The sequence below is a fragment of the Triticum dicoccoides genome, chromosome 2A, assembly GCF_002162155.2.
Source record: "Triticum dicoccoides isolate Atlit2015 ecotype Zavitan chromosome 2A, WEW_v2.0, whole genome shotgun sequence".
Classification (NCBI taxonomy): domain Eukaryota; kingdom Viridiplantae; phylum Streptophyta; class Magnoliopsida; order Poales; family Poaceae; genus Triticum; species Triticum dicoccoides.
In genome coordinates, this window is record NC_041382.1 from 333,088,988 (window position 1) to 333,161,076 (window position 72,089).

Consider the following 72,089-nt stretch of genomic DNA (forward strand, 5'->3'; position numbering starts at 1 on the left):
AAGTGTTGAGGTCCCCCCCCTATTACTGAGGATCGCGGATTCAGCGCGAAGCGCCAAGCCAGTGTGGTAAGTTGCTTTACCTTTCACAGGATACTTATTTTTTATATAGATTGACTCTATGCAGAATCTAAACTCCCATACCTTTAACAGGACTGGCAGAAGATGGCCGGACAGATCAACTGTCCAACTCCTTTGCCCGAAGGCCCAGTAGACGCTCTTCTGGCGAAGATGTTGACTCCGGCCCCTTATACGGTGCCGAAGAAGACCAAGAAGACCAAGGGAACCCGAAAGAGTTCCCGACGCCAGGCATTGTCTGACTCACCGTCCGATGACTCTGCGGTGCACTCTTCCCCCGAAGACAAGGAAGAAGAAGAAGAAGAAGATGCTCCCCCACCGACTGGGGGAGACAAGAAAAGGAAGGGCGCCCCAACTGGGGAGGCCGGAGGGTCCAAGAAGGGAAGGACTCTCCTTCCGGATGGTTCCACCGCCGATGAAGGCGAAGACGAGTGGTTGCCCAGGGTCAAGCCCCCGGGGAGATCGTAAGTATTCGGATACCAGAGTAACTCATAGGATTCCTTTGTCGCACTGCTTTCTCTAACACCGAACGCAATTATGTAAGCCGCCACGAGCCAGTATCGATGTATCATCGGACGGCTCCTTGGGCTTGTCGGACATGGATAGCGATCCAGTCCCGACCGCCACCTCCCCTCATCCTGCCGACAACGCCGAGGTGTTGTCTCAAGAGGCACCAGATCGAGGGGAGACAGCCCCGGAGGCGCCTCAAGGCGACCTTCCGGACTTCGGGAGCCGAGGGGACAAGGCCCCTGAGGGCTCCGAGTTCGGCCCTCAGCCGAACACCGTGCCGGAACCTCCAGCGGTTCCGGGCTTGGGCAGGCGGCCTCCTTCTAAGAGGGGCAAGACGCATGTGCCAGTTACCTCTGTCCAGCCAGAAGCACCAGACAATCTGCTGGAAGCGCTTCGCAGCGCTTCCGTCGACGAGGAGCACTGCACTATCATGAGTGCGGTGATCCAGAAGGTTCAGTCCACCAAGAGCGGATTGACTGAAGCCCATGCCAGCCTTCTAATAGGCTTCGAGGTAAGTGTTTTAAAATGTAGTAGAAATATTACCGCATAGACAGTAGCCCCTGATGCTCTGTTCGGTGTTCACAAAGAAAAGCCGAACAGAGGATCAAATAATATCACAGGAGTCTAATATAAGTATGTCAATTTGCGTATGCAGGCTTCGCTGCTGGCGTCCGCCGCACTGACTGCGGAGGTCGCCATACTGAAGCAGGACCTCGAGGGGTCCAGGAAAGAGCTTGTTCTTGCCAAGAGGCAGCTCGAGGAGAACAGGGGTAAGTAATGCCCCGTCTATGGATATGTATATATAAAAAAGGACGTGATTGCAAAATGAAAGGACCATTGTATGTTTGCCAGGGGCCACGACCGAGGTGGCGACCCTGAAGCAAGCGCTAACCAAGGCCAAAGATAAAGCGGCCAAGGAGCGCACCGAGTGAGAGAAGCACGAGGCTCGGGTGGGCGAGGTGCAGCAAGAGCTCCAGGCTCTCGCGACGAAGCACGAGGCGTTGGAGCTTGACTCGAAGACGCGAGAGTCTGAGCTTGCCGCGGCCCTTGAGAGCGCAAAGAGTGCCAAGGCCGAGGCCCAAAAGGCCCTCCAAGAGATCGACGCGATGAAGAAGATAGCGGCGGGTAAGGCTTTCTATATGCAAAGCAAGCATGTAAGAGTAAATTACCGATTACTTACCCGGATCCGGAGCTCTTCAGGAGTATTCGCAGATTTGCCCCGCAGTGTGTCCGATGCCGCACAATTTTACCAGGCCGAGGACGGAAGCTCGACGGAGAAGCAGTTCTGGTCTCAGTATGCTGAGGCTGAACATCCGGTGCCAATGAGCGACCAGCTGAAGCAGATGGTCGAGCTACATAAGGCGGCCGATCAGGCCATGAAGAGCTTTATAGTCCAGCTGTGGCCTGGCGACGCCCTTCCGAACAGCTTCTTCGGCCTAGTGAGGCGGCTTGTGGATGCCTGCCCGCGGTTGGAGGTCGTCAAGCGATCTGTCTGCATTGAAGGTGCACGCCCGGCTTTCGCCCGTGTGAAATTGCAGTGGGTCAACCTAGACGCCGTGAAGCTGATCAAGGAGGGGCCGCCAGAGGGCAAGGAGCACCGCCACCCCGAGATGTACTACGAGGGTGTTCTTCCAGGTGCCCGTCTCATCGCGGACGAGTGTTCAAAAGATGTAATATTTGAGTAAACTTGCTCGTGCGATCCTGTATGATGAAAACTTGTTTCATATGCGCTATGAAACGCTTGTGTGAATTTAAAATATTACCTTCTGTTTGGCTGTTTATTCAATCTGAGAGATGGCTAGTCCTCGGCTTCTGCCCCCATGCCACGAGTGCTAGGGTGTTTGGGATAAACCTGAGCACTCTTGTTCCCATATTTGGGTCCTTCGAGGGAGGTGCTCAGCACAACGAACAAGGCAACCAGACTAATAATGCTTTATCACTCTCACTTAGCCATAGAATTCTATAATTTTAAATTTCGGCAAAGCCCCTGGTATTCGGAAGGCCGAATTCGGGGCGCGATACACGCCTGTAAGCCGGACAGGGCCGGCCCCTCGCCCTAAGCAGCATAAGTCTTTAGGGACTCGAAAAACCTCACCGAACAGCGACCAGTCTCTCGCCTTATCATGACAGTTGGATTTAGCTTTCTCTACTGAGGTGCTAAGCCCGGCAGAACCGGGGCACAATCGCAGTAGTTCTCCTAACGCTACCTTAGCCGATATAGCGGAACGTAAGGTACCAAAACATAGGAGTCGGGCAAACCCAACATTTGACCAAAGACATGATTCGGAGCTGATGCATATAATGCTATAACTTCGGGGTGCCGCACTCGTGAAAGTGTTTGGACTTTTCACACCGTATTGTGGGGTACGTAAGCCCCTGGTGTATTGGTCGTATCATAGTGTACGGTTGCAAGGCGTCATTAATGAACACACACACACATATATATAACAAGAATGCAATAATAGTCGTAATGTCATGCATTATTTATTAAAAAATTGCATTAAAGCAAAGTGATACATATAGTGCGATAAGCAAAGAGTAGGACTATGTCCCTTCCAAGGGCAAGCTGAGGAATGATGTTAAATTGAATATTTCACTCGTTACTGTAATCAACCTGGGAATTCCGTGGTATGACGTAGTTGTTTGCTTTCTTGGTTGCTGCATTGTGTGTTTGTCAATAGTGCTGCCGGACAGTGTTTCCAGAGATTAAGGTCCTGAAAGAAAAAGAAAAATAGCCAAACGGGAAGCCCCTAGTGAAGTTTAGGCCGCGCCTTGGGGCGTGCCGCAGTTGTGCCCCCCTCCCCACATGTGCCCATGGTATTTTTAATGCGTAATTATGTACGTGTGGCACGAGTTTCACCGCTGGGCTGGGATTGGGGTGGCCGCCGTATTGCTACGCGAGCTCAAATCGCGCCAGGCGGTCTATTTGCCGATTGCCCCGAGCGCGCTTGAAGGTGTCCGGGCTGTGAAGCACCAAACTGGTTGATTGCCTTGAGAGGCTGCTTTGTGTTTCTGCTGCGAGGGCTGCGGTGTGCTCCTCTGTTCGGAGAGAGCGCTCTGTGTTTCCATTGACTGTAATAACTCCACGAGGTCCTGGCATCTTGAGCTTAAGGTACGCATAATGCGGTACCGCATTGAATCTAGCAAATGCGGTTCGCCCGAGCAGCGCGTGATAACCACTGCAGAACGGGACTATATCGAAGATTAACTCTTCGCTTCGGAAGTTATCCGTGGATCCGAAGACCACTTCCAGTGTAATTGAGCCTGTGCAATGGGCCTCTACACCTGGAATGACGCCCTTAAAGGTCGTTTTGGTGGGTTTGATCCTTGAGGGGTCTATACCCATTTTGCGCACTGTGTCCTGATAAAGCAGGTTCAGGATGCTGCTACCGTCCATAAGGACTCGAGTGAGGTGAAATCCGTCGATGATTGGGTCTAGGACCAGTGCGGCGAATCTGCCATGACGGATACTAGTGGGGTGGTCCCTGTGATCGAAGGTGATCGGACAGGAGGACCAAGGGTTGAACTTTGGGGCGACTGGCTCCAACGCATATACGTCCCTGGGCGCACGCTTCCGCTCCCTCTTGGGGATGTTGGTTGCGTATATCATGTTCACCATCTGCACTTGCAGGGGAAACCTCTTCTGTCCTCCAGTGTGCGGCTGCCGGGGGTCCTCCTCGTCATCGCTATGCGGCCCCTTGTCCTTGTTTTCGGCAATTAACTTGCCGGCCTGCTTGAACGCCCAACAGTCCCTGTTGGTGTGATTGGCTGGCTTGTCCGGGGTGCCGTGTATTTGACATGAGTGATCGAGTATACGGTCCAAGCTGGACGGACCCGACGTACTTTGTTTGAATGGCTTTTTCCGCTGACCGGGTTTAGAGCCTTTGAATCCGGCATTGATTGTCGTATCTTCAGTATTTCGCTGTTAATGCGGCGCTTATGCTTGTTGCGACGTGACCTGCTATTGCCATCCTTGGTATCTGAGGTACCATGGTTCTTTGATATGTTATTACTGCGAGCCAGCCAGCTGTCTTCTCCCGCACAAAAGTGGGTCATGAGCGTCGTGAGAGCTGCCATAGATTTCGGCTTTTCCTGACCAAGGTGCCGGGCTAGCCACTCGTCTTGGATGTTGTGCTTGAAAGCCGCTAAGGCCTCCACATCCGGACAGTCGATGATTTGATTTTTCTTTGTAAGGAACCGAGTCCAGAATTGCCTGGCCGACTCTTCTGACTGCTGAATTATGTGTCTCAAATCATCGGCGTCTGGTGGTCGCACATAAGTGCCCTGAAAGTTGTCAAGGAATCCGGCTTCCAGATCTTCCCAACAGCTAATGGAGTCTGCTGGCAAGCTGTTAAGCCAATGCCGCGCTGGTCCTTTGAGCTTTAGTGGGAGGTATTTGATGGCGTGTAAGTCATCGCCGCGGGCCATGTGGATGTGGAGGAGGAAGTCCTCAATCCATACTACGGGATCTGTTGTGCCGTCGTATGATTCAATATTTACAGGTTTGAAACCTTCTGGGAATTGATGTTCCATTACTTCGTCTGTGAAGCATAAGGGGTGTGCGGCGCCTCTGTATTGGGCTATATCTCGACGCAACTCGAATGGGTCTTGCCCGCTGTGTTCGGCCCGGCCGGATTTGCTTTTGTTGTATCCGGCGTGACGTTTGTCGTCTCGCAGAGTGGTGCACCCTCGTGATCCGTAAACCGATCTTGAATGCTTTGCCTTGTCCTCCAATATGTCTCGCAGGTCTGGCATATCTCCCCATGCCTTTTTATTTGAATGGCGTTGGGGTGGAGGCTGAGCTTTTGGCTGGAATGCCTCTCTATCGCAGCCACGAGGTGGCCGATCGGCCGTATCATACGCTTCGTCCTCCAGTCGGGGTAGTAACCTACGCCTTGGCTAACTCTTGGAGGGGCGCTCGAGTTTATATTCCTCGGCCGCGAGGACTTGAGTCCATTTGTCAGCTAGCAGATCTTGATCAGCTTGAAGCTACTGTTGCTTTTTCTTCAAGCTATTTGTCGTGGCCATAAGCCGGCGCTTGAAGCGCTCTTGTTCGACGGGATCCTCTGGTACGGCGAATTCATCGTCGCCAAGGCTTGCCTCGTCTTCGGAGGGGGCATGTGATTGTCATCCTCCTCCTCTCCGTCTGCCGCTCTCTCAGGAGAGCTGGCTCCTCCATCCTCCCGCTCTAAATCTTGCTGGAGGGGTTTGTTGTTTTCTTCGGCACTATCCGGAGTGTTATTATCTCCTGTGCCGGTATCACCACTTTTGCTTTGGCGGGACTTAAGCTAACCAAAGGGTGAAAAGAAGAAGCAGAAGTTGCAAAAGTTACAGCTTCTCCGTAGTGTATTTCTCGCAGCCGGTGCACCCCCAACTTCAGCATGGCGTTTTTAGCTGTCCCCTCAAAATTGGAATGTATTTACCCACCATGCCACTCCCAAGTCATACCCCTTCGTTCTTTTTTTCTCATTGCATCAGAGGAAACAGACAGAACAGGCTCGAGTCCCGCTCGACCCGACGACCTGCGCGCATCGGCAGCCTAGGGTTTGGCCGCCGTCGCCGCCGCCGCCCCTGCCTCCGCGGCTCACTTCGGCGACACTCCACATCCGGCAGGTATAGTTTTCCTTCCTTTCTCCTTCCTCCCTCCACCCTCCTCCCTCTGTCCTCCCCCATCCCGTGGCGGTGGCCGGCCGGCGGTCCGACGGCTCCGGCACCGGTGCACCGGCTCTTCTCCTCCTTACTCCTACCTCCCTCCTCGGCTCCTCCCTCCCTTTGCCCCCTATGGTGGAGGTCAGGCCGTCCCATGCCTCCTCAATCTGGTATCCGTGAGGGACGGGGCAGGTTCGGCCGTCCGGCGGCGCCGATGCCGGTGAACTGTGACTCCTTCCTCCTCTCTCCTCCCTCCACCCTCCATCACTCGTCCCCATCCATCCTCTTCCAAAAAAATTATCTGTTCATGCATATATATTTTTCTGTTTTTTTGTGATGTGATGATTAATAGCCATAGATTGTAATCTGTTATTACAGTATCATTAGTACTTGCTGCATATTGCTACTCTCTACGCATTTTCAAGATTATGTATGAATGGATTAGCCAGCAATGGCCCAATTTTGTCATGGTTTATGTCTTGTGCTACATAATTGCTTGATGCACATATTGATCTGTCATTGGCCAGTAGTGCCACATTAAAGTTTTTGATAGATGTGATGCCGATGATGAGTATGTACTTCCAGTGCTACGACGGGAGGTGGCATGAACACAAGCAGATCCGGTTGAAGATGAGGAGAACGAATATAGCATGGCAATATTCGTAGTAGGACAGCTCATGCTTGTCTAGCGATGGCAACATAAGTTTAGCTATGTCGATGGAGGTCATCATCATGTGAACCATACATGTCTTGTATGGTGCATGTCTTTGTAATAATATTATGGGAGCATTATCTATATAAATGTATGCAACATCAAAGTATAGTTGTTCAATTGTGTATGTGTTACTATAAATTGCTTACATTGTCATATTTTTTTCTATGTCAAATGATCGTCCAATTCCCTACAAATGTACATGTCACTACTTTAAGGTTAATTAGCATATAAACATATTCACTCAGCTGCCAGGGGCATTACAGACAATTTACAACCAAATCTACAGTTTCACAGTCGTTTTAACCAAACAGCCTCCAGCTTTTCTACAGCAGCATTTTCACAGCAGCTTTTCCACAGCAGCTTTTGCACAGCTGCTTTTCCAGAATCTGTAGCTCAGCCAAACACAGCCTTAGAGCGGCGCTGCTGACATTGGCGTTTGGGTTGCTTCTTGGAGGGGTCATCCTCCGCTATCCCGTCGTCGTTGCCTTCTTTGGGTGTATCCACCATGTATATGTCATATGATGAGGTGGCTTTCCAGTGCCCTATAGGTGCTGGTTCATGTTCGTCTCCTACATCGTCGTCCATACCGTCGATGTCTTCGGAGTCGAAGTCGAGCATGTTGGTTAAATCATCGACAGTGGCTACGAAGTGGGTGGTGGGTGGGCGTCGAATTTCTTCGTTGTCCACATCCCAATCCTGTTGGCCATAATCCGGCCAGGGCTCTCCTGACAAAGAGAGAGACCTTAATGAATTCAGAATGTCGCCGAAGGGCGAGTGCTGAAAGATATCCGTGGCGGTGAGTTCCATGATCGGCGCCCAATCGGATTCGATTGGCAGGGGCGCGGGCGGTTCGGAGTCAGAAAAAGAGTCCGACACCTTGGAGTCACGGGCTGCGGAGAGGGTTAGGCTGGTGTTCGGCTCGATCGCCGTTGAGACTGCAGCCCCTGAGGCGGTGTCTAACCACCCGTCCTCGACTGGCGCAGTTGGCTCCGAGCTAAGGGTTGGAGCTGATGTGGGCACAGCCTCTCGGGTACTGTTCGACGGCAGAGCTAGGTCATACCCATCGTGACAGTGCGGCGCGCCCGACTGTGGCTCGAATCCGTCGAAGAACAAGTCTCCGCGGATGTCGGCCGTATAGTTCAAACTTCCAAATCTGACCTGATGGCCAGGGGCGTAGCTTTCAATCTGCTCCAGATGGCCAAGCGAATTAGCCCGCGGTGCAAAGCCGCCGAATACGAAGATCTGTCCGGGGAGAAAAGTCTCACCCTGGACCGCATTGCTATCGATGATAGTAGGAGCCATCAAGCCAAACGGCGACGACACCGAGGAACTCTCAATGAAACAACAATGTCGGTGTCAAAACTGGCGGATCTCGGGTAGGGGGTCCCGAACTGTGCGTCTAGGCCGGATGGTAACAGGAGGCAGGGGACACGATGTTTTACCCAGGTTCAGGCCCTCTTGATGGAGGTAAAACCCTACGTCCTTCTTGATTGATATTGATGATATGGGTAGTACAAGAGTAGATCTACCACGAGATCAGAGAGGCTAAACCCTAGAAGCTAGCCTATGGTATGATTGTATGTTATGGTTGTTGTCCTACGGACTAAAACCCTTCGGTTTATATAGACACCGGAGAGGGTTAGGGTTACACAAGGTCGGTTACAAAGGAGGAGATATCCACATCCATATTGCCTAGCTTGCCTTCCACGCCAAGTAGAGTCCCATCCGGACACGAGACGAAGTCTTCAATCTTGTATCTTCATAGTCTAACAGTCCGGCCAATGGAGATAGTCCGGCTGTCCGGAGACCCCCTAATCCAGGACTCCCTCAGTTAGTCAGACCACATGACATAATGGTATACTCGTACAACCCATACCTGGTGGTAAAAGCCGTCTTAGGTATATCCTGTTCTCGAATCTTCAACTGATGGTATCCTGATCGCAGATCGATCTTGGAAAATACCTTAGCTCCTTGCAATCGATCAAACAGATCATTGATCATCGGTAATGGGTACTTGTTTTTGATGGTTACTTCATTCAATCCTCGATAATCAACAACCATCCTTAACGATCCATCCTTCTTCTCCACTAGAAGTACTGGCGATCCCCAAGGCGAAGAACTTGGGCGGATATATCCTTTATCCAGTAACTCCTTAGTCTGCTTCTTAATCTCTTCCAAATCCTTTGCTGGCATCCTATATGGTCTCTTAGATATTGGCCCTGTGCCTGGCAAAAGCTCAATCAAAAACTTAATATCTCTATCCGGTGGCATGCCTGGCAACTCCTCTGGAAATACATCAGGGAAATCCTTCACTACTGGTACTTCCTCCTGCACAACTCCTGTTAACGAATTTACTTGAGTCCTTTTAGGCACGTGCCGGGATACATACTTGATCCTTCTCCCTTCTGGGGTGGTAAGCAAAATTGACTTATTGGCGCAATCGATGTTCCCTCCATACATCGATAGCCAATCCATACCAAGAATTACATCCAAACCTTGTGATTCCAAAATGATTAAATCGGAGGGAAACACATGCCTACCTATACTCAATGGCACTTGTAAACATCCCTTACTAGCCATATACTCCGCTCCTGGTGAGCTTACTAACATGGGTGTTCTAAGAACCTTAGTGAGCAGGTTATACTTATCCACAAATCCCCTTGATATATATGAATGCGATGCCCAGTATCGAAAAGAACGAGTGCAGTAAATGACTTAACCAAAAACTTACCGATTACTGCATCCGACTGCTCTTCAACCTCCTCCATGTTAACGTGGTTCACCTGTCCCCTATTGAAAGGGTTCGGCTTCTTCTCAGAGCTTCCATTGCCATTTCCATTCTAAGATTCAGGACATTCATTGGCATAATGTCCGGTCTTCTGGCACTTAAAGCAAGTGACTTGGCTCAGGTCTCTTTTGGCTGGGGTTGATGGGTTGGTACGATTCTGGCCGTTGCTTCCTCCAGTCCCATTACCATTCTTGGGGCCATTATGATTGTGCGAGCTACCTCCTCCATGAGTATGCTGAAAATGTCCTCACGGTCTAGGGGTAAAACGTGGCTTCTGCTGAGCTCCTGAATTGTACTTCCCTTGTCCATACTTCCTCTTGCGATTCTCAATCTGCTGCTGCTTCCCTTCAATCATAAGAGCACGATCTACCAACTCCTGGTAGTTGTTGAAGGTTTCTACCATCAACTGCATGCTCAACTCATCATTCAGTCCTTCCAGAAACTTCTCCTGCTTAGCTACATCCGTAGCAACGTCATCTGGGGCATAACGTGCTAGCTTACTAAAGTCCTCCACATACCGGCCAACTGTCTGTCCTCCTTGGCGCAAGTTGTGAAACTCACGCTTCTTCATGGCCATAGCTCCTGCTGAAACATGGACAGTACGGAAAGCTTGCTGGAACTGGTCCCATGTGACAGTGTCGATGGGGAAATGGCGGTGAAATTCTCCCACCATGATGTTGTGGGTCCGTCAAGCTGATGTGCAGCAAACTTCACCTTTTCCGCATCTGTGCATCCTGCCGTGGTCAACTCCCTTGCTGTCTTGGGGAGCCAATCATCTGCTACTATAGGCTCGGTGCTACTAGAAAACACCGACGGATTCAGCCTAAGAAAACGGGCTAAGTGATCAACAGGTGCTGGTGGTGGTGGGTTGTTGTTGTTGTTCCCCTGATTCTGATTCTGGACTAGCAACTGCATCAATGTGTTCTGCTGCTGGATCAACTGAGTGAGCTCCAGTGGGAAGGTAAATCCGGGGTCGCGCTATATAAAGGCCTCGGCCAGGGAGTCCTAGCCGGACACGGCCCGTAGGTCGGTTCAGACTTTTTTTTAAATAATTACGCTCAGAAAAAAACAAAATAACTACTAAACGGGCTCCAAAAATCCCGAAATAAATTTTCCCCGGCTTCTAAAATCAAGCCGCACAGGATGAACATTTATTTGGGGCCTAAATGTAATTTTGAAAAATGAGTATTTTTCCTAAATTCAAATAAAATAGCAAATAAAACCAAAATAAAATCTTATTTGATTTTTTTATTAAATCCTCAATATTTCTTTATTTCGTGAAAGTCATTTTATTCCCTCTCTCATATTTTGTTAATAGAAATAATTGAAGATAAAATAAATAAAATCAAATGATCCTATTTTCAAAATTTGAGAAAAACTCAAATATGAAAATAACGAAATCCCCAACACTCTCCGAGGGTCCTTGAGTTGCGTGAAATTTCTAGGATCAACCAAAATGCAATAAAAATATGATATGCAAAGATGATCTATTGTATAACATTCCAAATTGAAAATTTGGGATGTTACAGTCATCGCCCGTGCCCTGGCACCAAACGCTCAGAGTAAAAGTTCGGGGACGATAATATCGTAAACTATTGAAAAGTTACAAGGAAAATGATACCGCAAAAACAGAGTAAAGTATAGTATATGAAAAACAAGCTCACTACAAAACCATACGGGCATACGTTCAAGTACTCTTTGTTTGGAACCATTCAAAACTACTGTCTAAAATACCTCAGTACAAACACATACATATATCAGTACAAGTACTCTATTTTTAAGACAGGAAAAACAACACGATGGGTTTCACCTTATTCAAAATTACTCTTAAATGGTTGCGAAGTAGAGAAAATGTTCAACATGACTAAGATTTGCATTTTTGGTAGCTATCAAACAGTATATTATTTGCCCTATTTGGACAAACTTTTTTAAAAAATTGCGTTCAAAATCAAGTTTGACCGTATTCGAATTTGTTTTTAGGCCGTAAGGAATTAGAAAACATTTCTATACAAAAAGTTGTGCATTTTCCATAGCTTTCCAACCCGTATCATTTGCGTCAATCCGACAAACCGTTTGCAAAAAAACGCAAAAATACATTTCGCCCAGAATTTCACCATTTTTCAAATTACTTTTAAATTGTATATAATTCGAAAAAACAGTAGATATATGGAAGATGCGTATTTTTACCAAGCATCCAACGCCATCTTATTTGCTCAATTCAGACAACCCGTTTGAAAATTGACTCCAAAATACGATTCGTGTTTTCGTTTAAAAAACAGTTTTTTTTTCAAAACTGCTCTTAAACCGTGATAATTTTGCAAAAAATTCCTATATATTTGTAATGTAGATGTCAAGAGCTTTCTAATGATATATTACATGCCCCATTCCAACGAAAAGACGATCAGTTCGACGAGATGCAAATCATCAGTACAACCGCTTGAAACCATCAGTTCAAGTAGGGTAACAGAATAATATTCTGTTACGCGAAACAGAATAGTATATATATATATATATATATATATGCATATGGCAGTTGAACATGTAAGGAAAAGCTGTCCACAAGCCGAGCGCGCCAAGGGACGCGAGAAGAACGCGTCGCGGCGCCTAACGGCGAGCACAGCGCGCTGCGGCTCCTAACGGCTAGTATAGCTTGCCGAGGGATGCGGGCAGAGGCTGGCACAGTAATACGTGGCAAATAAGACGAACTGTGCGAGCGATGTCGGAGACACCAAGCACGCAGATTAGAGTTGCGTGTGCGATACGTGGCATACGGTTGATCCATCCGAGCTGTTTGTGATGGAATAAGCCGTGTGTGTTGCGAGCAAACGCTTGCTGGTATATAACCTTAAATTGAACCAAAAAAGTGTTAATGCATGTTACAAAAATTGTATAATTGGAAACTATGTTCAAATACGAATCCAACGATATAATCTTTGGCGACATCATTCGTATTTTATTAGTTAAATCCTACTTATAAACCAGGACGGGGGTATAGTAGGTAATTAAATCGCAAACATTTTGTTTTTGTTTTAACCATATGTGTACGTGTCAGTTCGTCCTCCTCTCGCACGTCTTGTCACCCCGCTGCCGCAGACGGCTTACAGCGCAAGCTTGTGCAGCGTGCGGGGGCGTTCTTTTGGCCAAAGGGTGGCTCAAAGTGGCGCCAATGAATCGTCAGTGAGCCCGTTCCTGCGCAACCTCACAGGTTCCCGCGCAAGCTTCCCGCCCAACTCGGTGAAATCCCCCAAAATCCCAATGCTTACCAGCCTGCTATATAAACCTTCACGGCCGGCGAGTCATGCGTCACATTTTCCCTCCCTCCCTGTAGCTTATCTCGTCTGCTTCTCCCACAATCGCCAATGGCACCAGACCGTTGTCGTCGCTCAGCCACTCCACCGTCATCAGAGGACAGCTCCAGCTGGGAGGCTACACCGCGGCGGCGGCTCAATCCCCGACGTAGTGTAGTGCGCGTGGCGTCCCTGTTGGGTGTGGGCGGAACACCCACCACAAGCTCTGCCGCCGCTGCCCATCGGCAGCTGTTGCCGGCCGCCGATGCCGCCACACCACCGTTGAAAGCCAAGGCCATCGCCCGCTCCGCCGTCGCGACCTGTAGGCGGGAGGTGGCCGTCGTGGCCGCCACCCCACTACTGGCCATCAGCCGCTCCGCCACAGCGGACCGTAGGCGGGAGGTGGCCGTCGTGGCCGCCAGCCCACCATTGACCACACTGGGATCATCACCCGCTCCGCCACCGCCGCCCGAAGGAGGGAGGCAGAGGTGGAGGCCCGCACGTGAGTCAGCGACCTTGCGTGCTACATCGAGTTCCTGCGCGAGGAGGAGGAGCGCCTTGTCGAGCGTTCAAAGAGCCTTACCGCAGCCATGGCCGCAGCACATGCCGATGCAGAGGCGAGGAATCAGGAGATCTACGAGCAGTCCGGCCGCCTCGAGAGGGATCGACTGGAGCGGAAGTGGGTGTCCGAGTTGGCGAGCGTCGTTGAACGTGCAGCAGCGACAGGCACCGTATTGCATTTGTCTAGCACGTCGGTAGGCTCCTCCTCCTCTGCCTCTTACTGAGCGCGCTCGGCAGAGGAGAGGCTACCGGAAGTAGCACAAAGCCCCTCCGTAGTAGTAGTAGTTGTTGTTGTTGTTGTATTTATGGGCTATTTTGTTTAGTTCATCTCACTATAGATGTGTGGTGTAACTGTACAACGTACTTAAAATTAGCTAGTATATATAGTTGAACTAGCTATTTCAGTACGTGGTCAGCAACAATTGGGTAAAAGTTTGGTTGGTTCAGCTGTTGAGTTGATCTGTTTGTATAAATTAAGAACGACTGATTAATCTATGAATGAAATCTATGCTTAATTACTGAATTTTAGTTGCAAAAATTAGATAGGGCTAGTGATTTTTAGCTGCATATTTTGACAAATCACAATGTTACAAGGATTGAAAAATGGCAATGCTAATAGATCAACAAATGTCAACCTTTCCAGTTTGACAAATGGCAACATACCCAATATGACAGATGCAAATCTTACCAAATTGTTTATACGTGGTTGCACACGGGTCATCCAAAACAACCGTTTGCGTTGAAGGGATGCACAAATCCTGCGCTGCGAATTTTCCCTCGACTTAAGGGGGAAGACCATAGCTCTCACTTTGCATACAGGTGTTCTATCTAAAACATTTGTGATAAAAGCTGCAAAAATCCTGCTCGACACATTTTGTCTTGGCATCCTAGGGAAGCTGTCGGTTTGCATATGGTTGTTCTAACTAAAACGTTTGCGATCAAGAGCTGCACAAATCCTGCTAGGCACATTTTCCCTTGGCTTCCTGGGGAAGTTGTCGATTTTGCATACGGGTGTTCTAACTAAAACATTTGTGCTGAGTGTTTTATATTTAAAAACCGTATTAAACTGCGGATTGGGTGCCATTAATGGAGAGGATGTGAGCAAGGCGAGCGGCCATGGAAGTCAAAGGGCTCGCTTCCCGGTGAGCCTGTGCGGCGTACAGCTCGCATGCTTCCCGGTGAGCCTTCACATTAGAGTACAGCTTGAATGCCTCCCGTTTAGTCAAGCACTGAAGCACCTGTCCGCACGACACCTCCTAGCCATTAAAAGAGTAAGGCGTGGTGTCACGTGAATGGTTAATAGAACGCACACAATTTAAATTATACAAAACGTCTGAGATGTTACAATGGCAGCTATTTGTTTCAAAATGCCTTTGTTGGCTGTTATTCGAGTGCGCCTTCTCTCAAAATGGACACGAAAAATACTACAAAATGTCGGGTGCCATTCCATTATAGCATGCCAAGTTTCATGAATTTCGGACAAGTTTTGGATTTACTAGAATTTAAAAACAAAGTACCTCAACGTTTTGCCGGCAATCAACAATGCCCTGGTGTTTGAAACTCATTCCCATTTCTTGCATGGGACCTAAGTATGCACTGGAGGACACAGATTTGACTTTTTAACCAATTTGTATGCACTGGAGCATGTGCATGTAGTCCAAATTTGAATTATGCACATAAAATGCCTAGAAAACCTAGTTAATGTATAAAAATGTCCAAACGAACCTCGAAAAATTCCAAAATTAAAGACAACACTCATGTTGTTCTATGTTGACACTAGAATTTTTTGAAAGAAATAAGAGGCAACGGATATCATTTTGTCCCCAAAGGTGGCATGTTCCCTACCGAAACCATCATGCTTATTGTGAGAAGCTCTGGTTTGTGAGAACCTTATACCCAAACCTGCCCCAAATGGGACAAAAAATTTACCACGACATGTTGATGCCGCTCCATGATAGCATGCCAAGTTTCATGAATTTCAGACGAGTTTTGGATTTACTAGAATTTAAAAACCAGGTATCTCAATGTTTGAGGCCGAGTGACGGTGGCAGGGTGTTTGACATTCATTCCCATTTCTTGCATGGGACCTAAGCATGCAACCAAGGACACATATTTGATTTTTTGACCCGTTTATATGCACTGGAGCATGTGCATGTAGTTCAAATTTGAATTATGCACCTGAAATGCCTACAAAACCAAGTTAGTGTATAAAAACATCCAAACGAACCCTGAATAATTCCATTTTTTTGACGACACACCTATAGTTGCATGTGCACTGCAGATAAAAGTTCTAGCAATTCAAACACCATCCTTTGCAGCTGTGACCCCATTACATAATTCAAATCAAGACAAAAAAAATCAAGTAGATCGCACATAGTTTATTATCACCAACCGTGTGAGTTGTAGCACAAAATATCTTGGAGCACCGTCGGAGTGTGAAGCACACTAGCCCGCTCCTCAAATATCATTTCACTGTTCAATCATCGCCAGTGAAAGATGAGGACGTGGACCCGTGTCGTGATGGCAACTTTGGTGGCCCACTCCGGCGAGAGTGCGGCTGCAGCCGCCAGGCGCATGCTAACAAGCTTCATGTGGGCGACCGCAATCTGCATCTGGGCGGCCAAGGCAGCCCAAACGGCCGTTGTTACTTCTCAGGCGGCGGCAGCAGCATCTGCCTCGAGGATAGGATCTGGCGGGAGCGGCACAACAGTTGTCTGTTCCGCAGCGGCGGCCTTAGCCCTGATGGAGGCCGCCCACGACCATGCCGAGACCGTCCACGCCCAGCTCGTGGAGGTCACCACACAAACCGAATTAAGCTTCTCCGACAATGGTCGGCAACCCATGGCCGAAGAGTCGGCAATCGCCAGAGAGTTCGAGCAACCTTCCGTTCCTGCGCGGCATACCTTGCCACGACGGAACCCACCAAAGCCCAGATCGGGCTGCCCATGCCCAGCTCAGGGCGGCCTATTCCAAAGATATGGCGGACGCTGATGGCGAGATGCTTGCCGAGTATGGTGCAATTGATGCCATGGAGCCCCTTCCCCAGGAGACCGTCGGGCGCGAGCTGGACATGGAGCCGGCGGCGGAGATCGACGAGCACCAGCCGTAGTAGTACTCTTTGTTTTGTTAAATTAAGAACATTGGTCTTTAATTTGTTAGAGTAATGTTTAGGTCAGCTAGCTCTGTTTAATTGCTGAACTTGCTCGATTAAGAAGTGTGGGTGTGATGTAGTCTCCTTTGTGTACCCAAATTATGCAATGACGTGGATGACCACTGTAACCAGGGAAATTTGAACCAAAATTGTTGACGTTCAAACTCATCACACACGGGTTAAGCTATCTCAATCGTTTGTGATGTTCACATATCGTACACAGTTCTGAATAAGGGACCGTGTCTGATGACACTTTGCGCGCCAATTTTTTTGCTGGAGCGGTTCCAAAATTTTGGCTTTTGTAGAAATATCTACCTCCCCGCCCCTCCCTCTAACCAAAAGCCACATGTCCCCTGTTTCCACCTTCCTTTCCAAGTTGAAACCTTCACTCCTTGCTTGCAGCGTCGCCTCCTTGCCGGCGACCCTCCTTCATGCTGCTCGGCCTCGCCTATCCAGGCAGGTAATCCACAACCGACCCCCATCCTCCTCCTCCTTCCACACCCCACATGCCCCGACCGCAGGCGCGATACCTTCCACCCAAATTACCGACCCCTCTAGCAAATAAGTGCCGCCCTAAGCCATGGTGCGCGCAGTATAGCCACGATCTCAAGGAGCATTTGGCAGTGGAGAAGCAAATCACAGCCACACGCGCGGATGAGGTCGCGATGGCTGCCATTCATGTCGACCCCCAGATCTTGAAGGAGCACCTCGTCGGCGAGGCCACTTCCGACGCCTCGTGCGCCGACGATGTGATGCGTTTGGCTGTTTGGTTCAATTATGCAATGCGATATTCAATTGTTGTGGGTGCATTCTGTTATTATATACCATTTGACAAATATATCGAATTTGGTTGTACTAAATACATGGGAGAAAAATACAATTGCTATATTTCCAAGTTGTTAAGCATGCTTGGTTTGGTTAACTGTCTGATCTTCTATTAGGAGTATGTTATATTGTGGACTGTGGTGCTCAATTAACGTTTGGTTCATTTGTTGTGGTGTTTAGGTAACTGTTTTGTTTGGTTCAATTCTGCAATGCGATGTTCAATTGTTGTGGGTGCATTCTGTTATTGTATACCATGTGAGGAATAAATTGAATTTGGTTGTACTAAATACATGAGAAACAAATACATTGCTATATTTCCGAGTTGTTAAGCATGCTTGATCCTGTTAACTGTCTGATCTTCCATTAGGAGTATGTTATATTGTGCAATGTGGTGCTCAGTTAATGTTTGGTTCATTTGTTGTGGTGTGTAGTGATAACCCACAAGTATAAGGGATGTTTGTAGCCATTTTCGGTAAATAAGAGTGTCGAACCCAACGAGGAGCTAAAGGCAGAACAAATATTCCCTCAAGTTCTATCGACCACCGATACAAATCTACGCACACTTTGCGTTTGCTTTATCGGAAACATGTATGAAACTATTTTGTAGGTGTGATGCTAGAACTACTTTGCAAGAATAAAACTGTAAGTACTTTGCAAGATAATAAAAGTTAGGTGTTTAGAAAAAGGGTTTGTGTCAACAAGAAAGTTATTTGTCTCTAGGCAATCGATAACAAGTACCAGTAATCATTCTTGTAATTCTATATGAGGGAGAGGCATGAGCTAACATACTTTCTCTACTTGGATCATATGCACTTATGATTGGAACTCCGCAACTACTAAAGATCATTAAGGTCGTGAAACCCAACCATAGCATTAAGTATCAAGTCCTCTTTACTCCCATATGCCATAACCCACTTATCCGCGTTTAGGTTGTTGTCACCCCCGCAACACTGACAATAAGCAAACCATGAACATATTGCAACAGCCTATAGAGGCCCCCCTCACGTTTGTGTGAGAACGGAGGGCACCGTAGGACAGCACCATAAATAAAATATACAATCATACCAACCAAGATCACGATTAACCCACAGGACAAAACGGATCTACTCAAACATCATAGGATAACCATAGATCATTGGGAAATAATATATGGAGTTGAGCACCATGTTTAAGTAGAGATTACAGCGAGAAGAAGAGGTGTTACACCGCTGCATAGAGGGGGAGAAAGTTGGTGTTGACGGTAGCAAGATTGTTGATGTAGATCGTCGTCCCGATCGTTGCCCCGGCGGCACTCCGGCGCCACCGGAAGCGAGGGGGAGAGACCCCCCATCCTTCTTCTTATTCCTTGGCCTGCCCCCTAGATGGGAAGAGAGTTCCCTCTCTGGTCCATGGCCTCCATGGCGGCGGAGGGGCGGGAGACCCTCCTCCGAGATTGGATCTCCCTCCCTGTTCTCTTCTGTTTCGTGTTCCCTAATCTGGCCGAAAACCATTTCTTATATTTCGGGAGATACATAACTCCGATTGCGCTGAGATTTTAACACAATTTTTTCTAGATATAAGATTCCTTGTGCCCGAAGTAGACCTCCAACCGACGTTCGAGGAGGGCACAACCAACAACCACGCGCCAGGGGCCTCTGGCGCGCCTTGGTGTCTTGTGGGATGTGTGGGCCTCCGTTTGTGGTGATTCCAACTCCCCAAAAACATATATATTCCAAAATAATTCTCTGTGAAATTTTATTGCATTTGGACTTCGTTTGATACGGATACTCTGTGATACAAAAAACATGCAGAAAACAACAACTGGCACTGGGCAATGGATCAATAGGTTAGTCCAATAAATCATATAAAAAGTTGCCAAAAATATGTGAAAGTTGTATAATATTGGCATGAAACAATCAAAAATTATAGATACGACGGAGACATATCAGCATCCCCAAGCTTAATTCCCGCTCGTCCTCGAGCAGGTAAATGATAAAAAAGATATTTTTTGATGTGGAATGCTACCTAACATAAACTTGATCATATGTCTAGTCATGGCATGAATATTAAGACACGGGTGATTCAAAGCAATAGTCTATAATTTGACATAAAGACATCAATACTCAGGCATCCCAACAAACAATCATGTCTTTCAAAATATCAACGCTAAAGAAAGTTATGCCTACAAAATCATAGTCTTGTCATGCTCCATCTTCTTAACACAAAGTATTTATCATGCACAACCCCGATGACAAGCCGAGCAATTGGTTCATACTTTTTAACGCGCTTTAGCTTTTTCAACCCTCACGCAATACATGAGCGCAAGCCATGGATATAGCACTATGGGTGGAATAGAGTATGATGATAGGGGTAAATATAAAGAAGACAAAAAAGTAAGAAAGTCTCACATCGATGCGGCTAACCAACGGGCTATGGAGATGCCCATCAATCGATATCAACGTGAGGAGTAGGGATTGCCATGCAACGAATGCACTAAGAGCTATAAGTGTATGAAAGCTCAATATGAAAACTAAGTGGGTGTGCATCTAATCCTATAATGAAAAATTACCACTAGTATATGAAAGTGATAACATAGGGGATTCTCCATATGAAAAACATGGTGCTACTTTGAAGCACAAGTGTGGTAAAGGATACTAACAATGGCCCTTCTCTCTTTGTTTATTTATTTATTTATTTTTCTTTTATTCTTTCTTTTTTTCTTTTTTTCTTTCTTTTTTTCTTTTTTTCTTTTTCTCTCATTGTCGGGAGTCTCATCCCGACTTGTGGGGGAATCATAGTCTCCATCATCCTTTCCTCACTCGGGCACTGATCTAAAAATGATTAATGATGATCATCACACTTATATTTACTTATAACTCAAAAGAAATAAAAATTACAACTCGATACCTATGACAAAGTATGACTCTATATGAATGCCTCTCGCATGTACCAGGATGTGCAATGATCTAGCGTAACATGTATGAAAAATGATGAACAGTGGCTGAGCCACAACTACTATGTTAGCTATATGATCATGCAAAGCAATATGACAATGAATGCTCAAGTCATCAAACGGAAGTGGTGGAAATTGCATGGCAATATATCTCGGAATGGCCATGGAAAAGCCATAATAGGTAGGTATGGTGGCTATTTTGAGGAAGATATAATAAGGCTTATGTTTGATAGAGCGTATCATATCACAACGTTTGGATGCACCTGCGAAGTTTGCACCACGTCTCGAGGCAAGAAAGGGTAATACACGGTACTGTAGAGACTAGCAAATTGCGGAAAGGTAAGAGTGCGTATAATCCATGGACTCACATTAGTCATAAAGAAATCATATACTTATTGCAAAAGTTTATTAGCCCTCGAACCAAAGTACTACTACACATGCCCCTAGGGGGATAGATTGGTAGGAAAAGACCATCGCTCATCCCCGACCGCCACTCATAAGGAAGGCAATCGATAATAAATCATGCTCCAACTTCATAGCATAACGAGAGACTATCTCACAAAACTTAACACCAATATTCTTACTAACCGCAACCGTTTACTAGTACTTCCCACATATTCCATCTCTATATCGCAAAACTATTGCAAGGAATCAAACATATCATATTTAGTGATCCATAAGTTTTATGTAGGATTTTATGACTAACCATGCAAATGACCAATTCCTATTGGCTCTCTAAATAGATATAAGTGAAGCATGAGAGTTTAATTCTTTTTATAGAAGACCACGCTCTAATAAATATAAGTGAAGCAAAAGAGCATTCTTCAAACAACGGTTTTCTATGTGAAGAGAAGCAGGCAATCCAAACTTCAAATGATAAGTGAAGCACATGAAGCATTTTATAAAGCCATACTCAAAATATATAAGTGAAGTGCAATGAGCATTCTATAAATGAACCATGGACTATCTCATACAAGCATGGCGCATAAAATAAAAATGAAAAATAAACACAAAAGATGCTCCAAGATTTGCACATATCACATGAATGAAACGAGTCCGAAAACATACCGATAGCTGTTGAAGAAAGATGGGATGCCTTCTGGGGCATCCCCAAGCTTAGAATCTTGAGTCTCCTTGAATATTTACTTGGAGTGCCTTGGGAATCCCCAAGTTTGAGCTCTTGCCTCTCCTCCTTCTCCTCATATAGAGACCTCCTCAATCTTCGGACACTTCCACTACAAGAAATATGTCAACTTGCGACCATCACTATTGGTCGCTGAAAGGTCATTGTTTTTCATTTGCGACCTTTTTTTGACCAAAAACAGAAGGTCAAAAGTTGGCAGTCGTAAACTGAAATTAACGACCTTCTCTGTGAGAAGGTCGTGGATGGCAACGACCAAAACAAAAGGTCATTGGTTCAACGACCTTCTGTTTTGGTCGCTAGCTGTCTGCGCAGACCACATTGGATCCGACGTGGCAAGCTGACATGGAAAAATTGCGACCAAATGAAAAGGTCATTGGTTAAAATCAGCCCGGTCCAGTTCGCTGTTCTACATGAGCTAGCCCAACAATTCAGCCTTTTTGATTTTTTTCCTATTAATTTTGGTCAGCTACATGAGCCTGGCCCAACTATTCGTCCTTTTTAATTTCTGGGCCACAACCTTTTTACAGTCTACTTATTATACATTTTTAGACATTTTATTTTGAAGCTGGTCCCACTAGTCAGATTGGTCCCACTTGTCATGTTGATCTCATAGCTGGTCCCACACAACAACAAAATCAAAACTTGTCACCCATTTTGATAAGCGGATCCCAGGTTTTCGTTTCACAGGTACTGAAATCACATACATAATCAATATATAATCAATATTTCAAACTGACCAGAGAGCACATGAAATTCGTCAAAAACAACACTAAATTAGTCTATTACAATCTTTACAATCTAGATATGTCTACTATTCCAATATATAATATGCTACACTTTCTTGAGCAATCTTCATGGTTTCGCACTTCCAACTTCCTTTTATGCCTGAAGCTCCTGTAAAAGAGGAATTGCCACATTTATAAGTAAGAGCTACAGTACAAGAACTGATGAAAACAAGGCACAACAAGAAGTAATTCGCTAGCACAACTCCTAGCCAAAAGTGGATGTTAACAAAACACATTATGGAACAAAGGTGCTCCTGATGTAGCACATTGCAATGAGCATAAGAGTCTTTGGTTCTATTTTTTCTAAGCTAAAGACACCAAGTGCCGGCGTTTTGAAACAATATGGCTGTCTATATTTTGATATGACCATTCATATCGAAGGGCCTGAATTCAAATACGTCAAATAAATGGAATTTAAATGCCGATAGTCATAACTGATTGCAAATAACATGTAATCCCAGAATTTAAATTCACAACATTAGAATTTATGCGTTTCTAACCTCTACTAACAACATTTGCTAGCAAGAACGTGCAGATAATGATTGAATTGCACACAATCACAAAATATACAGCCCAACATTTTTCAGAGCTGCTGAAATCATCAAAGAACCAAAAATAATATCTAAGACATTGCATAACTGAACTTGCCTAATCCAATCGCTTACTACGCCAAAAAGGCGACCATATCCTCAATAGTTCGCATGTGCGAATGCATCAACTTGAAGCACTAAAACTGAGCAACTGAGACCACTATTTACATCAAACTGATGTTTAATGTGGCGCCACATAGCTACAGAAACCATATCATGAGTAAACTGAACATTTGCAAAAGTAGAGCCAGGTTCTCTCAAGGATTGTAGCCATTCATATATTTATGGTACCTACTTCTACATGATCATTTCACTCTAATCCCCTACCTGATTAAACTAACAAGTGCTCATATTACTAGTAAGCTCGCTCTAAATTTATCCACTCCATATGATAGTAAATCTAAGAGGTGCCAATCGATTGGTCCAATAATGCAATATAGCAGCTCAGTCGCAATAAATAGCTACAGGCCTACAACAGCTCAAAGTGGCAGTAGCTCAAAAACAAGCATGGGTGATAGGTCAATGGATAAGTTCCGTGACGGCCTTGCAAAGGCAATTGCTGAATCTACAAGCTAGATGTTGTGAATAAAAAAACTGTACTTGTTCATACAAATGCCTCTTACTCGTGTCGCACGTCGTGGTGCACCATCTTAGTCAATCCGGCCTCAAGGACCAGCAACACTGCTTGCTCCCTTGGCCCAACTCCTTGCTGTACAAGATGACCGAGACTCGGATGCAGAGCTCCCTGCACATGACATACTGTATCAATTCTTGCAGCAATAAAAGAAACTCACATACCATAGAACTTGCACAATAGTGTATCAGCATGCATGATTCATGTAGTATAATAGATAAACAACACAAACCTTTTTGTTTTCTGCGACGACGCCGAGCAGAAACGCGAGGAGGCCAAAACAAGGAGACGGTGAGGGTGATCCCCTTTGCCTAAGTCAAACCCATGGCTCCTGCATAACAATGCCCAAAAACCGTCAGGGGAGAGACAAAATCAATAGCAATACAACATGAACGAATGTGTCATCACGATCGCATGTTGCGGTAAATAAATGCAACTAGGTGATCGACTGTAAATATAGTGAAGTGAATCTCCCACAAACAGCGGATGTCGTTTCTCCTCGGGGACTAGATGATCAGCGATGATGCTCGGCTAACACAAGTACTACAAATTGAAAACATTTGTACCACAGTAACAAATCTAACACAAGTACTACAAATTGATGTCCTTTATTCAACAAGTGCAGAACACAAGTGACATGTGTAACTAATTACCACACCTAAGAACAGAGAGTCATATGCCACGATTCAGTTCATGGATCAGCAATTTAAAACCACACAGCACAAGTCTAAAACTAAACATATCATATCATTATACAGTACTAGTTCTATTGAATTACAGAGAAAGAAAGAGAGAGAGAGAGCAGCAGCAGCAATAGTAGGGGGTTCAGACTTCAGAGAAGATCAGCAGCGAGGTTAGGAGAATAAGATGTAAGCGTGGGGATGGGGAGAGGAGTAGCAGCGAGCAGCAAGAAAGAGGTTCGGAGAAGAAGTGCAGCAGCAGGTTTAGTGGATTCAGAGAAGAGGCAAGCAGGAGGAGGTGCAGCAATAGAGGAGCAATAGAAGTATTTTGTCTGAACCCAAACAACCTATCGTATTTGTACACCAACTCAACAACGAAGACACCTTAAGACAACAATATGCAAAGAAATAGTTTTCATTACAACGGATAAGCACGAATGCAGAAGTACCATAAGCCACAAACTTGTACTTCAAACATCGCTATATCCATGTATTAATGGGGTTGTTTGTTTATATTAAAACCGAAAGATCCAATATATATACATCATATATGAAGCATGCTAAACAAAACAAAATCATAAACTGTAGCAAAAACGCATGTTTTTAAACTAAGCAAACATGTGTCCTAATGAGCAGCAGTACTCAGTAGTTAGTACAATCTGCTTAGACTTGTATTATGTTCACCCCTAACAGAATGATACCATACTGTCAGAACAGAGGAGAGGGAGGGCGTGTACTTAAGTACTGATCTACTAGACGGGCAGACGCTACCCGTCTTGTCCTGGCAAATGCATTCTGAGCTAGACTGACTTCACTAAAGAAACAAAATCTGCATCGTCTGCCTAAAGATGATATAACACAGAAATCTCCCACATAACTTCGTTATCAGGGTTACTTAGGGTAGCAGAAAAAAGATGAGCTAGCGTGTTATTTTATCATATGGACACTCCACTCTTTTGCTCCAAAAACTTAAACACGCTACTTGACATCATAGTCATGTTTCTCAGAAAAGGATTAGAATAAGACCACGTATGGTGGTAGTGCACAAATCATTACTGTACAAGTTGATTTTTGAAATGATAAACTGGAGAAGGTGCACTTTGCTTAATGGGAAAACCCAACTTCAAAAGGATAAAGTACCCTAGAATCCTTCGCCGATTCCCTATCTAAAATAACAAACATGCCATACTGCTATAACTAATATACTCAACTGAGGCTCTGCCAGTGCCAGACCTAAATCATAACAACCATTCTAGATTCCAACCGTCAATCAATATACTATATGGGACTAGCTTTAATGAAAAAGTAAAGCCATTTGGCCTGTTCATCTACAAAATACTGTTGTTTATCCCCAAATCCACGTCAAACGACCGATCGAATTAGGGGATAGAAGAGAGGGAGGGAGGGTTCAGGAGGTGTATGGACAGGCATCGTCATGGGCGGAGGAGGACATGCGGCGCCCGACCGGGGCCAGGGCGGGGGGCCTGGCGCGCGCCGCCAGGGAGCGGAGGCCGGATCTCGCCATCAGGGAGGCCATGTGTGGGTGGTGCTGCCGCTGCTCTCGAGGAATAGGGGTCGATTTGGATGGCTCATTCGCTGCCATGGATGGGAGGAAGGATCAGAGGGATGGGGTCACCGTGGTGTGCTCGGCGCCGCCGGAGGACACCGGCTTCAGGCGGGATCGGGCGCCATAGGTGGTGGTGGTGGTGGCAGGGAGGAGTGGTGCGGGGGAGAGGGAGAGACGAGGGAGAGAGGAGCTCGCGTTGGTGGATGGGTGGGTGCGCCGTCGCGTTGGTGGTTTTGGACGAGGGGAATGAGACAGAGGACTGGATCGGGAGGGGGCCGGGGACGGGGAGGACGTGGCGGAGGCGGCGAGGAGATGGGGACGAGGGAGGAGGGGTGCGATGGTGGGAGGGGTCGATGGGATCTGATCTAGGGTTTGGGCTGCGGGTGGGGTATCTCTCTTTTAATTTTTTCTATAGATAGATGAATAGATGGATGTGGAATGGAGAGATGGATGGATGGATGGATGGATGGGCGCCATGTCATCGATCCTTGGGAAGAGTTCTGATTGGTTTGGAAACTCAGTGACTTAAAATAGTTTTCAAGTATTAAAAATAGAGGGATTTTGTGAAGTAGCTATCAGAAAAATTTACAAAAGGGCACCACACAAATTTTCACTAAAGTTAGACCCCTTTTTATGGATATGGACCAATTTGTATGCATTTCTAATCCTTCTAGCTCTTTTTAATCATTTTTCGAGTGTCCAAAATGACTTTTTTTGTGACTGAGCTACCATATATTTGTTGCAAAATTGTACCAAATCAATTTTATAAAATACTAGGACATATATAATGCACAATTGACGAAATGGTTGGGTGTCAAAAGATTTTATCCACCTCTCGTGAAAAAGATAAATTTTTGCCGATTCAGTAGGAAGCGGGTCAAATTTGAACTGCAGTTGCCTCAAAAATCATTTCTAAGTACTTAAGTATCTATTTAATCAGAGAAACATCAAAAAAATTCCAAGATTCAACCACTAGCTAGGAACAGTCATTCCCGCCGTTTTGACTGCATTTTGAAACGGGCATAAAAAATTCAAAAAAATCAAAAAATTGGAAAACCTTCGCATTGTGTCATTATATGTGACCAAGTTACCAGGAAAAATAATAAAATTGTAATACGGTAATTATTTTAAAAAAGTGTTCTCGGAAACGAGCTATCATGTGTGAAGATGCATGGCTTTCAAGCCAACTGATCAATCTTATGGCCACATTCATGGCATAGTTTGTTCAAATGATCTCATATTGTGCACAAGGGTGCATCTTGGGATGGCAAACAATGTTGCCTAAGGAAGTTTTCATTTTCTTTGGACGAAAAATTCATTTTCTATTTTTCGAGTGCTCAAAATGAGTTTTTTTGTGAAGGACCTACCATATATTTGTTGCAAAATGGGACCAGATCATTTTTTATAATATATTAGGACATATTTAATGTACAATTGACAAAATGGTCGATCGTCAAAAGTATTTATACACCTCTGGTGAAAAAGACAAATTTCCGCCGATTTAGTAGGAAGCGGGTCAAATTTGAACTGCAGTTGCCTCATAGTTTGCTTTTTATTTTTTCCAAAATCATTTATAGGTACATATGTATCTATTTAATCATAAATACATGGTTTGGTGGCGATACGTTGAGGTTTGGATGGTGGCCGAGGGCCGCAACTCTAGAGCGCATAAACTCGCATGCCCGTCGCATGGTCACCGCATGACCGTGGTGTTGCCACGTGTTCCGGACGACCTAGGCATGTCTAGTGAGTTGGGAACTCCCTTGATATGTGTCAGGAAGAAGAAGGCAATAGAAGAATCTCACGAGGAGACTGAACTGAGCTCAAACATGAATTAGCACCCAAGTGTTTGATTAGTGGTCATCTACTAAGGACACTATCTTGGAAAATTTGCAATGGGCCTGAGTTTTGGCCGAGGATGATCATCTACTAAGGACACTATCTTGGAAAATTTGCAGCTCAAATGGAGGAGCCTAGGTGTCACTTGCTTTGCAACATACCACACTGGACAGAAATATGAATGTTGAAGCTAGACTCAAATGAATGAATGGATTGATCTGAAATTTGGAGGAGGAGGATCATTTGGGCATATGAAGGCACTTTCAAATTTTCATACCATTTGGATAAATAAATGGCACTTCCTTCACAGTGCTCTCCACTGAACAGAAAACTGGGAAAATACTGAGGGAAATTGGCTAGAATAAATGAGCTAAAATTTGGGGGAGGGAGGTTATATGGGCACGGTCATGTCATGGTAAATTTTCAGCAATTATAAATTAACATAAAATATAGTTACTTCACAAACTGAAAATATCACCAGAAACAAAGATTGGATGCTGAGCTCACATGTATTGTTAGATGGGGCTCAGATTTTGTGGAGAGCTATGATTTGGGAATATAGAAGATGTGGCAAAAATTCAGCTCATTATGATATGCCTAGCTAGTACTTCCTTCACAACAGTTTGAGCTGAACAAAACCTTTGGAAATTTGCCGAGGAAGGTTTGCCAGGCAAATGGAGTTGAATATTGTCATGAGGTAATGATTTGGATAGTAAAGAATGCCCAATTTTTTGGGAATTTTGGGAATGACAGAAATATAGGTTGCTTCACAACCTAGGGCAAAAATTGACCCATGGACATGACACATAGGCAAAACGGATGATGTGGCGCCTAGTCATAGCAATCCACCACAATTTACAAGGTTATGACCATCTATATTGGTCGTGATCAGCTAGAAATAAGGCAGTGGACCAGTGATGTCTGCTTCATGACCATTTCGTGTAAGGAAATTACGACCTTTCTGACCAAAATAGTCGTTATAGTTTAGGGTTTGGAGCCCCCGAACAGCTTTTGACCAATTTCTCTCAAATGGTCATAAATTTATGACCAATTCTTACAGGGTCACTGACAAAAGGTCACAAGTTGACATATATCTGGTAGTGTTCATCCATACAAAACTTAACCGAACTTTTAGTGATGGGGTTAGTGAATATGGCAATGAAATCCCATAAAGTACTGATGTAACATTATTGTATAACTATAAACAAACATTACCCATTGTATTCTATAACAATTCTATGGCCTCAAGTCAAGGAGGCTTCAACAAGAATTCAAACATACGCAAATAATGAAGCTATAATAGCAATCTGTGAAAACAGGATAGTCTGTAAAGATTTGAACATCCACCATACTTCTGTACCTCAAAAAATTCTGAAAAATTAGGAAAAAAATAAAAAATTTGTATAGAAAGACAGTACAAAAGGTTTCAGACCCATTTGACGTTCCAGTAAAAAATGTAAAATCGACCACTACAGCCAAAGTTTTTGTTTTGCACCACACAAACCAACAAGCAATTTAATCATCCTTGGCACATTATTTTTATAAGACAATGTAATTGTACAAGGGGATAATTATTTTTTTGAGAATCTTCATGAAAAATTCTACATTGTTTCCATGAGCATGAACACAAATGTTCAAGGTCGACCCTCACTTCTCCAATGCGTAACTTCCAATCGCTTCTCTTTTGTGAAAAGATTTTTAAGTTCCCCTCTATATTTTTTTGTTTTTAAACTTTATAAAAGCACTCAACAGAAAGAAATGACTCTCTAAAACTTCCGGGTTGTCTCCCCGGCAGCACTTTCTTTAAAATCCATTAAGCTAGGCATAAAGTTCGCAAGTAATGAATCCACCTGGTTCCCAAGGTATATCAAAGCCAATTTTAATTAACAATGATTTGGAATTTAGTAATGAGCACAAAGCAACATATATCATGCAATGTGAAGTCTAACTCTCTTCCTATGCATCGGCATGTCATACAAGAACAATTCATGCACATCAAGTAAAGGCCAATGCATAATATAAGCAATTTCTTGCAATTCTATCGTGTTGGAAACATAGAGAGGCGGCGATATAGTTCCTCTCTCATAATAATTGCAAGTAGGATCAGCAAGCACATGCATATTACATTCATCAAAATTATCATGTGCAATGGTAAAAGGCAACCCATCAATGTAATCCTTAATAAGTGCAAACTTCTTCGATATAGTGTAGTTGGGAGAATTCAAAAAGATAATAGGACTATAATGTGTGGGTGCAATAGCAATAATTTCTTTCTTAACATAAGGAACTATAGCAAGTTCATCTCCATAAGCATAATTCATATTGGCATCTTGGCCGCAAGCATAACAAGCATCAATTTCATCAAAAAGGGATATTTCAAATGAATCAATGGGATCATAGCAATTATCATAGCATTCATCCTTCCGTAAGAACAAAGGGAAATTAAACAATGTATGAGTTGAAGAGTTACTCTCATTAGAAGGTGGGCACAGGTGATCAATCTGCTCTTCCTCATCTTGTTCTTCGCTCTCCTCATCATATTTTTCATCCAATGAGCTCACAGTTTCATCAATTCGTTCTTCCATAGACTCCTGCAAAATATTAGTCTCTTCTTGGACAGCGGAGACTTTCTCAATAAATGCATCAATATCGGAATTGTATTTATAATTATCATAGCAATATTTAAGGATAGCAAAATTTTCAGGTCTATAAACATCATCATCAAAATCTTCATACTTTCCAAACAAAGATTCAATTTCATAAGCACCCTTAAAAGCGACAAATTCTTATATTCGTTCCACATCATACTAATTATATCTACCATTGGCATAAGAAGCTAAGGTTTCATTATCATTAAATTTGCATGAAAAGGGAAGGTGTGGAGCATTCATCCTAGAGCAACAAGTAAAATCATATCTCAAGCATAAATGCCGAGCATACCAATGCAACATATAAATTTGATCCCATAAAATTTTCCCTTTTTGTGTCAACCTATAATCCCTAAAGTATTCACGTTGATCCAACGTTACTCCCATTATAATGTTGAATGGGGTTTTCTCAGGATTATCAAAGTAGTGCATAATATCTTTCACATAACGAGCATCGAGGGTTTTAGGAGGTTCCCCATCTCCATGAGTAGCAGGTATCACTAATTTTTTTTAGTGTTTCGTGTTCCATATCCATATCTAAAGATTGAGAACAACTTAGAACAGGCAATAAAAACTAGTTAGTGATAAACCAAACAAGCACACACGAGAATATTCACCCCACGCTATTGCTCCCCGGCAACGGCGCCAGAAAAAGGTCTTGATAACCCACAAGTATAGGGGGTGGTTTGTAGCCTTTTTTGATAAATAAGAGTGTCGAACCCAACAAGGAGCTAAAGGCAGAACAAATATTCCCTCAACTTCTATCGACCACCAATACAACTCTACGCACACTTGATGTTTGCTTTATCGGAAACAGGTATGAAACTATTTTGTAGGTGTGATGCTAGAACTACTTTGCAAGAATAAAATTAGAAGTACTTTGTAAGATAATAAAAGTTAGGTGTTTAGAAAAAGGGTTTGTGTTAACAAGAAAGTTATTTGTCCCTAGGCAATCGAAAATAAGTACCGGTAATCATTCTTGCAATTCTATATGAGGGAGAGGCATGAGCTAACATACTTTCTCTACTTGGATCATATGCACTTATGATTGGAACTCTAGCAAGCATCCACAACTACTAAAGATCATTAAGGTCGGGAAAACCAACCATAGCATTAAGTATCAAGTCCTCTTTACTCCCATACACTGTAACCCACTTATCCGCATTTAGGCTAATGTCACCCCCGCAACACAAACAATAAGCAAACCATGAACATATGGCAACACCCTACAACGGGGGCCCCTCACGTTTGTGTGAGAACGGAGGATACCATATGACAGTACCATAAATAAAATATAAAATCATACCAACCAAGATCACGATTAACCCACAGGACAAAACAGATCTACTCAAACATCATAGGATAACCATAGATCATTGGGAAATAATATATGGAGTTGAGCACCATGTTTAAGTAGATATTACAGCGAGAAGAAGAGGTGTTACACCGCTGCATAGAGGGGGAGAAAGTTGGTGTTGACGGTAGCAAGATTGTTGATGTAGATCGTCGTCCCGATCGTTGCCCCGGCGGCACTTCGGCGCCACCGGAAGCGAGGGGGAGAGACCCCCCATCCTTCTTCTTATTCCTTGGCCTGCCCCCTAGATGGGAAGAGAGTTCCCTCTCTGGTCCATGGCCTCCATGGCGGCGGAGGGGCGGGAGCCCCTCCTCCGAGATTGGATCTCCCTCCCTGTTCTCTTTTGTTTCGTGTTCCCTAATCTGGCCGAAAACCATTTCTTATATTTCGGGAGATACATAAATCCGATTGCGCTGAGATTTTAACACAATTTTTTCTAGATATAAGATTCCTTGTGCCCGAAGTAGACCTCCAACCGACGTTCGAGGAGGGCACAACCAACAACCACGCGCCAGGGGCCTCTGGCGCGCCTTGGTGTCTTGTGGGATGTGTGGGCCTCCGTTTGTGGTGATTCCAACTCCCCAAAAACACATATATTCCAAAATAATTCTCTGTGAAATTTTATTGCATTTGGACTTCGTTTGATACGGATACTCTGTGATACAAAAAACATGCAGAAAACAGGAAGTGGCACTGGGCACTGGATCAATAGGTTAGTCCAATAAATCATATAAAAAGTTACCATGCTGTTTTTCAAGACTCTCAAAATAATATAAGTGAATCATGAGATTTCAACGATTTCTATAAGATAAAACCACCACCGTGCTCTAAAAAGATATAAGTGAAACACTAGAGCAATTTTGCCTAGCTCAAAAGATATAAGTGAAGCACATAGAGTATTCTAATAAATCATGATTCATGCGTGTCTCTCTCAAAAGGTGTGTACATCAAGTATGATTGTGGCAAATGAGAAAGCAAAGACTCAAATCATACAAGACGCTCCAAGCAAAACACATATCATGTGGTGAATAAAAATATAACCTCAAGTGAAGTTACCGATAAACGAAGACGAAAGAGGGGATGCCTTCCCGGGGCATCCCAAGCTTAGGCTCTTTGGAATCCTTGATTATTACCTTGGGGTGCCTTGGGCATCCCCAAGCTTAGGCTCTTACCACTCCTTATTCCACAGTTTATCAAATCCTTACCCAAATCTTGAAAACTTCACAACACAAAACTTCAACAGAAAATCTCGTAAGCTCCGTTAGTATAAGAAAATAAATCACCACTTTTGGTACTGTTGTGAACTCATTCTTAATTTGTATTGGTGTAATATCTACTGTATTCCAACTTTTCCATGGTTCCTACCCCCCGATACTAGCCATAGATGCATCAAAACAAGCAAACAACACGCGAAAAACAGAACAGTTTGTAGCAATCTGGAGATTGCGAGTACTTCTGTAACTCCAAAAATCCTGAGAAATTAGGAAGTCATAGACAATTTGTTTATTAATCCTATGCAAGACGAATCAGTATTTTATCACACTTATGATAAAAATGAAAACTAATCTCCTGGGCGCAAAAGTTTCTCTTTTTCAGCAGGATCAAATCAACTATCACTGTAAGCTATCCGAAAGGTCTTACTTTGCACAAACACTAATTAAAACATAAAACCACATCTAACCAGAGGCTAGATGGATTATTTATTGAAAACAGGACCTAAAAATCAAGAACGAAAATAAAGTTGGGTGGCTTCCCAACTGGCGCTATTGTTTAACGCCCTTAGCTAGGCATAAAACATGAATAGATCTAAGTATTCTCATCTTCAGTATGCAATTCTTTTCTCATCAAATCCTCCAAAACCCGTCTAAGCAATGTTATCCTTTCCTTTATTTTACCTCCTAGAGGATGAACTTATATCATGGAAGGGACTTTGATTGGTAATTTTGACATTCATAAACCCATAGTCGGGATCATCACCATATATATCATCATATAAGATACGAAGCTCGTTTTAAAAAGGTTCTTTCATCATTTTATTCCACCAATATCTATTAAATCCTACATAAATTCCTCTAGTTGTCCAATCAAACTCCTCAAAAGTTTCAAGATACAAAGATTGAGAGATGTCTGAATGGGGCACTCTTCTCCTCAGATTTTCACTGTAAGATTGATAATCCCTAGATTCCAAACTACGCATAGTTTCTTTATCATGAAGGATATCTATAATTGGAGGGTATTCAACATGCTTTTTATAGAAAGTGAAAGTATCCCTAACTTCTTGTATTATAAAATCAAATTCACGCATAAGGATAATAGTGGCAATATTTTTAGCTATTGGATGATTAATGTTAGGAAGTACATAAAATACTTTTTGCAAGGCAGGATCAAGATGCACAAATTTTCTTTCCAATTTCTCAACAAGCATAACAATAGCATCCGCATAACAATTTGTCTCAAGAAGAATAGATCTTTTATTAATAGGCATGGATCCCATACAATCAAATAATTCTTGGATAACACTCTTCCTGATAATATTACCATCCCCCACACGAAAGATTTTTGTTTTGTAATTAGGCGGATTTTCGACATGATTAGAGGAACAAGATTCTAGTTTTTCCTCAAGATTATCAATGATAACCTCCCTAGTTTCAGACATGGTGGCAATTGGCAAATGAGCAAACGAAGAAGACGAATGGAAGAGGGGCAAAGAAAAGGCGAATATTTTCAAAAATCATTTTAGAAGTGGGGGAGAGAAAACAAGAGGCGAATGGAAAATAATGTAATGCGAGGGATAAGAGTTTATAATGGGTACTTCGTATGTCTCGTCTTGGCGTAGATCTCCCCGGCAACGGCGCCAGAAATTCTTCCTACTACCTCTTGAGCTTGCGTTGGTTTTTCCCTTGAAGAGGAAAGGGTGATGCAGCAAAGTAGAGTAAGTACTTCCCTCAGCTTTTGAGAACCAAGGTATCAATCCAGTACAAGATAACACAACAAGCCACCGAATACCTGCAGAAACAAACACCAACTTGCACCCAACACGACAAAGGGGTCATCAATCCCTTCACGGTTATTTGCAAAGTGAGATCTGATATAGATGGATAAACGGTAAAGTAATATTTTTGGTTTATAGATCAGAAAGTAAAAGATTGCAAAGAAAGTAAACAAGAAACTAAAATTGTAGATCGGAAACTTATATGATGGAAAATATTATGGTGGGTGAACAAATTACTGCTGAGCAATTGATAGAAAAGCGCAAAGTTATGATGATATCTAAAGCAATGATCATGAAAATAGGCATCACGTCCGTGTCAAGTAGACCGAAAAAATTCTGCTTCTACTACTATTACTCCACACATCGTCCGACTCATGCCTGCATCTAGAGTATTAAGTTCATAAGAACAGAGTAACGCATTAAGTAAGATGACATGATGTAGCGGGATTAACTCAAGCAATATGATGAAAACCCCATCTTTTTATCCTCAATGGAAACAATACAATACGTGTCGGTTCCCCTTCTGTCACTAGGATCGAGCACTGCAAGATTGAACCCAAAGCTAAGCACTTCTCCCGTTGCAAGAAAAACCAATCTAGTTGGCCAAACCAAATTGATAGTTCGAAAAGACTTGCAAAGATATCAAATCATGCATATAAGAATTCAAAAGAGATTCAAATAATATTCATCGATAAGCTAATCATAAATCCACAATTCATCGGATCTCGGTAAACACACCGCAAAAAAGTATTACATCGAATAGATCTCCAAGAACATTGAGGAGAACTTTGTATTGAGAATTAAACAGAGAGAAGCCATCTAGCTACTAGCTATGGACCTGTAGGTCTATGGTAAACTACGCATGCTTCATCGGAGAGGCAATGGTGTTGATGTACAAGCCCTCCGTGATCGAATCCCCCTCCGCCAGGACGCCGGAAAAGGCCCCTAGATGGGATCTCACAGGTACAGAAGATTGTGGTGGTGGAAAAGTGGTTTCGTGTCTCCCTTGGAAGGTTTTGGGGTATTTGAGAATATATAGGCGGAAGAAATAGGTCGGTGGAGTCACGAGGGGCCCACAAGCGTGGGGGCGTGCCCTACCCCCTTGGCGCGCCCTCCAACCTTGTGGCCGCCTCGTGGCTTCTCTGACTTGCACTCCAAGTCCTCTGGATGTCTTCTGGTCCAAGAAAAATCATCATGAAAGTTTCATTCCGTTTGGACTCCGTTTGGTATTCCTTTTCCGCGAAACACTAAAACAAGGAAAAATAGAAACTGGCACTGGGCTCTAGGTTAATAGGTTAGTCCCATATAAAATAGCATATTAATGCATATAAAACATCCAAAACAGATAATATAATAGCATGGAACAATCAAAATTTGTAGATATGTTGGAGATGTATTGTAAGTGCATCTAGTGCCACCCCTAGTTGGTTTTGGAGTATTGACGACAAACTTGGTTGAGGGACTAATGTGTTTGTGAGAATTGCAGGATAACACAGGCAGTAGTCCCTCATTGATTCGGTTTACCTACCAAAGACGACCCCTAAAAATGTGTGAAGACATTGAAGACAATGGTGGTCTGTGAAGATATTCACATTGAAGACTATGACATGAGAAGACATCACGTGAAGACTATGGAGTGCGAAGACATAGTTGTTTCGTAGTTCCTTTTCTTCTTTGTTGAGTCATAGGTACCACTGTACTGTTAAGTGGGGTCCAAGTGAACAAAGTCAGAGTGACTGATGTGATGCTCAACTAAATCCTATTTCTTCGAGCGAAGACGATGAGAGCAAATCTTATCCAGAGCTGGATGAGTCAGCTTAACTTGTAGCCCAAGTCAAGCTGCCGCGTGTGTTTGAAATCTGACCGTTGGACACATGTCAGTTCCTTATTGACCCAGGGTCATTTCATACAAATCAGGTCGGGTTGCCTCCTGGCTATAAATAGCCCACCCCTACACCATAAATTGCTGGCTGCTCAGAGTTAGTGCTCGGCTTTTGTCGTTTGAGAGCAACCCACCTCCGAAGGATTTGAGAGAGAGAGATCCTTGCAAGGACAAAGACCAAAACACCCAGAGCCAAAGAGTGTTAGGCATCACTGAAGTCTTTTTGTCCGCGTGATCTGAAGACTTGTTACACTTGAGGACTATGAATCCTCCAGCCAGTTAGGCATCGTGTTCTGAGCGTCCAAGAGTCATTGTGGATCGCCGGTGAACAAAGTCTGTGAAGGTTTGGAAGTCTACCTTGAAGACTTACCAGAGTGATTGGGCGAGGACTGTGTGTCCTTAGCTCAAGGGGAATAAGGTGAAGATGTGGTCTTCTGAGTTAAATCTCAGCCTCCCTAATCAGACGTACAATTGTCACAACAACTGGAGCTGGTCTACCAAATCCTTGTCTTCATCAAGCTATTGGTTCTATCCTTCACTTCCCTTTACTTTACAGTTTGTCTTCGTGAAGTCACGGGCTACCTGTATATGATCTAATTGACTTCACGAGTGAAGATTGTTTACTGTTTGGCTTCATACTGTCTTCCATCCAGATCCTTACTACCTAGTTGCTGATAGTCTTCGTGCTTTCACTTCATTGCTTACTTGACTATGGCTTGTCTAGTGTAGTCTACCTTCTGCTGCATATCAATAGGTTCATTTCTATTGTTTCTCTTCATAGCCACCGTGTTTTGAAGACTTCCATAAAAATCGCCTATTCACACCCCTCTAGTCGATAACTAGCACTTTCAATTGATATCAGAGCAAGGTGCTCCCTTGTTCTGTGTGATTCGGTTTAACCACCTGGAGTTTTAGCTATGTCGACTACATGGATAATCAAAGTCTCCGCTGCGTGCCCTATCTTCGATGGCACTGATTACCCTTACTGGAAGAATAAGATGCGCATGCATCTTGAATCCATAGACGTCGACCTTTGGTATGTCGTCAAGAATGGTGTTCCCAAGGTCGGTGAAGGTGTCACCGCTGCCGATGTCAAGAGGTTCATTCAACTAGACTCAACCGCCAAGAACATCATCTATGGTCACCTGACAAAAGGACAGTACGGCCGTGTGAGTGCACTGGAAACTATGAAGCTAGTCTGGGACTGGCTCTCCAAGGTCAAAGAAGGCGTCTCAACCGAGAGAGACTCAAGGATTCGTGTTCTTCGCAACCTCTTCAACCGCTTGAAGAGGAATGACAATGAGAATGTCCAGCTCACAGTTGATCGCCTCACTGATATCACAAATGAACTTCGCGCACTCGGCGCCACTGAGATCACCAAGCATGAAATCGTCAAGACACTTCTGAGATCGCTTGACAGCTCATTCGACACCTTGGCCGTGATGATTCAAGAACACCCTGACTTCAAAACTCTCGATCTGTCTGACATACTTGAGAGGCTCAACACACATGAGTTCCAGCAATCTGAGAAAAGAGATATATATGGTCCTAACTATGGTCGAACTCGCGCTTTGAAGGCAAAAGTTGTTTCCTCATCTGAAGAAGAATCTGACTGCAGTTCTGAGGATCCTGAAGACATTGGAAAGGAGCTTGCTATGCTTGTGAAGAAGTTCCAGAGGTTCATCAAGAAGAAAGACTTCAGAAAGTCCTCAAGATCCAATTCAAGAAACGATGAAGCTTCCTCACGTGACTACAAGAAGAGTACATGCCACAAGTGCAAGAAACATGGTCACTACATCTCTGAGTGTCCTCGGTGGGATAATGAGACCAAGAAGAAGAAGAAGAGCAAGGAATATGATTCTAATGACAAGAATAAGAAGAAACCCTCAAAGTCTTCTTCCAAGTCTTCGTCGAAGTCTTCATCACACAGGAAGAGCTCATCCAGCAAGGCTCATGCGTTTGTTGGCAAGGAGATGGATTCAGAGGAGGAGTCTACATCGGAGGAGGCAGAGGTGGAGTCTGAAGAAGAATCTGATTCAGGCGTGGCAAGCCTGGCTCTAGCTTCAGCGTATGTCGCCAAGTCCATCTTCAACACTGAAGGCAATGGCTTCATCACCAACACTGATGCTAATGATGAGGATGACTCTGCTCCCACCTACTGCTTCATGGCACGTGGTGCCAAGGTAAACTCACGCGATGCTTACTTTCAAACTTCAAGTGAAGATGACTCTGAATGTGAATCTAAACCTAGCTACAAAACACTTGCTAAAATTGCAACAGAACAACAAAATGCTATGGAACATATTCGAAAGTTGCTATACAAAAGAGATGACCTATTGGACGCGGAAATGACTCAAACTCAGTCCTTAATTGAAGACATTAAAAATATTCATGTTAAGTATGAAGAACTTGAAAGTCGTCATGAAACGCTCTCAACTACTCATGGAAAGCTCTCCTACGATTAGTTTCAATGGAATCAAGAGCTTGAGAACTTGAGATCGGCTCATGAAGATCTTCAAAAGGAGAACACGAGTCACTCCGTGCTCAACATATCAGTTCCGCTTGGGAAGAATTTGAGCCACCATGTTTAAAATGTCTTGAGCGTGATAATGCTACTTCTGTTGCTGGATGTTCTACTGCTACTACTGTTGCTATGTCTTCAACTACTGATGTGGAAACTAACCCCTCTTCTGAGGATACCACTACTATTGCTGATTAGAATGCCAGGTTGAAGACATTGCTCGAAACAGGGATGTACAAAAGCCTCAAAGGGCATCAAACACTGTGCAATGTACTCAAGAAACGGATTCTGAACCGAAACCCTAGGAAAGAGGGTGTTGGTTTCGAGAGGAAAATGAATGTTGATGGGTTCATACTGGAAGCCTGAGCAGTACCCCAAAACCACATGGGTTGCTGCAAAGGAACCTTTTAGTGGATCCATCTACCTTATCCGGCTTCACTTGTGCTAATCCTATTATCATTGATGAATCCTTTGATGCGAACTATAAACTGTTTAAGAATCAGAACGGTGAAGTGTTTGCTAGGTATATTGGTACTAAAATTGCAGGAATGGACCACCTTTCAAGAAGATCTGGGTGCCCAAAAGTTGTCTTGAGAAACTTCCTGTGAATGTCATCATGACACCACCAGGGAAGAAAACAAACCCCAGACCAAAGGCTTCATATGGTCCAAAGGCTTCATACAGACAGAGGACTCGCCAGAGCCACCCTAACGCCAATGTTTTGCAGGGAAACTATACTCAGACTGATGAATATGAGTGTGTTTCGTCAAACAGCTATGTTCATAAGACCAAGAACTATTCTGCTTATTCTTATGAGTATTATTCACCTCCTGCAAGGCTATTTGCTAGAGCTCCAAAGCCAAAGTTCTCAGATGCTGCACTTAGACTCATTGCTTCTAAGCCACCCCTGAAGATGTGGGTGGTTAATAAAAATTAACTCTCTTTTGCAGGGAAAGGTCTCCAGCCGGAAATCAAAGGCGTGTGATGCTTATGTTGGGGACCTAAAACATCTTGTGGGGCGCAAGATAAAAGCCCTAATGGTCTTATTATGTATTTCGTCCTAGGATTTCTTAACGAACACCCTATTTATCCTAACCAAGACCAGAACTTTCATAATCCGCTTGTTCGTCAAATGTTTATGCTTCACGTTTCCCTTGGTGAAGCCTATCCCCTAACTGCACTATAGGGTACGATACCAAAGGCTTCTGAGTGGATTATGTACATTGGATGCACGAACCACATGACTGGTGATCGAAGTCTTCTCATGGACTCAACCTTACTTCCATCTGAAAAAATTCACATCACATTTGCTGACACTGGTAAAAGTAAGGTATTGGGTCTAGGTAGAGTTGCAATCTCAAAGGATCAGCACATGGATAAAGTGATGCTTGTTGAATGCCTTGGTTTCAACTTAATGTCTGTCTCAATGCTTTGTGACTTGAACATGATTGTGATATTTGGAAATATCGTTGCCTTGTGCTTATGGAATCTGACAAATCTCTAGTCTTTGAAGGGTACCGAAAAGATGATATGTACATGGTAGATTTCTCAGCAGGACCACAGTTGGCAGTATGTCTTCTAGTAAAAGCTTTAGAGTGCTAGCTCTGGCATCGGGGGCTAGGGCATGCTGGCATGAGGAACTTGTACACACTCGCGAAGAAGAAACATGTTGTAGGCATCGAGGGTGTCAAGTTCAAGAAGGATCATCTGTGTGGTTCCTACGAAGCTGGAAAGATGACAAGGGTCAAGCATCCCTCGAAGACAATCATGATGACATCTCGTCCCTTCGAGCTGCTTCACATGGACTTATTCGGCCCTACTCACTAATCTACTCTTACTACCACTGGCTGCCTCTATGGCTTTGTCATTGTTGATGATTACTCAAGATATACATGGGTGCATATAATCCTCTACAAGAATGAAGTGCAGGATGTCTTCAGACGATTCGCCAATCATGCCATGAAGAACTATGGCATCAAGATCAAACACATCAGAAGTGACAATGGCACAGAGTTTAAGAACACCGGCCTCGACACTTATCTTGATACATTGGGAATCACTCATGAGTTCTCAGCTCCATACACACCTCAACAGAATGGCATCATGGAGCGCAAGAATAGAACCCTCATTGAGATGGCATGGATGATGCTTGATGAGTACAAGACACCAAGGAAGTTCTGGCCTGAAGCCATTGCCACTGCATGTCACGTCATCAACCGTGTTTATCCTCACAAGCTTCTAAAGAAGATATCATATGAGCTACTAGCTGGTAAGAAGCCAAATGCCAGTTACTTCAGAGTATATGGTGCTAGGTGTTGTATCAAGGATCCACACCACACTTCCAAATTGGCATCGAAAGCACATGAAGGTTTTATGCTTGGTTATGGAAAGGATTCGCACTCCTACAGAGTCTTCAACCTCTTTCACTATAAAGTGGTTGAAACTATGGATGTGCGGTTCGATGAAACTAACGGCTCGCAAAGAGAGCACCTGCCAAATGTGCTGGATGAAGTCCCACCAAGTGAATCCATCAAGCTCATGGGTACTGGAGAAATCATACCTTCAGAGGCTCGGGCTGAAGAAGAACTCATCGTCTCTGCACCAAATCAACCCAAAGACAATGCTCAGCCTGAAGTCAATGCCGATAATGAAGACAATGATCAGCAAGACCAAGTTCTTCATCCAGTTCATCCTCGTGTTGCAAATGAAGTGCAGATTGAGAAGATAATTGATAGCATGAATGCACCTGGTCCACTCACTCGTTCAAGAGCAACACAGCTAGCAAATTTCTGTGGGCACTTTGCATTTGTATCTATATCTGAACCCAAGAAAGTTGCTGAAGCCTTCATGGAACCTGAATGGAATCAAGCGATGCAAGAAGAGCTTCAACAGTTCAAACTGAACAATGTGTGGAATTGGTTAAGCGTACTAATCCTCGCAAACACAATATCATTGGCACCAAATGGATCTACCGCAACAAACAAGATGAGCATGGTCAAGTTGTCAGAAACAAGGCTCGTCTCGTTGCTCAAGGTTACACTCAAGTAGAAGGAATTGACTTTGATGAAACCTTTGCTCCTGTGGCTAGCCTTGAAGCCATCGTATACTGCTCGCCTATGCCAACCATCATGACATCCTTCTATACCAAATGGATGTGAAGAGTGCCTTCCTGAACGGAAAATTTGAAGAAGAAGTGTATGTTGCACAACTAGCTGGTTTTGAAGACCCAAAGCGTCCTGACATGGTATACAAGCTCAACAAGGAACTGTATGGCCTCAAACAAGCCCCTCGTGCTTGATATGACACACTCAAAGACTTCCTGAAGAGCAAAGGCTTCAAGCCTGGTTCCCTAGATCCTAGACTCTTCATGAAGACATATGATGGAGAATTGTTTGTCTGCCAAATCTATGTAGATGACATTATCTTCGGCTGCATTGACAAGAAATAAAGTGATGAGTTTGGACACATGATGCAAGAGCAATATCAGATGTCCATGATGGGTGAGCTAAAATTCTTCCTAGGTCTTCAAATCCGTCAGTAGAGCAACGACATTTTCATATCTCAATAGAAATACCTCAAATATTGCCTGAAGAAGTTTGGAATGCAAGACTGCAAAGGGTACATGACGCCAATGCCAACCAAAGGTCAATTGGGTCCCATCGACAATGATAAAGAGTTCGATCAAAAGGTATACCGCTCCATGATTGGTTCTTCACTCTATTTATGTGCATCAAGGCCAGATATAATGCTTAGCGTTTGCATGTGTGCCCGATTCCAAGCGGCACCAAAGGACTCGCATCACTTAGCTGTGAAGCGAATTCTTTGATATTTGGCCTACACCCCAACACTAGGATTGTGGTATCCAAAGGGCTCAGAGTATGATCTAGTTGGATTCTCAGATGCTGATTATGCTGGTGACAAGGTTGATCACAAGTCCACATCAGGCATATGTCACTTTCTTGGACGATCTCTTGTATGTTGGTCTTCAAAGAAGCAGAACTATGTATCTCTCTCTACTACTGAATCTGAATACATTGCTGCTGGATCTTGCTGCGGTCAGCTTCTATGGATGAAGCAAACTCTCAAGGACTATGGCATCCACCTGAAGCATGTGCCACTCTACCGCGACAATGAAAGCACCATCAAGATTGCCAATAACCCAGTTCAGCACTCGAAAACAAAGCACATGCAGATCCGTCATCATTTTCCCAGAGATCATGTCATGAAGGAAGATATTGATATCATTCACATCAACACTAAAGAGCAATTGGCAGACATCTTCACAAAGCCCTTGGATGAGAAAAGGTTTTGCAAGTTGCGGTGTGAGCTAAATATCTTAGAATCCTCAAATGTCCTGTAATTGGACACACATCCTAATGCTTATGCATGTTGATGACTTAGATGTGCATCACACGAAGCAACGTATATCTTCAATCAATGAAGACATACACTCTATGTGTGAATAGATTAAAGTGGAATTTGACTTCGGAGCGCCACAATAATTGTGCATCGTGTCTGGGTCTAAAACTTCCTATACGGTGGATGACGCCACCACCACAATCTTTTCGAAGTGTTTCATGTGGCGTCAAAATTGCATAGTCTTCACATTTGTTTTGGTCTGATATATATAAATATTCTCGTGTTCTGTCCTCTATAGCATTCACTTGTAGCTATGTCTTCATGATTGAATCTTTTCTTGATCTAAGTGAATGTGATCGGACCCTAACCTTTTCTGTGCTTCTACCTCAAATTCTATCTATCCAAATCATATGCATTCTATTGAAACCTGTCGTTTGTCTTCTTTGGGTCCTTGTCAGCAGAAGACAAAGAGACAAACATTTAAATCTATTTTTAATGCCATATCCTTTTTTCCTGAAAACCGGAGAAGCCAAAACGACCACATGACAATCCAGGCGTGCGTGGGAACATGGAACAACTTTCAATAAGTTGCATGCATGCCACGTGTACTTCAGATGTGAACCACCAGGGGCACCTGCATAATTACACTATGTCATCCCTGTCCTTACAAATACACAACTCACCGCGGTCATTATCTCTTCTCCCACCTCTCCACCTCACACAAACCCTAGTGCCTCTGCTAGCTCGCGTCAACGTCAGAGACGAAGCGCTTAGCTGTCGCGACTTCTTCGATGCCGTCCTCACGCCGGCCGTGGACCTCGTCCTCTCCGCCGTCGCCGTAGGTGTCTTCCATCGCCAAGTTAGGGTATAGAAGATTGAACTGCTCGACCTCTCTCTACCTCGTCTAGCAGTTCGTTAGCGGTAATTAAAACTTACTTTTTACTACCTTTTTGATCCGTCAAATCCATCCACTTCAATCAAAAGTGGTTTCTTCACTTCCAAATATGGATCCATCCTTATGTGCATCTCATATCATGCCAAGTATATTCACGTATGCTTCATAACTAGTTAGATTCCTCAGTTGTACTTATTCATGGATTCGTACAAATCTGGAACCGACTCTCTTCAAATAAGTGAATGTCTTCGCTCTATGAGGTCAATGTCTTCAAACTGATTTTTCTTCAAAATCTTTTGAGAATGTATATGACCTCTTCCCCTTCCCTCGCACCGTAATGTTGTCACAGGTACATGTTCATAGGAAAATCCCTTGGTTCTCATAGTCTGCATTCATTTGCAAAGTTCTTACAGCAACACATTCACTCACCTGAAGCCAGTTCCTGTCTGACCAGCAAAAGGAAGCCATTCACTGTCTTGAAGCCGTTCAGTATGAATATAATGACAACAGAGAAATCAGCCAGAAAGGGCGGCAGGCAGCACCGTGGAGATACATCTAAGGATTTACCTCCAGATCTGTTTGAGCTGTACAAGTCAGATCCTGAGGAAAGCTACAACTAGCGCAAGACCCGAATCCAACGGATTCAAAGATATTGGGCAGAAGAATGGTTCATGTATAGATTTTTGACTGCTGAATATGCTGAAAAGAACGCCATCAAGCGCCCCTAGGGAGATATTCTATACAGAAATTTGCAGCCAAAGTCCAAGTCTGAAGCCATTGCTCAAGGCTTCTACCCTTGCATGGTCCGAGGACCGAAGCCAGGCAATGCCGACCTATCATCCTTGTTGTGGTGTCGTGAAGACAATCTGTTCAAGTGCAATTATCAATTTGCAAAGGAGTCCGCTGTCAAAAACAAGAAGGAGTTTGGCCTCAACTTCAACTCTGGCCCATCTGCTCCAAGGGCTGATGGCACACGTGATGCCAATCCAAATGTCATCGGCCCCTTCTACAACTTCGATGGCCTTCTCTCTCATATAGCTATACAGAGGGTTACAGTGGAGCACTCTACTATTGATACTGATTCTGAAGAAGCACCAGCACCACCAAAGCAGCAGCAGAAGAAGAAAACCAAGGCTTCAAGGCCGTCTGCCTCACCAAAAGCTTCACGTGTGAAGCCATTGGCCACTGCACCTCCTGAAGCTAGTGTACAGTCTGAAGACTTGTCTCGTGTCTCCAAGAAGGTTGAGAAGACCAAGAAAGCCACAAAGCCTAAGAAGATTTTCGGGCATGAACTGACTCCAACTGCCATTCTCAGGAACGAAGAAGACACCATCGATCTGTCAAGTGACGAAGATCTTGGTGATGACGCAGTTGAGCAACTCATCAAGAGAAAGCAAGAGGCGGAGATCTTCAATGATCTGCCTCTCTTTGACGTGGATATTCTGAACAACTTCATTGATGAGTGGTTCAATGACCAGAGCATAAGCATCGATGATCTTCAGCTTCCTGTGGATATCAGCGTCACCTTCCACGGAGCCATTGCTAATGAGTTGGCCTTGGCTCAGAAGATTGTTGAGCTCAAGAACAAAATTGACTATGCGAAGGCTCACTTCAAGAGGAACATGGCCCAGCTCAGCGTGGCATATGTTCAGATCTTCAAGAAGATGTTGCATGAGCTCAAGGAACAGTTTCACAAGAAATGTGAAGAAGCTAAAGGTTCAAGAGAGTGCATGAAGTACTTTGTGCAAAAATGCGTTCAAGAACACAATGAGGCTGAGAAGTGCAAGGCTCTTGGCCGTCCTGGCATCGACCCTAAGATGGCTGCCAAGCAACCAAAGAAGTCTGTTGTGGCCCAAACTGAAGCACCAAGGCAGGAAGAACCTCGCATTGTCTTCCCTGCCAGCATGACAGGCTCAAAGCCTAAGGTCCCCTCAGTAGCTTTAGAACTGAAGAAGACAAGGGCTGCTGAAGCTGATGCCAAGAAGTGCAAGCACAAGAACACTTCTGATGATGCACCATCGAAAAACATTGAAGACAAAGTCTTCCAAGAAAGAGCGTGTTGCGGCCTCTAAGCCCCTTGTTGTTGAGCCCATTTATATTGCCCATCCAGCCTCCACCAACCAAGAACGTCGCCTCGTGATCCACGAGCCTGCTTTCACAGAGGCTCCCAAAGATGAAGAAGTTCCAGCTGTTGACCCCATCACAACCGAAGACATTGGTCGTGAAGACAATGTTGATGATGATGTGGTCCTTCCTCAACTTGAGCATCAAGTGGTATCATCGCCTGTTCTTACGAACTACAAACTCATCATTATTGGTCGTCCCCTGATGCTAATCACTTAGGATGATTCGTGGGCTGATCGCCCTCAACAAGACACACCCATTCACGAAGACACACCCAGAACTCCAACACCTCAAGTTACCACTCCGGTGCTTGACAATGATAGCTACATTGTACAAACCTCTCCATCACCATAGGCGTCGCCCGCTTTTCATAGGCTTCACAAAGGCCCCAGGCCATAGGTCACCATGTCGAGCATTCCAGAAGGGGAAGTGCAACAAAGCTCAGTAGCACGTCAAGTGTTTCCTGAAGCCACTCCAACTGTGAATGTCTCCGACTCTAAAGATAAAGCTGCTGAAGACATTCCAGCTACATCAGCCGATGAAGAAAATGAAGAAACAAGAGAAGAAGAAAGAGTTGCTGCACCCCTGCTACTGACCAAGTCATTCTCGAGGAGAATGGGTCTATGCCCGACCCTCCTATTATTGAACAGACGGTGGTTGAAACTACTGAGGCTGCCACAAACAATGATGTTGAAGCCAATGACACTGTCGTGGCTGAAGACAATGTGGCACCTGAAGCAAATGTGGAACCTGAAGCTAATGTGGTGCCTGAAGCTCAAGTATAACCTGAAGCCGTTGTGAATGTTGAAGCCACTGTTCCACCTCCAAGGCCTCACACCATTGAACATGCCTATAATCGTGGTGAACTTGTCACAGTTTAATGGCCCATCATGGTTCCTCCCACTGCTCCCAGACCTCAATATGACTATCATGTGGAGCAGAGGCCACAAGTTCAAAAGCCAAACCCTAGGCTACCAAGGCTTCCAGGTGCTGCCACATCCCTAGGATCATTCAATGTGAACAGCTTTAGGGTACACAGTACCTTCTTCGATAGCGCCAAGAATCCGCACTCGAAGCCAAATATCTCATCCGATCGATTCTGGAGCTATCAGCAGCACAACTACTACTCCTGCATTCTATACAATTAGGGGAGAATCTTTCCACACATGCTCCTTGATTGTGAAGCCATTGTAGGGCTTCCCTGTCTTGAAGAAGCCCTTGACTGTTTCAGGGAAGTTGGTCTTTTGCCATTCGTTACGGGCAAGGAGCACTGGAATGAAGAACTGCTGGTACAATTCTATGCAACACTTCATATTCGCGGCTACAACAGGGATCCTAAGACATGGGTTCTTGAGTGGATGACAGGAGATGTGCATCATGAAGCCAAAGCTCAAGACATCATCGAGCTTACTTCCCTACCCACTCCAGGCGACTTCTATGAGCCTGGTTGTCAGTGTCATCGCGATGAATTGTAGAGTGTCTTCTAGAGGCCTGAACCCAATATGAGTGAGATGTTAAGTATGATGAAGCCATTGCCTTCTAATGCTGAATATCCCAAGGAATTCTTCGTAAAAGACCTCGAGTACTTGCCCCGCATAGTATATCACATTCTGAGGTGTACTCTATGGCCAATCAAGGGATATACTTCTGAAGCCAAACTTGAAGGAGCCATGAAGACTTTAGTGTTTTACATCATCAATGGCATCAGATTCAACACCCAGGATTTCTTCATCAGACAACTTGCTGCATCTGGGATTGATCTGTTTGGCCTGTAGTTTTATGCTCCATGGGTGATGCGCATGCTCAAGCTCCACTATTCTATTGACTATCAGCCCTCAGCGCGCAACCATCTTGTTTTTCTGCCTGAGGTTGATCTGTCCGTTGAAGCTATCTACCCAGAGCCTGCCAAGAAACCTCTATATCTTCATAATGTTGATCATCAAAGCTTCACGCAACCAATAGAAGGAATTCATGTCCCCAATGCTGCAACTCCTGCTTATCCTTTGACTGGCAATATATGTGTGCCTCATCGTGCAAACACCAAAGACACCGACAATACAATTGCTCAAAGGCCTCGGAAGTGTTCTCGTGCACTCAATGACTGAGAGCATCTTGTGGCCTTACATGAGAAGCAGGATAAGCATCATGACTGGCTAAAGCGTCAGATGTGGAGTATCTTGGTGGACGTTAATCACATTAGAAACTTGGCCACCAAGAACTCGTTCGTTGCCCCTGAAGCCTATCGGCGGTCGTGGAAGAGTCTCACACTACTATGCCCTGAAGAAGATCTTCGCGAAGATGGCTTCGCTAAGGGTTTCAAATTTGATTCCATACCTCCACGCAATGCAAGCTAGTGCCGCACTCCATCAATAGAAGATTATGAGTACTCGTCTTCGGCCGCAACTGTTGTTACGAGAGTCATCGATGAAGAATACGACGCTACTTCACTAACCATGGCTTCACTACTCCTAATGGGGACGAGTAGACACTCTTTGTCTTCAAACCTTTTTGGTCATTACTGGCAAAAGGGGGAGAAGCATATGATTTGATAGTCTTCAAGTGGGTCCTTATGGGTGGTTGCACTATTTTTGCCAAGTGTTTACAACTCTCGTCTTTTGATACATTTGGTTCTTTGGGTTGTAACACTTAAACTCGATGGTCGCCTGGTACTTTTTTCTGCTACTCCATGATGCGATGATAAATTCCGCATGAAGTCGTTCCGCAGACGTCCATTTTTCATTATGCATGTCATTATCTTTGTTATATCTTTATATGCATGATGAATTGTCTTCATAAGTTGAAGAGGATCTCCATAAAGTAAAACCTGCCACGTGCATTTGCATTCAAAAGCAAACTACTTATATGCACATCTTCAGGGGGATCCTTTTGCTACTTATGAAGACAATGCCCGAATTCTTAACTTTCACATACTTTTATCCCCGTTGTAAACTTCAACCAGTTTGTCATCAATCACCAAAAAGCGGAAGATTGTAAGTGCATCTAGTGCCACGCCTAGTTGGTTTTGGAGTATTGACGACAAACTTGGTTGTGGGACTAATGTGTTTGTGAGAATTGCAGGATAACACAGGTAGTAGTCCCTCATTGATTCGGTTTACCTAACAGAGACGACCCCTAAAAATGGGTGAAGACATTGAAGACAACAGTGGTCTGTGAAGATATTCACATTGAAGACTATGACATGAGAAGACATCACGTGAAGACTATGGAGTGCGAAGACATAGTTGTTTCGTAGTTCCTTTTCTTCTTTGTTGAGTCATAGGAACCACCGTACTGTTAAGTGGGGTTCAAGTGAACAAAGTCAGAGTGACTGGTGTGATGCTCAACTAAATCCTATGTCTTCGAGCGAAGATAATGAGAGCAAATCTTATCCAGAACTGGATGAGTCAGCTTAACTTGTAGCCCAAGTCAAGCTGCCGCGTGTGTTTGAAATCTGACCATTGGACACGTGTCGGTTCTTAGTGACCTAGGGTCATTTCGGACAAATCAGGTCGGGTTTCCTCCTGGCTATAAATAGCCCACCCCCTACACAATAAATTGGTGGCTGCTCAGAGTTAGTGCCCGACTTTTGTCGTTTGAGGGCAACCCACCTCCGAAGCATTTGAGAGAGAGATCCTTGCAAGGACAAAGCCCAAAACACCCAGAGCCAAAGAGTGTTAGGCATCACTGAAGTCTTTCTGTCTGCGTGATCTGAAGACTTGTTACACTTGAGGATTGTGAATCCTCTAGCCGGTTAGGCGTCGCATTCTGAGCGTCCAAGAGTCATTGTGGATCGGCGGTGAACGAAGTCTGTGAAGGTTTGGAAGTCTACCTTGAAGACTTACCAGAGTGATTGGGCGAGGATTGTGTGTCCTTAGCTCAAGGGGAATAAGGTGAGGATGCGGTCTTCTGAGTGAAATCTCAGCCTCCCTAACCAGATGTACAGTTGTCACAGCAACTGGAACTGGTCTACCAAATCCTTGTCTTCATCAAGCTACTGGTTCTATCCTTCACTTCCCTTTACTTTATAGTTTGTCTTCGTGAAGTCACTGCCTGCCTGTATGATCTGATTGACTTCACTGAGTGAAGACTGTTTACTGTTTGGCTTCATACTGTCTTCCATCCAGATCCTTACTACCTAGTTGCTGATAGTCTTCGTGCTTTCACTTCATTGCTTACTTGACTATGGCTTGTCTAGTGTAGTCTACCTTCCACTGCATATCAATAGGTTCATTTCTATCGTATGTCTTCAAAGCCCCCATGTTTTGAAGACTTTCATAACAATCTCCTATTCACCCCCCTCTAGTCGATAACTAGCACTTTCACGTATCAATGGACAAGACCCATCTGTTAGCTTAGCATGTTGATCGTCCAGTTTTATTGCTATTGCTTTCTTCATGTCATATACATATTCCTTTGACTATGAGATTATGCAACTCTCGGATACTGGAGGAATACCTTGTGTGATATCAAACATCACAATGTAACTGGGTGATTATAAAGATGCTCTATAGGTATCTCCGAAGGTGTTTCTTGGGTTGGCATAGATCGAGATTAGGATTTGTCACTCTAAGTATCGAAGAGGTATCGCTGGGCCCTCTCGGTAATACACATCATACGAAGCCTTGCAATCAATGTGACTAATGAGTTAGTTGCGGGATGATGTATGACGGAACGAGTAAAGAGACTTGCCGGTAACGAGATTGAACTAGGTATGAAGATACCAACAATTGAATCTCGAGCAAGTAGCATATCGATGACAAAGGTAATAACGTATGTTGTCATTACGGACGACCAATAAATATCTTCATAGAATATGTGGGAACCAATACGAGCATCTAGGTTCCGTTGTTGGTTATTGACCATAGAGCTGTCTTCGTCATGTCTACACAGTTCTCGAACCCGTAGGGTCCGCACGCTTAACGTTCGATGACGATTTTGTATTATATGAGTTATGTGATTTGGTGACCGAATGTTGTTCGGAGTCCTGGAGGAGATCACGGACATTACGAGGAGTATCGAAATGGTCAAGAGGTAAAGATTAATATATAGGACGATAGCATTCGGACACCGGAAGTGTTTCGGAAGTTACTGGGTACATATCGGACTACCGGAAGGGTTACCGGAACCCCCGGGAGGTTAATGGGCCACATGGGCCAAAGGGGAAGGGGCACCCCAGCCCACAAGGGGCTTGCGCACCCCTCCTAGGCCGCTGGTTGAGTGGGAGAAGGAAAGGGGGCTGGCCTCCCCCTTCCTTTCATCTCCCCTCTCTTCGCTTCTTCCCTCTCCGGTAAAAGGAGGGGGGCGAATTGGTATAGGGCCCCCAAGTAGGATTCCTCCTACTTGGGGTGCCCAAGGAAACTCCCCTCCCCTCCCACCTATATATATGTGGGGAGGGGGTGCCTAGAAGACACAACAAACGATTGTTAGCCGTGTGCAGCACCCTCTTCCATAGTTTACCCCTCCGGTCATATTCATGTAGTGCTTGGGCGAAGCCCTGCGCGGATCACTTCACCATCACCGTCACCACGCCGTCATGCTGACGAAACTCCCCCTCAACACTTTGCTAGATCAAGAGTTCGAGGGATGTCATCGAGCTAAACATGTAGAGAACTCGGAGGTGTCGTACGTTCGGTGCTTGATCGGTAAAAACGAGAAGAAGTTCGACTACATCAACCGCGTCATCAAACGCTTCCGCTTTCGGTCTATGAGGGTACGGGCTCACACTTTCCCCTATCGTTGCTATGCATCTCCTATATATATCTTGCGTGAGCGTAGGATCTTTTTTGAAATTGCATGCTACATTTCCCAACAGTGGCATCGTGAGCCATGTCTATGCGGTAGATGATATGCATGGGTAGAACACAAAGAGTTGTGGGCGTTGATAGTCATACTGCTTACCACGAACGTCTTATTTTGATTTGGCAGTATTGTGGGATGAAGCGGACCAGACCAACCTTACATGTCCACGCACATGAGACCGGTTCCATCGACTGACTTGCGACTGAGTCTTGCATAAAGGTGGTTGGCGGGTGTCTGTTTCTCCTACTTTAGTTGAATCGAATTTGACTAAGACCGGTCCTTGAAGAAGGTTAAAACAACAAACTTGACGAATCACCATTGTGGTTTTTACCGTAGGTAAGAACGGTTCTTGCTAGAAACCCGTAGCAGCCACGTAAAACTTGAAAGAAAAAAGTAGAGGATGTCTAACTTGTTTTTGCAGGGCTTGTTGTGATGTGATATTTTCAAGACATGATGTGATATACGTTATTGTATGAGATGATCATGTTTTGTAAAAGTTATCGGCAACTGGCAGGAGCTTTGTGGTTGTCGCTTTATTGTATGAAATGCAAACGCCATGTAATTGCTTTACTTTATCACGATGTGTTAGCGATAGTTATAGAAGCAATAGTTGGCGAGACAACCACGACGCTATGATGGAGATCAAGGTGTCAATCCGGTGACGATGCAGATCATGATGATGCTTTGGGGATGGAGATCAAAGGCACAAGATGATGATGGCCATATCATGTCACATATCTTGATTGCTTGTGATGTTTATCTTTTATGCATCTTATTTTTCTTAGTACGGCGGTAGCGTTATAAGATGACCCCTCACTAAAATTTCAAGTATAAATGTTCTCCCTGAGTATGCACCATTGTGACAGTTCGTCGTGCTAAGACACCACGTGATGATTGGGTGTGATAAGCTCTACATTCACATACAACGGGTGCAAGACAGTTATGCACACGCGAAATACTTGGGTTAAACTTGACGAGCCTAGCATGAATAGAGATGGCCTCGGAACACTGGAGACCAAAAGCTCGAACGTGAAGTAGTAGATATTATCAACATAGAGATGTTCACCATTGAAGACTACTCCATATCATGTGATGATCGGACATGGTTTAGTTGATTTAGATCACGTAATCATTTAGATGACTCGAGGGATGTCTATCTAAGTGGGAGTTCTTAAGTAATATGATTAATTGAACTTAATTTATCATGAACTTAGTCCTTATAGTTTTGCATATCTATGTTGTAGATCAATGGCTCATGCTATCGTTCCCTTGAACTTTAATGCATTCCTAGAGAAAGCTAAGTTGAAAGATGATGGTAGCAATTACACGGACTGGGTCCGTAACTTGAGGATTATCCTCATTGCTGCACACAAGAATTATGTCCTTGATGCAGCGCTAGGTGTGCCACCCCCTCCAGCAACTGCAGACGTTGTGAACGCCTGACAGTCGCGTGTTGATGACTACTCGATAGTTCAGTGTGCCATGCTTTACGGCTTAGAATCGTGACTTCAAAAACATTTTGAACATCAAGGACCATATGAGATGTTCCAGGAGTTGAAGTTAATATTTCAAGGAAATGACCGAGTTGAGAGATATGATGTCTCCAACAAGTTCTTTAGCTGCAAGATGGAGGAGAACAGTTCTGTCAGTGAACACATACTCAAAATGTCTGGGTATCATAACCGCTTGACTCAGCTGGGAGTTAATTTTCCAGATGATAGTGTTATTGACAGAGTTATTCAATCACTACCACCAAGCTACAAAGGCTTTGTGATGAACTATAATATGCAAGGGATGGATAAGACTATTCTCGAGCTCTTTGCAATGCTCAGAGCTGCGGAGGTAGGAGTATCAAGTGTTGATGGTTAACAAGACCACTAGTTTGAAGAAAAAGGGCAAGGGAAAGAAAGAGAACTTCAAGAAGAATGGCAAGCAAGTTGCCACTCCCGAGAAGAAACCCAAGTCTGTACCTAAGCCTGAAACTAAGTGCTTCTACTGCAAAGGGACTGGTCACTGGAAGCGGAACTACCCCAAGTATTTGGCGGATAAGAAGGATGGAAAAGTGAAGAAAGGTATATTTGATATACATGTTATTGTTGTGTACCTTACTAATGCTCGTAGTAGCACCTGGGTATTTGATACTGGTTCGGTTGCTCATGTTTGTAACAAAAAATAGGGGCTACAAATTAAACGAAGATTGGCTAAGGACGAGGTGACGATGCGCGTCGGGAATGGTTCCAAGGTAGATGTGATCGCAGTCGGCACGCTACCTCTACATCTACCTTCGGTATTAGTTTTAGACCTGAATAATTGTTATTTGGTGCCAGCATTGAGCATGAACATTATATCTGGATCTTGTTTGATGTGAGACGGTTATTCATTTAAATCATAGAATAATGGTTTTTCTATTTATATGAGTAATATCTTTTATGGTCATGCACCCTTGAAGAGTGGTCTATTTTTATTGAATCTTTGTCGTGGTGATACACATATTCATAATATTGATGCCAAAAGATGCAAAGTCGATAATGATAGTGCAACATATTTGTGGCATTGCCATTTAGGTGAAATTGGTGTAAAGTGCATGAAGAAACTCCATGCGGATGGGCTTTTGGAATCACTTGATTATGAATCATTTGATGCTTGCGAACCATGCCTCATGGGCAGGATGACTAAAAATCCGTTCTCCAGAACAATGGAGTGAGCCACTGACTTATTGGAAATAATACATACCGATGTATGCGGTCCAATGAGTGTTGAGGCTCGCGGCGGGTATCGTTATTTTCTGACCTTCACAGATGATTTGAGCAGATATGGGTATATCTACTTGATGAAACACAAGTCTGAAACATTTGAAAAGTTCAAAGAATATCAGAGTGAAGTGGAGAATCATCGCAACAAGAAAATAAAGTTTCTACGATCTGATCACAGAGGTGAATATTTGAGTTGCGAGTTTGGCCTTCATTTAAAACAATGTGGAATAGTTTCACAACTCACGCCACCTGGAACACCACAGTGTAATGGTCTGTCCGAACGTCGTAACCGTACTTTATTAGATATGGTGTGACCTATGATGTCTCTTACCGATTTACCACTATCATTTCGGGGTTATGCATTAGAGACAATTGCATTCATGTTAAATAGGGCACCATCTAAATCCGTTGAGATGACACCGTATGAACCGTGGTTTGGCAAGAAACCTAAGTTGTCATTTCTTAAAGTTTGGGGTTGCGATGCTTATGTGAAAAAGCTTCAGCCTGATAAGCTTGAACCCAAATCGGAGAAGTGCATCTTCATAGGATACGCAAAAGAAACTATTGGGTACACCTTCTAGCACAGATCCGAAGGCAAGAGCTTTGTTGCTAAGAATGGATCCTTTCTAGAGAAGGAGTTTCTCGTGAAAGAAGTGAGTGGGAGGAAAGTAGAACTTGATGAGGTAATTGTATCTTCTCTCGAATTGGAAAGTAGCTCATCATAGGAAACCATTCCAGTGATGCCTGCACCAACTACAGAGGAAGCTAATGATAACGATCATGAAACTTCAGATCAAGTTTTGCTAATGAACCTCGTAGGTCAACCAGAGCATGTTCCGTACCAGAGTGGTACGATAATCCTATTCTGGAAGTTATGTTACGAGACCATGATGAACCTACAACCTATGAGGAAACGATGATGAGCCCAAATTCTTATAAATGGCTTGAGGCCATAAATCTGAGATAGGATCCATGTATGAGAATAAAGTGTGGACTTTGGTTGACTTGACCGATGATCGGCAAGCCATAGAGAATAAATTGATCTTCAAGAAGAATAATGGTGTTGATGGTAATGTTACTGTCTACGAAGGTTGACTTGTCACAAAAGGTTTTTGACAAGTTCAAGGAGTTGAGTACGATGAGACTTTCTCACCCGTAGCGATGCTTAAGTCTGTCCGAATCATGTTAGCAATTGGTGCATTTTATGATTATGAAATCTGGCAAATGGACGTCAAAACTGCATTCCTTAATGGATTTCTCAAAGAAGAGTTGTATATGATGCAACCAGAAGGTTTTGTCGATCCTAAAGGTGCTAACGAAGTGTGCAAGCTCCAACAATCCATTTATGGACTAGTGCAAGCATCTTGGAGCTGGAATATACGCTTTGATAATCTGATCAAAGCATATGGTTTTATACAGACTTTCGGAGAAGCCTATATTTACAAGAAAGTGAGTGGGAGCTCTATAGCTTTTCTAATATTATATGTGGATGACATATTGTTGATTGGAAATGATATAGAATTTATGGATAGCATAAAAGGATACTTGAATGAGAGTTTTTCAGTGAAAGACCCTAGTGAAGCTGCTTATATATTGGGCATCAAGATCTATAGAGATAGATCAAGACGCTTAATTGGACTTTCACGAAGCACATACCTTCAAGTTTTGAAGAAGTTCAAAATGGATCAGTCAAAGAAAGGGTTCTTGCCTGTCTTACAAGGCGTGAAGTTGAGTCGGACTCAATGCCTGACCACTGTAGAAGATAGAGAGAAAATGAAAGTCATTCCCTATGCCTCAGCCATAGGTTCTATCATGTATGCTATGATGTGTACCAAACCTGATGTGTGCCATGCTATAAGTTTAGCAGGGAGGTACCAAAGTAATCCAGGAGTGGATCACTGGACAGCGGTCAAGAATATCCTGAAGTACCAGAAAAGGACTAAGGATATGTTTCTCATTTATGGATGTGACAAAGAGCTCATCGTAAATGGTTACATCGATGCTAGCTTTGACATTGATTCGGATTACTCTAAGTCACAAACCGGATACGTATTTGTATTGAATGGTGGAGCTATCAGTTGGTGCAGTTCCAAGCAAAGCGTGGTGGCGAGATCTACGTGTCAAGTGGAGTACATAGCTGCGTCGAAAGCAGTGGATGAAGGAGTTCATATCCGATCTAGGTGTAATACCTAGTGCATCGGGTCCAATGGAAATATTTTGTGACAATACTGGAGAAATTACCTTGGCAAAGGAATCCAGATTTCACAAAAGAACCAAACACATCAAGAGACCCTTCAACTCCATATGTGATCATGTCAAGGAGGGAGACATAGACAAAACACTGTGTCCCTAGTAAGCCTCTACTAGACTAGCTTGTTAATCAAAGATGGTTAAGTTTCCTAACCATTGACATGTGTTGTTATTTGATGAACATGATCACATCATTAAGAGAATGATGTGATGGACAAGACCCATCCGTTAGCTTAGCATATTGATCATTCGGTTTTATTGCTATTGCTTTCTTCATGTCATATACATATTCCTATGACTATGAGATTATGAAACTCCCGGATACTAGAGGAATACCTTGTGTGCAATCAAACGTCACAACGTAACTAGGTTATTATAAAGATGCTCTACAGGTATCTCCGAAGGTGTTTGTTGGGTTGGCATAGATCGAGATTAGGATTTATCACTCCGAGTATCGGAGAGGTATCTCTGGGCCCTCTCGGTAATGCACATCATAAGAAGGCTTGCAAGCAATGTGACTAATGAGTTAGTTGACGGATGATGTATTACCATTACTCCAGGATACTGCTAACGCGACACTACGATCAGAGACCCTTCGACGAAACTGTGCGCGATGCAATAATCGCAAACGGTGGTGTTATATAACCATCAAAAAACGTGCAAACCGTTTGCGATGGCGGGCACATCAAACATGGCTCAGATTTTAGTTGCGTGTGTGATGCTAATCATACGGTTGATCCATACGAACTGTTTGCAATTAGACAGAACAACATAAATGGGCAGCCATATCAATGTGTGTGTGTGCGATATACGGCATACAGTTCGCTCTGATGAACTATTTGCGATGATCGAGGTGAACATAAACGATTCGGCGTAACAAGATGTGTGTGATAACCGGCAAACAGGCCAGTAACCAGAATTGTGTGCGATCATTATAGACAACCCATACGGACTTTTTTGTGAATTGTGTGCTCGTCAGGGCACACAGTTCAACAAACCAACCTGTGGGCGATAATGTAGAAGTTCCCTGTCGAATACTTATTACTAACCGTCTGCGATGAGATTGACAGGATAAACAGAGATAACAAATTAATATGAGCGAACGGAAACAGAGATATGTACAGTCTTCTTAATTTAGTCCTTTTTCTTGTTGTTGTTGTTGTTGGATGGCCCCGCGACATCGTCTTGGTGAGGACGCTTCTTGCCGCTGACGGTTGGGTTTTCATCGCCGCCGCCGTTGTCATCGTCGTTGTTGTCGTCCTCCTCCTCCTTGTTCGACCATTCCTCCTCATCATCAACGTCGTCCTCTTCTCCGTCCTTCGACGGCTCCTCGTCCGTCTGGTTGTCTTCTGACGACTCCGGAGGCGGCGACCTTTCCCGTATCTGGATATAATCGAGGTCTGGGCTCGACATCAGACTCATGCAAGACGAGCGGGAAGATTGCGATGTTTACCTATCATCGAGCGCCAGACTGCTGGCCGAACTGTCGTCCTCGCTGTCGCTCGACATGGCTGCAGAGTGTGTGCCAGTGTGTAGTGCGGCCTGTCGGGGACGATGAAGATGGTGGACACTTAAGCGGGGTGTACAGAGAAGAGGAAATGCCAATTGAAGCGAGGGTTGACATATTATTTAACCGCCGATATAATCAACCACAATTATTTGTACCCAGTGGCTCCAAATTCCTGGGGTTGCACAGGACTCCTATTGGCTGGTTTATTTTTCAGGACAAAAAAAGGAACGAGTCTTGGGATTATGCACCGGTACCGGTACGAACGGAGTAGGACAGTTGGAAAGCAATACATTGAGCTCTTCTTATTGATAAAGCTAGTAATAATCTGCACAAAGCTAGGAAAAGAAAAAAATGCAAAGGAAAATATTTGCACAAATCTTCGCGTAACATCAATGGAATAGGACCTAGATGTGCATTACTTAGAGCACATCTAGATGTGCTTTAGCAATACTGTCAAACAAAACCCCTAATCATCATTGCAAACAATGCATAGAACATGGCTAATGCGACAACCAGAACTACACATGCTAGTTCCTTCTTGTCTCTTACTTTCATCTGTTGCCTATGATTGATTCTTTCTTGCTTCATCATACTGATTGTACATTCCAGATCGGCCAGTTTCTTCTTCAACTTTACGTTATCTTCTGTGAGCTTGGTGATAACACTCTGAGCCTTCCATGCCATTCTTCATCCAGCCAGTTAACAAAGGCACAAGCCTCATATCCCTGCCAATGTTAAATAGTATTCAGGATGAGCGGTGGCATTAACTGAAGTAAAATGATGAACTTAGCACTAACCTCTAAGGGGCAACTAAGAAACTGCCTGCCAATGTTGAATCCCTTCATGAATAAACGTCGAGCAGAAGTGTGCCCATGCACACTGCTCAGCTTTTGGTACTTCTCGATGGTGCAAAACTCGGAGTAGAACTCATGTTGCGAGAGTCTGGAGTCATGCTCCGGATCCGGCGGCAGATTGCTTTCCTGGGGGGGAGGGGTTGTCATTCAGGACGGATTCAGCAAGGAGCTATAATTTGGACATGCTAAAAAAGATAGGGATAGATTGGAACCTGACAGGACGATTCGGATCCATAGTACACCTGCCTTCTGATGATCTTAGACAAGTGCTCGGCAGCGACCGCCGTCATGGCGGCGATACGAGCAGGAGCAGCCGCACCGAAACCATTAGCACCACTCGTCCACATTCCCCCAATGCCAGCACCACATGAGGGAATTTGGAGGCTATGTAGGGATTTGGGGGAAATGGGGAAACTGTGGGGATAAGCTAATGGTCGGGAACTACTTATGGCACTATATGTTGTATACGACACACTGTTTATACATGTTGTTTTTGTTAGGTATTACAACGTCACACACGATTTCCGCACCAAACTGTGTGAGAAGACAACGTAGGTTAGACATGGTTGCCATTACATAACCGTATGTGATGTACTACCCTGTCCATAGAATTGAGTTACGGTGATACCGTGTAAACAGCCGCTCTGCACACATCCATCAAAAAATAGCTACTCTGCATATAGAGATGGCGGCGGCGGCCTAGGCAGCGGCTACCGGAGAAGAGGTCAATCCTCGGTCGGTGGGCAGTGGCGGCATCATAGGAGGTCAATCCTCGGTCTGCGGCGGGAGATAGGAGGAGCTAGACCATCGAGGTCAGCGGCGGTGTGATTCAAGCTCATCCATCACGGTCGATGGCGGCATAGTGGAGGTCAAACTACAGGCGACAGCCGCACTAAGCTTTGCTCCTCGACCCTGCTGTCTCGGCGTGCCGCCGCATCGCGCTTCTTTGTCTGCTGGGTGGAGGTCGCCACCCGGCAAATTAATTAAAGTATTCTTTTCGTGAGTGGCTTAATTAAGGTATTCAATTCCTAAGGGTAGTGTTGTACTAGTACTCTGCGTGTAAATTGACTGGCCATTAATTTTTGTCATTGCATGTCTGGATAACAACATGGAGCACCCTCAATAATTATAAAAATAAAACCTTGTGATTTATGCACGCATCTTTGGGCAACAGTTAATTCGTGTATTAATGTTGTTGTTTTGTTTTTAATTACCATTCATGTGGTGCAGATGGAACGATCTCGATGGATGAAGAATCAGAAAACCGCAGATTTTATCAGTGGCATGACAGAGTTCATGAATTTGGCTGAAAGTACAAAGAGGGGAATTGGTGATGCGGATTACATCATGTGTCCATGTACTAATTGTGCCAATATAGAGTCACATGAAGTTGCAGATGTCCAGTTGCACTTAGTCTCTAGGGGATTCATGGATGGGTATACACGTTGGACCAGACACGGTGAAGAGGAGGTCATGGATGAAGATACCCAGGGCAGTGAGATGCCAAACCCCAATCAGTGTCACATGGATGTTGAATCTAACATCGGGGCAGAGGCGTCAAGCTACCAATGGAGCACCGGAAAGCCGAAACGCCCACTAGAAAACCAATACGTCGACGTAGATGACGACGATCTTGATATGCCAGATTTTGCTGCTATGATTGCAGATTTCGAGGGCCCAAAAAAGGATATGATTGGGTACAAGGATCTGCCAACCATTGATGCGGACTCCGAGAAAGAATTGTATCCATGTTGCAAAAAGAAATATTCCAAGTTGAGTGCCACCCTGGTGCTTCTCAGATTTAAAGCAGCAAATGGTCTATCAAACAAGGGCTTCACTGAGATGTTAGGTATTTTCAAAGAAATTCTTCCGGAAGATAATGTGCTCCCCAGAAGCACAAATTAAGCGAAGAAAATTGTTTGCCCATTGGAACTTGAAGTACAGAAGATATTGTGTGAATGCTTGTGTATTGTAGCATGGCGGGTACAAAGATTTGCATGCATGTCCCACATGGAAGCATGCATGATACAAGCGCGGGAGAGCAAAGGACAAGTACAAATTGGACGACGAGATCAAGACAGGAATCCCGTTCAAGGTTGTTTGGTACTTGCCTTTAATTCCAAGTTTGAGGCATTTGTTTGCAAACCCTAGAGAGGCAAAGAGGTTGCGGTGGCATCATGATGAGCGAATTAGAGGATAAGTTTATGAGGCACCCGAAAGATGGGGCTTAGTGGGAATTAATCGACAACAAGTTTGAAAAAATTGCCAATGATCTTAGAAGTATAAGGCTTGGGGAGTGTACTAACGGGATGAATCCTTTTGGCGATATGAGCACCAATCACAGCACATGGCCAGTGCTTCTGTGCATATATAACCTAGCTCCTTGGTTGTGTATGAAGGAAAAATACATTATGATGTCAAAGATTATCCAAGGCCCGAAGCAACCTGGAAATGACATCGACATTTACTTCCAGCTACTGGTAGAAGAACTGGTGACAGTGTGGATAGATGCGCCTGGTGTAAAATGTTATGATGCTTACAGAAAGGAGATTTTCGATCTACACGCGATGCTGGTGCACACCATTCAAGATATGCCTGCATTAGGAAACACATCGGGGCAGAAAACAAAGGGAGACGTAGGGTGTGTCACATGCATGGATAGGACAACTAGCAGAAGACTTCTCAACTCACACAAAACCATGTATTTGCGTCATCGTAGGTTCTTACGGAAAACTCACCCATACCGAAAGATGAAAGCTGAATTTGATGGTACGGCAAAGGCAGGTGTGGGCCCAAGACCCTATGAAGGGGAGGTGGTCCACAACATGGCTAAAAAAATTAATGTTGTACTTGGCAAGAACCACCCTTTGATGGTGAAACAAACATCCAAGGGTCAAGTGTTTAAGAAGAAACCGGTGTTCTGGAAATTACCTTACTGGGAGATTCAACGTGTACGCTGCATCGATGTCATGCATGTAGAGAAGAACGTATGTGAAAGCATCGTTGGTACTCTGCTCAAGATTAAAGGTAAAAGAAAGGATGGTGACGGTTCACAGCTGGATATGCTTGCTGATCAATCAAAATGCAAGAGCAAAGCAGAAGATGATGACAAATTCATCAAAGCTCGCCAGAGTTACAATTTCAGTACAAAAGAAACAACACAGTTCTTCACCTATTTGTTGTCAGTTAAGACACCCTCTTCCTACTGCGCAAACATCAGAAGTCTCGTGGATGTGAGCTCAGGTAAAATGAAGTTGGGACACATGAAGTCACATGATTTCCACGTAATGTTGACACAAATCCTCCCGGTGGCCATCACGAATCTGATGGGCAAAGATATAAGAAACACACTCATTGACCTCTGTGATTTCTTCAACCAACTATGGCAGAAAGTTGTAAATCCTGAAGAGTTGGATCATATGCAAGATGATATTGCAAGAATATTGTCCAACCTAGAGATGTTTTTCCCATTGTCATTCTTTCATGTCATGGTCCATCTCACTGTGCACCTTGTCGACGAGATAAATTATTGTGGTCCTGTGTTTCTTCGCAACATGTATCCCTTCGAGCGGTTCATGGGAATACTGAAGAGCTTTTGTCGAAACTGAAACCATCCAGAGGCAAGCATCCTACAAGGTTATACCGCAGAGGAGGTGGTTGAGTTTTGCACCGAATACATGAAACAAAGACCTATAGGTTTTCCCCTCTCTCGCCACGAGGGAAGGCTGAAAGGTAAGTCGGATCGTGCTGGCACGCAAATGGCCGCACCCAAAGAAGTGGAAGAGAAAGCCCATTTGACGGTACTGCTTAACAACCCAGTTCCTAGCGCTTATGCCGAAGAACACTTGGCGGAGAAACGCCAAAGCTTCTTACCAATGGTGCCTTCATCAGATGTGGAGATGAAAGAGCACACTAAGAACTACGCCGAATGGCTGAAGAATCGTTTGGCACAAGGATCCATCAATGACATTGCTACATGGTTGGCACAAAAGCCATCACCTACGGTGTTGACGCACCAAGCATATGACATAAATGTATACACATTCTACAATGAGGAACGTGATCAGAAGACCTCATATCAGAACAACTCTGTTTGAATAGAATGCATGACTGTAAATGAAGCTGATAAAAGGGTATACTACGGAACCATCAAAAAGATTTGGGAGCTTGACTATGTGAAAGTTAAGGTGGCATTATTCAGGTGTGCATGGATCCCTCTTGGTCAGGTAAGGATTGATGAGTACAGGAAGACCTGTGTTAACAGGACAACGATGGCACACGTGGGCCCATTCAATCTTGCCAGTGGTGCTACCCAGATTTTATTTGTGGAAGACCGCTTGCATAAGAACTGTCATGTAGTGATGCATGGGAAGAGAAGGGTACAGGGTGTTGACAATGTTGCCGATGAGGACGAGTATGATGAATTTGATGAGTTGACAGCCAAGGGATCATGCACCCATGTAACAAAGAAGCATAAAATCATCATAAAACCCAAGTTCATTCGGGGTCAACGTAATGACCCCAGTTCCCCCATGTACATGGGAATTAAGCCGTTAGACTAGTCTTTATGCCTACCCTGCAACTTAATTCATTCAATTTAGAACTATCACGTGTACCGAATTTGTGAGTTATGCCCGGTTTTCTGTTGATGTAAGAATCGTTAATATGTGGACCTTGATATGCTGTCAGCTCAGGCAATGAATATGAACTGTTTTTTGTTGTTGCTGTTATTATTATTATATCATAGAGGTAGCACACTCAATTGATCTCACTACAGTATGTGTGAACAAAAATATGCAATCAGGTTTGCGAATAGCACACAGTTCATTGATGAAAGCCATGTGCTGGCCAAACCCCGCCCACGATCTGAGTCGTGCTTTCTGATTGTCCAGAATCCAAATCCCACGGATCGTATGTATGCACTGTTGGATGCTCCCAGATCGAATGGCGATCCTCATCCCTTTCGACAGCACATGCAGTTTCGGTTGTAATTTTATTTTTATGCACAAAATGCACGTTAATCTCAAAAAATGTCTTAAATATAGCTAACGATACCTAAAATGCGCCAAAAATCAAACCCGTGGTATAATGGTGATTGCGTACCATGGAAATTTTTATGAGGCCAAACGATGAAGTCATCGGCCACAGGAGTTTGAATTGACACGTCTCCTTTTGGAAACCATGCTCCTTCATGTGAGATGCTCCGGTTTGGAAGGAGCGGTCATCAAAACTTGTGCCAAACTTTACCAATTTTTTTCCACGGGGTCATGAGAGCACGCCACAGGCACACATCGATTTTGATGATGTCCGAACTCCATCTGAATTTCCTGTAATTAAAATACCAACTAGGCCTACGCCAATGGCCGCACCTCGCGGCCGAAATGTTTGAAACTTCTCCCCGCTTCTCGAACAAACGGATGAAAACTCACAAAGTGACACACAAATGATCTGTACACCTTCTTTGCTAGGCTAATAGTAAGAGGGTATCATAACTAGTATCATGCATGCCAACTAGGCAATTTTGATGAGTTTTCATAGAATTAAATGAGAGGGATAAGTATCATATCATGAAACCGTATCATAGTAAATGTTATGCTACTATGTGTCATGCATGACACTAGATCTATACCTAATATTAAAGGGCGGAGGCTTTCATGGTTCTCCATACGCCACCCCTTTTATATCCATTGATTTTATGTTAACCATAAGAATTGACGGTTGAGATTTAAAGTATATGTACATTACCATTTAGAAAAAAACTCCCATGGTACGAGAACTTGAGCGCACGCAAGGAAAGCAAACTTACCAGCTAGCTCGGGCCTCGCTCAGCCATCCTACCTTGTCGCACATCCCGTTTCTCCAACAAAAAATTGCAATAGAAAAAAGGCAAGCCTGGATCGATAGCTAGCCATGCACACGATCTCTCTCAAAAGAAAAGGCAGCCACATAGACGGTCTCTCAGATTTTTTCCACGAAAACCCAAATGAGGCTACCCGCCCCAAAGAAATCTGGACAGGGGATGCTGGTGGGAGCATGTGGCCGCCCAAATCCAGCCCGACGCCACTGATCACCAAGCCCCAACTCAGGGGATTTCATTGCCAGGTGATATAGAGAAGAGCAGGGCGTGGGATCCGTGATGGAGTAAAATTAGCGGACGAGAAGAGCACGCAAACTTGTAGCAATGGAAGTGTTCAAGAACCCGATGCCGCCGTTCGGGACATTGTGGTCGTGACACAGCATGTCGACGAAGTTGGCCATGATATAGACCAGCATGAAGTCTATGAAGTTTCTCCCTCGGCCGTCACCATGCTCCACTTGCACGGCAGCATCCGCCATACATGATTAGGTACAACGATGACGCCGTGAAGCTCTCCAGGGGGTCATCCGTCGCCAGTGCACGCATATTCTCGATTGGCCGCTCTAGCTTGTGGCCACATCCACGGGCTACGACAGCCATGGCCAGCTATGATGACAGTTCATACGCATGTACCTTGCTTGGCTAAACTAGACCAGGGACATGCTTTGTTAGACGGGGTGGCGCGTGGATCCATGCAAAGCACATTCGATGTTTCAATCTACCCATAGTCATGTACACTATATAAATTTCTTCCTACATATTCACTTGAATCTGGCGCAGCTTGATTCCGGTGAACCAAGACGTCTCTCATCGAGCCAAACTAACAGGAGGGCCATGCCAACACGGCGAATGATACGTCTCCAATGTATCTATAATTTTTGATTGCTCCATGCTATATTATCTACTATTTTGGACATTATTGGGCTTTATTATCCACTTTTGTATTATTTTTGGGACTAACCTATTAACCGGAGGCCCAGCACAGAATTGTTGTTTTTTGCCTGTTTTAGGGTTTCGAAGAAAAGGAATATCAAACGGAGTCCAAAAGGAATGAAACCTTCGGGAATGTGATTTTCTCAACGAACAAGACCCAGGAGACTTGGACGCTACGTCAAGACACAAACGAGGAGGCCACGAGGTAGGGGAACGCCTACCCCCCAGGCGCACCCTCCACCCTCGTGGGCCCCCTGTTGCTCCATCGACGCACTCCTTCCTCCTATATATACCTACGTACCCCTAAACGATCAGATATGGAGCCAAAACCCTAATTCCACCGACGTAACTTTGTGTATCCACGAGATCCCATCTTGGGGCCTGTTCCGGAGCTCCGTCGGAGGGGGCATCGATCACAGAGGGCTTCTACATCAACACCATAGCCCCTCCGATGAAGTGTGAGTAGTTCACCTCAGACCTACGGGTCCATAGTTAGTAGCTAGATGGCTTCTTCTCTCTTTTTGGATCTCAATACAATGTTCCCCCCCTCTCTTGTGGAGATCTATTCGATGTAATCTTCTTTTTTGCGGTGTATTTGTTGAGACCGATGAATTGTGGGTTTATGATCAAGTCTATCTATGAACAATATTTGAATCTTCTCTGAATTCTTTCATGTATGATTGGTTATCTTTGCAAGTCTCTTCGAATTATTAGTTTGGTTTGGCCTACTAGATTGATCTTTCTTGCAATGGGAGAAGTGCTTAGCTTTGGGTTCAATCTTGCGATGTCCTTTCCCAGTGACAGTAGGGGCAGCAAGGCATGTATTGTATTATTGCCATCGAGGATAACAAGATGGGGTTTTCATCATATTGCATGAGTTTATCCCTCTACATCATGTCATCTTGCTTAAGGCGTTACTCTGTTTTCATTAACTTAATACTCTAGATGCATGCTGGATAGCGGTCGATGAGTGGAGTAATAGTAGTAGATGCAGGCAGGAGTCGGTCTACTTGTCTTGTACGTGATGCCTATATACATGATCATACCTAGATATTCTCATAATTATGCTCAATTCTGTCAATTGCTCAATAGTAATTTGTTCACCCACCGTAGAATACTTATGCTCTCAAGAGAAGCCACTAGTGAAACCTATGGCCCACGGGTCTATCTTCATCATATTAATCTCCCAATACTTAGTTATTTCCTTTGCTTTTACTTTGCTTTTATTTTACTTTGCATCTTTATCATAAAAATACCAAAAATATTATCTTATCATATCTATCAGATCTCACTCTCATAAGTGGCCGTGTAGGGATTGACAACCCCTTATCACGTTGGTTGTGAGCATTTATTTGTTTTGTGCAGGTATGAGGGACTGGCGCGTAGCCTCCTACTGGATTGATACCTTGGTTCTCAAAAACTGAGGGAAATACTTACGCTACTTTGCTGCATCATCCCTTCCTCTTCAGGGAAAACCAACGCAATGCTCAAGAGGTAGCAAGAAGGATTTCTAGCGCTGTTGCCGGGTAGGTCTACGCAAAAGTCAATATACCAAGTACCCATCACATACCCTTATCTCCCGTATTACATTATTTTCCATTTGCCTCTCGTTTTCCTCTCCCCCACTTCACCCTTGCCGTTTTATTCGCCCTCTCCCTCTCTCTCTCTCTATCCTCCCTCTCTTTCTCTATTTGCCTCTTTTTGCCCGCTTGCTTTTTTTTGCTTGTGTGTTAGTTTGCTTGCTTGTCACTATGGCTCTACCTAAATTTGGTGATCTTCACCTTAAAAGGTTAGAAGAGATCGAAAGCAATGTCAGGAGTTTTATGGTTTTGCAATTTGAACATAATAGTTTCTTCAGAAACGAGCTTAAGGAACAGAAAATTTTTATGAGTTTATGAATAAATAGATTGATGATATGTCTAAAGAATTTGATGGTTTAAGATCCCAGATTGCTCGTCTTGAGAAATTGACTGCTGAAATTTCGGATAGGCAGGCTACCTTAGTTAATAGGATGGCCGCTAAACAGGATTGCTATGAAAATAAAGATGAAGATCTAAAAGTTATTGATGTGTCCCCTATTAAATCTTTGTTTTGCAATGTGAATCTTGATAATGATGGGACTGAATATGATCCACCTTTACCTAGAAGGCGTTCCAAGAATTTGGAATTTTTTGATCTTGATGCTAAAATTGATAAAAGTGGGATTGAAGAAATTAAAACCCTAGATATTGCTAAACCCACTATTATGGATTTCAAGGAATTTAACTATGAAAATTGCTCTTTGATTGATTGTATTTCCTTGTTGCAATCCGTGCTAAATTCTCCTGACGCTTATAGTCAAAATAAAGCGTTTACTAAACATATCGTTGATGCCTTGATGCAATCTTATGAGGAAAAACTTGAATTGGAAGTTCTATCCCTAGAAAACTCTATGATGAGTGGGAACCAACTATTAAAATTAAAATTAAAGATCATGAATGATATGCTTTATGTGATTTGGGTGCTAGTGTTTCCATGATTCCAAAGACTTTGTGTGATTTGTTAGGTTTCCGTGATTTTGATGATTGCTCTCTAAACTTGCACCTTGCGGATTCCACTATTAAGAAACCTATGGGAAGAATTAATGATGTTCTTATTGTTGCAAATAGGAATTATGTGCCCGTAAATTTTATTGTTCTTGACATAGATTGCAATCCTTCATGTCCTATTATTCTTGGAAGACCTTTCCTTAGAACGATTGGTGCAATTATTGATATGAAGGAAGGAAATATTAGATTCCAATTTCCATTAAGGAAAGGCATGGAACACTTTCCTAGAAAGAAAATTAAATCACCTTATGAGTATATTATGAGATCCACTTATGGATTGCCTACCAAAGGTGGCAACACCTAGATCTATCTTTGCTTGTTATGCCTAGCTAGGGGCGTTAAACGATAGCGCTTGTTGGGAGGCAACCCAATTTTATTTTTATTCCTTGATTTTTGCTCCTGTTTAGTAATAAATAATTTATCTAGCCTCTGTTTTGGTTGTGTTTTTTGTGTTTAATTAGTGTTTGTGCCAACTAGAACCATTGGGAACACTTGGGGAAAGTCTTGTTACACTTGCTGTAAAAACAGAAACTTTAGCACTCACGAGAACTGATGCCATTTTTATTTGGAAAGTGATATTTAGTTAATTCTTTTTGAAGATGATTAATATATAAATTCCTCAAGTATAGAAATTTATTGTAGAATTTTTGGGGTTCCAGATCTTGCGCTAGCTACAGATTACTACAGACTGTTCTGTTTTTGACAGATTCTGTTTTTCGTGTGTTGTTTGCTTATTTTGATGAATCTATGGCTAGTAAAATAGTGTATAAACCATAGAGAAGTTGGAATACAGTAGGTTTAACACAAATATAAATAAAGAATGAGTTCATTACAGTACCTTGAAGTGGTCTTTTGTTTTCTTTCGCTAACAGAGCTCACGAGATTTTCTACTTTGAGTTTTGTGTTGTGAAGTTTTCAAGTTTTGGGTAAATATTTGATGGATTATGGAACAAGGTGTGGCAAGAAGCTTGTGACGCCCCCGATTCAATCGTACACTAACCATGCACGCAAATGTGTACGATCAAGATCAGGGACTCACGGGAAGATATCACAACACAACTCTACAAATAAAATAAGTCATACAAGCATCATAATACAAGCCAGGGGCCTCGAGGGCTCGAATACAAGTGCTCGATCATAGACGAGTCAGCGGAAGCAACAATATCTGAGTACAAACATAAGTTAAACAAATTGCCATAAGATGGCTAGCACAAACTGGGATACAGATCGAAAGAGGCGCAGGCCTCCTGCCTGGGATCCTCCTAACTACTCCTGGTCGTCGTCGTCAGCCTGCACGTAGTAGTAGGCACCTCCAATGTAGTAATCGTCGTCGACACTGGCTCCTGGCTCCTGGACTCCAGCATCTGGTTGCGACAACCAGAAAGAAAGGAAAGGGGAAAAAGGGGGGAGAAAGCAACCGTGAGTACTCATCCAAAGTACTCGCAAGCAAGGAACTACACTACATATGCATGGGTATATGTGTAAGGAGGCCATATCAGTGGACTGAACTGCAGAATGCCAGAATAAGAGGGGGATAGCTAATCCTGTCGAAGACTACGCTTCTGGCAGCCTCCGTCTTACAGCATGTAGAAGAGAGTAGACTGAAGTCCTCCAAATAGCATCTCCAAGTAGCATCTCCAAGTAGCATCTCCAGTAGCATCGCATAGCATAATCCTACCCGGCGATCCTCTCCTCGTCGCCCTGTAGAAAAGCGATCACCGGGTTGTATCTGGCACTTGGAAGGGTGTGTTTTATTAAGTATCCGGTTCTAGTTGTCATAAGGTCAAGGTACAACTCCAAGTCGTCCTGTTACCGAAGATCACGGCTATTCGAATAGATTAACTTCCCTGCAGGGGTGCACCACATAGCCCAACACGCTTGATCCCATTTGGCCGGACACACTTTCCTGGGTCATGCCCAGCCTCGGAAGATCAACACGTCGCAGCCCCACCTAGGCAAAACAGAGAGGCCAGCACGCCGGTCTAAACCTAAGCGCACAGGGGTCTGGGCCCATCGCCCATAGCACACCTGCACGTTGCGAGGGCGGCCGGAAGCAGAACTAGCCCCCTTAATACAAGAGCAGGCTTACGTTCCAATCCGGCGCGCGCCGCTCCGTCGCTGACGTCTGAAGTGCTTCGGCTGATACCACGACGCCGGGATACCCATAACTACTCCCGCGTAGATGGTTAGTGCGTATAGGCCAGTAGCCAGACTCAGATCAAATACCAAGATCTCGTTAAGCGTGTTAAGTATCCGCGAATGCCGAACAAGGCCAGGCCCACCTGTCTCCTAGGTGGTCTCAACCTGCCCTGTCGCTCCGCCACAAAGTAACCGTCGGGGACCGTCGGGAACCCAGGCCCACCTCTACCGGGATGGAGCCACCTGTCCTTTCAGCCCCAACTCCGAACAGTATCACAGGTAATGTAACAGTGTAAAGTATATAGTATATGCCCGTGATCACCTCCCGAAGTGATCACAGCCCAGTAGTATAGCATGGCAGACGGACAAGAGTGTAGGGCCACTGATGGAACACTAGCATCCTATACTAAGCCTTTAGGATTGCGGGTAAGGTATCAATGACTGTAGCAGCAATGACAGGCTATGCATCAGAATAGGATTAACGGAAAGCAGTAACATGCTACACTACTCTAATGCAAGCAGTATAGAGAAGAGTAGGCGATATCTGGTGATCAAAGGGGGGGCTTGCCTGGTTGCTCTGGCAAGAGAGAGGGGTCGTCAACTCCGTAGTCGAGCTGGGCAGCAGCAGCGTCGGTCTCGTAGTCTACCGGAGAGAAGACGGGGGAAGAAACAATGAATACCATGTAAACAGATGCATATCGATGCATGACAAGACAAGTAATGATGCTAGGCGTGCCCTAGCGTGGTATGAGGTGGTACCGGTTAAGGGGGGGAAACATTCGGGAAAATATCCCCGGTGTTTCGTGTTTTCGGGCAGAGGAGCCGGAGGGGGAAAGTTGCGGGTTCGATAGGTTAGGGGTGTGTGGCGGATGAACGGACTGCGTATCCGGATTCGTCTC

General features: G+C 44.1%; 1 long non-coding RNA gene across 1 annotated transcript; it reads right to left on the reverse strand.

Moving 5' to 3' along the window:
- Positions 1-22,323: 22,323 nt before the first annotated feature.
- Positions 22,324-26,250, reverse strand: LOC119354517. Its single transcript, XR_005171013.1, has 3 exons — positions 23,879-26,250; positions 23,636-23,757; positions 22,324-22,531 (listed from the first exon to the last, which is right to left on the reverse strand). It is a non-coding gene; the product is annotated as an uncharacterized LOC119354517 (long non-coding RNA).
- Between the last annotated feature and the right edge of the window lie 45,839 nt (positions 26,251-72,089).